This window comes from Pinus tabuliformis, chromosome 5_1 (genome assembly GCF_031772625.1).
Source record: "Pinus tabuliformis cultivar Carrire ecotype Pingquan chromosome 5_1, CPIR1, whole genome shotgun sequence".
NCBI classification, from domain to species: Eukaryota; Viridiplantae; Streptophyta; class Pinopsida; order Pinales; family Pinaceae; genus Pinus; species Pinus tabuliformis.
Window position 1 is genome coordinate 424,734,001 of NC_142305.1, and position 72,089 is coordinate 424,806,089.

The following is a 72,089-nucleotide window of genomic DNA, read 5'->3' on the forward strand; positions in this document are numbered from 1 at the left end:
ATGTGTCTAGATTATAGAGAGCTCAACAAGCTCACTATTAAAGATAAATTTCCCATTCCTCTCATTGATGAATTATTGGATGAATTGCATGGAGAAATTTACTTCAGCAAGTTGGACCTTCATGCAGGATATCATCAAATCAGAATGAAGACTGAAGACATTTCGAAAACAACATTTAGAACTCGTGAGGGTCATTATGAATTTTTCATCATGCCTTTTGGCCTTACCAATGCACCTTCTACATTCCAAGGTTTGATGAATTCCATTTTCAAACCCTTCCTTAGAAAATTTGTGTTAGTATTTTTTGATGATATACTAATATACAACAAGTTTTGGAAGGATCATGTTCAACATGTTGATAGAGTGCTTAGACTATTGGATGAGAAACAATTATATGCAAAACCTCCAAATGTTTCTTTGGAGTACAAGAGGTGGAATACTTGGGTCATATTTTATCTCATGAAGGTGTTAAAGAAGACCCTCAACAACAAAAATTTCTCTAACTCTTAAAGGATAACCTCACTTTGGCACATAATCGAATGAAACAACAAGCATATCAATAATCACAGTGAAAGAAGTTTTGATATAGGCGACTGGGTACTTTTACGAATACAACCATACAAACAAATGTCCCTCAATCAAGCTAATAAGTATAATAAACTATCACCATAGTAATATGGTCCTTACAAGGCACTACAAAATATTGGTACTATGGCATACAATTGGAGCTTCCTGCATCACCTCGAGTGCCCCAGTTTTCCATGATTCATGCTTAAATAAGTTTATAAGTGATAAGCTCCAAGTTCAGAACTTAACGAGGAAGGAAAAATCATATTGGAACCTGAAGCAATCATAGAAACAAGAACTCGACAGCTATGAAATCAATTAATTTCAAAGTATCTCATCAAGTGGAAGAACTTACCCACTAAAGATTCCACATGGGAGGACAAGAATTTTATACAAAAGCATCAAGAACTACTCAAGTTTTGAGGACAACACTTTTTGAAGGAGGGGCATGTTAGGACCCTATACTACTAGTGTAACCCCTTATTGTTATTAGTGCAACCCTCTTATTATATTGTTGTGCCCATGTAGTCCCCATATTGTTATTATTGTTCCCCACAGAAGCCCACTATTGTTATTATTGTGCCCTTACATTATTATTGTTATGTCAGCTCTAATTATACTATGACCCCTTAGACTCCTATATATATAAAGGAGATCTTGTCATTTGTATGATCCAATAATTTTTCATTTGTGTAATGTAAAGGAGGTTGGCCCCTCGAAGAGGCTGAATTCTAAGGTGTTGATCTTTCTTTTCTATCTTTTTGTGAGTTGCTTCATAACATATAAATCGTCCTTGATGTAGGCATACTCGTGTGTGGTACAACAAATATCTAAACATGGCTACCAACAGATTACACTATGGATCCATGCCATCAATAAAGAGATCATAGCCACAAGAAAATACAATGTGTACCTATGTCACAACATATGATAGTAATTCATTAGAGACAAAGGAGAGTGATTCTAAGTGGTCTTTAAAGTACATGAGATAGTGAAATACTCCATGCAACTTAAGAAGGTAGCATGTATGAGTGAGATTCCCCCAATCCCAAGGTATTTGTCCAAACCCTGATGGTATGAATGTACATTGTGTGGATATATGAAATAATGTCAAGTATGATAGATATCATATGACTACTAATCATTATGGTATACAATTAAACTATGTGAGGAGACCCACCAATGATGAAGATGGACCCTTAGGTACCTAGTACTTTCCATTGAGCATGAGTATATGAGTTGATGTCAAACACCCATGGACTTGCTCGATTAGAGATCAATGAAGCATGCATTATTGATTACAAGGAAGATTTCCACTAATGAATGCAAGCTCCAAGGTACTACTAGTTTCTATATCCCTCTCCCAAATAATAAGTTGAACGTGATAGGAAGAGATTCATCCATGGAGGGTCTTTATGTAGGTATGGATAATACAAAAGGTAAACAAGATTGTAAATGGCTGACTAAGGCTTAAACTTCCCTTGGAAAGAAATTTCACAACACAATGCAAGAGGAATTGAATCATGATCCATAAGTAATAGAAGGTAACTAACCATAGGAGACTATGAATCATACGTATGGTACTAATATGAAATATATATCCCAACTATAAAAAAATCATGCAAACAAGTTCCATGTTCAAGGGGAAATTAATTGATGCTACCACTTTTTAATATGGACTCAAATACATTTCTCCTTTTTTTAGTATTTCCTTAATAGATTAGAAAGCATGAAAAATAAGACAAGTAAGCTTAATAGTGTCTTTTTCATTTAGTTTTAACAAGCCTAAGAAGGAGTTGAAAGTGTACTCAATAGAGTGTATTTATCATGAGGTTTTAACAAGCTTGAAAAAGAGGTAATTTTTTTCTCAATATCCTTCTGATTTTTTTAATGAGTGAGAGAAATGGAGAAGATTAATCTTGCCATATCTCATTTTTTAATGAGCATGAGAAGATTGTAAAGAACCTCGTCCTGGTGAAATGAGTGGTGTAAATGGGTAGCATATATTTCCAAGATAGTAAAATCACCCTAAGCAAGATGAATCATAGATTCTAGAAAGGTAAATCCACTCATCATAGTAGTCTCTATAGGAAGGCTAAGGTCGCCAAATGGAAGCAAATCATGATGCAAATGGCAAGAGGTCAACTGTGATTATAGTGGTGGGAAGAGGAAGGAAAATAAAAATCATGTAGTAGGGACTAAGACATTATCAACAATAGGAATTAGCAACAATAGCTAAACCATAAAAATGATCAAGTTCCTCCTTAGGAAATGGCCAAAATCTAGAAGAAGAGAGAAAAATGAGGCTCAATTGCATGTCATGTCGGTCTATAGGAGGATTCCTAGGCCTACAAAATGTGAAAACATGGACATCAAAATGGAAATCGGGTGTTATTATATGGAATCCATGAAGGGTGAGATTTATCACTCAAGTTACAACATGAAAATAAAGAAATATAATGCCAAAACCTAATGGGATTAGACCTAAGCCACAATAATGATAACATAGATGATTAATAATACAAAAGGAAATGGAGGGAAATACCAATCCCTGTATTTCTAGATTAATAAATATGCACCTAAGATTCAACGAATGATGCCATAAATATCTCATCCTGTAAAAACCATATAGAAATACTAGACTCACGGTTAAATCAGATAAAGAAATAAATAAAGTATGGATTGGGTAAGAATAGAACCATATTTTTTTTCATTTTTTTTAATTTTATAAATAACATATATATATATATATATATATATATATATATATATATATATATATATATATATATATATATATATATATATATAGATAGATAGATAGATATATGTATATATAAATATATGTATATGTATATATATATATATGTATATATATATATATATATATATATATATATATATATATATATATATATATATATGATGTACTAACTATATATGGTTTAGATATTATTTACAAATTCCAATAATGTGATTGAAAATCCATGTGTTGATATACATGCATGCTTGTATTAATGCTCAATTATTGTGACAAATGTCAACATAGCTAGAGAACTAATATATGTAACCTCTTGGTCTCACCATGAATTTTTGTACGACATGCTGAGGGTATCTTATTGACATATACCAATCAAGCACCAAACATGATAAGCATTGAACCAAAATAACCCGCGTGAAAAAATAAAAAATACTTGTATTACATGATGGGCCTCCCAATTAGGTACAACTTAAGGTCCATCTAGCCTTTCCTAGGCACATTTAAACTCTCCTTTTTCACTTAATAATTATGTATTTCTCAATTTTAATAAGTTCTTAGGAAGATTGGATATGATTTTCATATCGTGTGTGCCTATTGTATTTATTGTGCAGGATATTGAGAATATTTGGTGGAGATCATGAAGGAATCTAGCCAAGAGAAAAACATGGGACATGTCCCCTGCTAAAGGATGACCAAAACTTGATTGTCTTAAGGAAATTATCATTTCCCTATAGCTATGAAGTTATTAGAAAACCAAATACTATTTTCTGGGTCTTTTAGAGGGAAGAGGTGCTCTCTTCAAGGAGAACACCCCCCAACTATTTTTTTATAAATAAGGGGCTCGAGTAGCCCATTAAGGAGAAAAGAGAAAATTTTGGGAGTTCAAGTTAGCAATAGTAGTGAAGTCTCTTTCCTAACATTTTAGTCTTGTAATATTTTATGTATGAGCATAATTTTCGATCAATAAGAAGCACTTTTGGTTCGTAGACTAATCTTACCTCAGGGACCTATTATCGGTGCTAGAAATCTATCAACCAAGGGGATCTCCCTGAAATTAAGTACCAAGTAGACCTCACACCATTTGGAATAAGAGCCTCAACCAAAAGTTGGTTGCCATAACTGTGATATTAAAGATGTTCCTTGGCTACAATTAACACATAAGAAGACATACACATATCTTTGGTATCAGCGAGTAAGTAAACTTTGTATAATATTGATTGTAATGCATAAGAGTTTATTTCACACAACGGAAAAGGAGAGTGAACCTATAGAATAAAAGTAATAGTATTTTCATAAAAGATACGCTCACACGTATGAAATAATTTTTAGTTAGCTTGCAAAATAGTTCACAAGATAATAACAATCATGAAAGAAAATACAACACACATCCAATAAGGAACATACTAAATTTAATGAAATAGTTCATTGACATTATCATGAATGAAATAACATATACCATAAACATTTAAAGAATAATCTTACAACATCCATGATACATGCATGAAAATGTTTTGGCTCTGAGAGCTTCTGATCATTAATTTAAAGTTACAAGTATATAATGCAATTATATGACACTATCCCCAATAGTGGAACATGAAGTTACTACTTGCTCCTCCAAAGAATGATATTCACTCCTATGCTAGACTAGAGAATCCAAGGCTACCAATCTCAAGTTCCAAGCCCTTTGCTTGAGTTATGAGGGTTTATTTATAACATATGAGATGACCTTTCATCTCCCCTTGTGACCTTTGAGCTTCCCTCATGACTCTTGGAATTATTTTGTCTTTATTCTATCTAATGACTCTTCATATTCCATATTTGACTCTTGGACTTCCACTTACATTTACATTTTTCATTATTTTCTAAATAAAAAATCACATAGTACAAAAATGTGACTAGATCCTAATAAGACAAAACTCTATACATTATGCTTGAGCTTGAGGAAACTCTAGCTCGACAACTTCCACTTGTAGCTATGTTGTAACATAATGATACCAAGCCTTGTACTATGTTTTTATGTCCTCAATATTTGGTGGGAGATCTAGCTTATATCTGACTCTTGCCTCCATTGCATCCAAGTAAATAATTTTGGAGCTAGTTTGAACATTATTCCACAATAAGAACAACTTCATGTTTAACTTAGCAGGTATGGAAAAAAAATGTTGAATGTTCTTCCTTGTGATCTCCAAATCTTCTTTAGTAGCTAACTACCTTATATTTCTTAATAATTCCTCAATTTCCTACCTGACATGATTTTTTCCCTTTGTTTCTGCAAATGCTCCAACAGAAGGAATCTTGTGCACTTTGACCAAGGAGTCCATACTATGGTACAGTTGTGAATAGGTGGTTATGATGTTGGCCACATAAGTGTAGATTTATTTTCTTCATTGTAAAATCATTCTTATAACCTCAACCCTTTCCAATTTTTTTTCATGCCTTGTTTTCCTAGCCAACTTTGATGGTGTATTTATGTACTTAGTGCACCATTCTTGGATTGTATCAATGGTTGCATGAATTAAATTCAACCCGTGATAACTATTGCATTAAATGCAAGGTAACTACCACATTATGGAGGGTGATCATTTCTTCATACAACTACCTCATAGTGTCACCCAATGATTGAATTTCCTCACCTATAAATGCATGCATCTCCCTCATGTGAGAAACAACGGAAGAAAACCTTTGGTTCCCAGTGAGGAGATGATCAATTTGTTGTCTTGTTGTAGCTAGGTCCTTTTCCAAATTCTTATTTTCATCCATCAAGAAATATGTGTTTACTTTTATGGCTCTCGCAAAGGATAAAAAAAAATTGTGATTATCCCCATATTCTTCTTAGTATTGGACACAATCACCCTTTCTAAATAAATGGAAACAGGATGAACTAGGTCATTACGAAAAACAATTCCACCTTTCTTGCATTATTTTATTCTTTAGATGATTAAAGGTAAGGTTGGAGATATCCATGAACACATCATCATCTGGAGGATATATTCCCATCTCAGTGAATGGGATGTGGCCACCAATAACAGGAGGGGAAGGTTGATTGTTGACTTGTTCTATAAGGGGAACAATGTCGTCTTCTTGGTTATTCTCCTTTCATTTAGCCTCCATGTCTTAGGCTTGTGTCTGCTCCTCAATTTCCCCTACAAATTCCTTGTCCTGCTTTTACCTTATTTCTTAATCCATTAATTATTGATTTTGTTCTTCCTCAAACTATTTTTTTCTTGCTTCTTCTTCTTCCTTCTTCCTCAATTCTTCATGTCCCTACATGTCTTCCTTTTCTTTCCTTCCCTATTCCTCTTTCTATATTTTTCCCTCCTCCTGTCACTTTTCTTCTTCCTGCTTCTTCTTTAATCTTCATATTTCTTTCTCTTATTTTCTGTTGCAATGGTCGCTCTTAGAATAACAAGATCTACTTTGAACTTTCAAATCCGCTCCTCTATAGGATTATGCACAATTTTCCTCTTGTACTAAGAAATGGTGACTGAAGTGGGGACTTCTTCTTGATTCCCTTCGTGGACATAATTCTTCTCATGAACTCTACTAGAAGGACCTGCCTCACTATCTAGTGCATGTAATTAGGAAGCATTATAGCAATTATTTTGCATCTTCCTCTTTTAAGTAATAAGACTCATAATCCTAAGAAAAATGTAACTTCGCACAATGTCTTTTCCATACTCCCCTAGGATCATACATGTGAAATCTCATCTCACCAAAATTTAAGTGGATAAGCTCTTAAACTTCTACTTATGCAACCTTTAAGTTCTAGAGCTCATAGGATCCCACTTGCAGAGGAAAGGAAGGAAAAGATGCCTTCTTCTTTTTCTATAGCAACTAAGAAACAATTGTGTTAATATGAAAAAAACTCTCTTGCATGACCACCTTATTGGTCACATACCTAGGAAAAAGATGTGGAGGTTTATGAGAACTGAATGCTCTGAAGTATGTTCCCTTAGGTGAGGCAAACAAATTTCCTATCTCTGCCACTTCCTTCATAGCCTCATGGTACATGCAAGGACTTTCTTCCTCGAAGATCATATGATACAAAACTATGAAGAAGTTCTCAACAAGATTCTCATACACTCCTCTGTAATTGTATTCTAGAAACAATTTGCAATACACATGAATAGGGAGATCTCTTAGGGTCCACCTTCACTCTAGACTTGGGAATTCATGGTGAGCACATATTCCATCCAGTAAGTAGGCAAACATGTAAAACTATGGCTTCTTTCCTTTAGGTCGGTTTTTTGCCTTATTCAAATTGATCTGCAACTATTGGGATAATAGATGTGACCAATTGAATATCTTCCCTTCTATGATGAACCGATACAGCATGTAGATCCACCCTTCAGGGAGGACTTTGTTATTCCCATGTCCATAGATTCAGCAGAACATAGCCACCAAGTACTAGTAAATTGTTTTGAGAGACTTGGTCTTGTAAGTACTATCAGTCTTCTAGTGAAATTTAGTTTGTCCTTGCCACCATGACTTGATTATTTCTTTGGTATTTAGATAACTCCAAGCTACATAGAATCAAGAATCTAAGTGTTTCTTAGGCTTGGGCAAGTTGTAATATAACTGAATGTCATGTGGCTTATAAGAGGAAATTCGTTTCCCACCGACATTGTTCAACACCATGTTCTTGGTGCCTAGAACCAATAATACCCACTTAATGACATTAGCACATGGTAGCACAGGATACCTATATGCATCTTTGTGAAACCTTGATCGTTTTATGTTCTCATAGACTTCCCCGCCCTCCAAATATTCTGTGAACTCATTTGAGTTGAATACATTTTTCATAGTGAGTCATGTGGCAGTAGAATCCTTTTCAATAAGCATTGGGTGTCTCACAAGATGGGGACTCTTTTCAAGGTATTGTAAATGGCCACTTCAGTACTGCTTTATGTGACCTCCTTGGAGGATCCCTTCTTTGGAGGATGGTGTTGTTGGAAGATGAAATATTGATGTATCCTAGATCTACAGTACCTAGTGAACAAGATTTTCTCCTAGTGACTATAAGTTATTTCTACAATAGATCAACTAATTAAATAATTCACAAGAAGAAGACAACTACTAAGAAGATGCATTGCTCAATATTGGAGCACAAGTGAGGTAGAATCACCTCACTAGTCACTGGAAATGTGCATTGTGTAGCTTCTGAAGAAAGATTATGCAGTTCTTGTTTGCAAGGGAGGCTGACTCTGAACTGAATCTATTGAATGTGTAGTTATTTCTAGAGAGGAGTCTTGGAATTCATAGTGCACAATTGCAGAGGGAAAGAGGCATCACCATTTCTTATGATTTCACGGTGCACAATTGGGGAGCCTAGTGATTATGCAGTATGTTGTATCATATGGCAAGGGGAGGCCTCTGCTAGAAGAGATTGTGTAATATACAATTCTAGAGGGAAGAAAGGTATGAAGATTCCACAATTTTCCTTGGCAGGGGGCTTATATCGAGATCTGTTGACTAGAGAGAGGAAGGATTTGGATTGTCCCTAGATTCATCCAAACAAGTCACTTACATTGAGAAAACAATATAGTGAAAAGAAAATGACATGCATCCATAAATACACCCAACATCAATAATTAATAGTAGGCGAAAAGCCAAGGAATGCAATGTGACACTTGAAAAGAAGCTCACAAGACTAAAACAACATTTGTAGAAGTTAATAATAGTAGAAACACCACTTGTTATAAGAAAAGTAGGGGAAAATGGCACTTGAAAAATCAAAAGTGGCAAAAGCAAAAGCAAAAGCAATAAAAAGCAATAGTTGAGAAACTTACCTAGAAAAGCAGCGCAAACAGAATCCAAAGCTCCTTGTTCTCATGAGAATGACTAGAGATCCAATGATAATTGTGAGAAATACATTTTTAATGCCTTTCTTATATATATTATCACTCAAAAGATTAGGGTTAGGGTTTCGAGTGTGCTTGCCTAAAATCAAGGAGCCACCTCTAGTTAACTAACACTTGTCTGAAGATCAAATTAGAGACATGTGCCATACTATTGCATGGAAGTTCACACTTCCTATTTTATGGGAGTGTGTATTTGGCTAACTACAAGAACTACACAGTTCACTAGCTCAATAGATTGTGCAATTCAGTGAGACAAGGGGTTGCACAGTTCAATCTCTCAGTGGATTGCCCAGTTTACTTCCACATAGGGTTATGAAGTCTTCGTCACAGTTGATTGTGAAATTGCATGCCTCAATGGATTGCATAACTGCATGCCTCAATGGATTAAGCAGTTCACTCAAAAAAGGTGTTGTGCAATTCATTGCGATAGAGGATTGCGTAGTTTCTCAAGGCAAGGCATGCAATCAATGTTGATCAAGGCAAGTCTCATCTTTTGTTTGCAATAAGTGATTTATTTGTCTTCAAAATTTGAGCATCTACTGTCGAAAAGTCCAAACTATCATCATGGAAAGAATAGTTAAAACATCACAAGATTAATATGAAAGAATGAGTCATTTTGGCACCCAGTAAAAAAAGAAGAAAAGTTGAAACATGTTGAAACGATAGTTCTTATGCCTAGAGGGAGACTCCAAAATCAATGAATGGGAAAAATTTTGGAGGGGGATTGTATCAGCTACAATAGGACCTGAGACTCCTTGGGTTAGGGACCAAACTAAGTGGTCAACCCCCCTCTTTATACCTTTACTTTCTATGCATCAACTCAACTAGTTACTTTTGTGGTTGCATTTCTAAAAATTGTCTTTGCAGGGTTAGTGAATCAACTTGTTTTCAAATTTGTTTATGCATCTTTCTTTAGTAAATCTAGCAATAAGTTCGGCTATGTAGTGAACATATTCTCCATGCATTAGTTTAACCAATCAATTCTATAATACCACTTATAAATATGGTCTCTTGTATGTCAATAAGATAGTTTATTTATCATGATATTTATTCATTTTCCTTTAGATTTAAAAGAAATTCCTCGATGTAGTTAGAAATTCTTTATATACACTTAGATTTATTAGATTATTGCTTCTTTGTTTTTTTCATATATTTCTACAACTTGTTAGTGCATGACTTCATGTTTTCAAAGCTATAGGAAACCCCCAGAATCACTATTTTGTTGAATAAACAAATTCTTCAAAGGCATAAGGACTTGGAAAATATTTTTTGACCTTCCATTAACCCTCATCCATCTTATCCATTCCATAATCCACTTTTAAAACACATTTTGTTTTCTTATTGTATTGTCTCTTGTAGCAAAACAAGGACTCCTATAGCGACTTGCATTTCGAATAAAAATCTCTTCAATATTTGCATCCAAAGCCTAATTATCCTTCCCTAACATGTTACAGCATACACTAGACTCTGAGAATGGAATTTGGAAGCTCAGAGACCCCATAGAATCTTTGAGCTACTTGTTGTAGTAAGGAGGGCAAAAATTTAGATTTGTCTAATGTAGATCTAGTAGGTTATCACATTTTACTATTAGATATAAATTATATCTACCTAGATCTAATTATCATCATAAGACCCATAGGTATAAGGGTTGGAACTTATGCTTTAAATCCAAACATAAATACTTGGAATCATCACATACAAATATTACATCAATAAAAATATCAACACATAATATTCATCTAGCTAACACATAATCCACGAGATCATGAGATGGAAGACTTACCTGTAAGCCATGATATTTCCACGGGGAATTCACTAGGGAGAAATACCATACCACGTGCATTCATATTGGGGGATATATATTAAGGAAAAAATAACATAATATATTGATAATATAATAGGGGATAAATGGTTTTTATATTGACAGGTATAAAAAATGGAGCTCAAGGTTAATGAAAAAATATAAAGGGTATAAAAAAATGTTAATAAAAAAATGGATACCTATAATATCTAGTGAAAGTAGGGGTTTTATAACTTGGAAAGTTGTATTCGTTTCATATTGGTAGGGGGTTAAATAATGTGATTTTTAGAGGTATTTTCTAATATGTAGTCAAATTAGGGGTATCATTTAGTATGCTCCGATCACAGGTGATATGTTAGAGGTTCATTGAGTGAAGCCCATGTGGATATTTATTACTGGATAATTCATAATGGTTATTCTATCTCATTCCCGCTATGTGCAACATTGTTTTGGGGATGAATCACCACCCAACTATAGGCTCAACTGCACATAATCTTTATACAGTTGGCCACCCCTGAGCCCTCAATCAACTACTACTACTAGTGACTCCTTTGTAACTTATTCTTAATATTTATAGTTTGTTTTTATATATATTTGAATTTTAGTTTATTATTTGTTATTTTATTTATTTACTATCATTTTTTTCATTATTTTATTTATTTATATTTTAATATTATTTCGTTTATTATTATTATTATTATTATGGGGCATTACATATGATTGATGGTTTTCCTTCTTTATTCATGACCTAATCATGAACTCATGCATGATATATCAATGTTTATAATAGTAAAGATTTTTTGATCCATTTCATAGAAGGATCTGGTGTGGTTGTAGTTAGAATTACAAAGTGTAGTTAGCCATGGATTGGCTTATTTAAAAGCATGATTGTAGGCATATTTATACCTATGTGATTGTAATTTATCTATGTTTAGAACTTGGTCTAATTATTCTTGGCATGAAGATGCATTGCGTTGTGCATATGTCTGAAATAGTCTTGCAGTGAACAAAGGCTCATTCCTATTGAAATTGAGAAATTGAGTGGTGCACTATACTAAGGGTGGACTTGCAAGGTCAATGAAGCCTTGAGACTTCAAGACTGAGTGTTGCAGGGTATCAAGTTTGAAATTGGTTCAAATGAACCTTGTTTAATTCATAAAAGAAAATTCAAAATTTACAAAATGTGGAGGCATTAACTTAATTACCATGATTTACCACTATTTTTATGATTAATTGCATAATCGGGGTGATTAGTGTCAATTTGCACCGTTGTAGGGTCACCATAAGGAATTCATGGAGATTAGTTTGTTTGATAAAGGGTGCAAGATATGAATATGCATGTCACCATTCGCCAAGTCTTCTTGTCATGCCTCAGAGTTGTGATAATGATTTCATATCTACTGTAAGTGCATTGGCATGGATTTAATGGGGAGCATGATATGGGAATGCTCTTGTGATTCATTGTGAAATTTCATGTCACGTTGTGCCAATATGGCTAGAGTTCTTATCATTTCTTTGAATTGTGGCATTTTGGTTGATGGGAATATATTTGTCCCGTAGGATGGAGAAAATAATATGACTTATAAGGATAAAAACCTCACCATGGCTCAAAACTTTTATGATGTAGAAATGTTGATTTTCATGAAGGAACAGGACCTGGTGGGACCCATGACAAAATTTAGGTGGAAGATGCCATATATTCTGGGTATGGCTATGTGGAGGTCATGTGGAATGCTATACTCATGTGGATTGGTGATGTGGAATTACTGCCAACATGGCATGTTATTAGTATGACACATGGCAGGAAAAAATGGCCTTTCTGGATGGCCAAGGAGCCAATTTGAGGATGACACATGGTATATTTAGGGGACACCACGTGGCTGGGTGACATCACCATGACATCAATATGAGATCATCAAGTCATTATAGTTGTGTTAGGTGTGGATGATAGAGTGCACGACGTCAAAATTTTCATCGACGGATGAATAAGTATATGTCATGCTTTCTTTCCGAATGCCAAGTTCATAGTGGTGCATATGGAATATGTGCATGGACTAATGGAATGTGCATAATCGAGAATATCCATCAATAATTATACAATAATTAATGAATGTAGACTCTCCCCACTCATTAATGGTTGGGAGTATGGGGGGTGCCACATTTATGTGAGCGACCAATGTACATAGGTAGCCACGTGGTGGAGACCAGGTAGAAGGAGAAATGTGCAATATTTAGTCACATAAGCCAAAAATAGTGAACCACCACTTCCCTCATTAAATTTCAGAAGGTAGGGGGCCACACTTAATTTGGGCCACTGATGTTCCTAGCTATGTTCAAGATATGTCGTGTTAGTGGGAAAGTAATGCCCCGAATTTTTTATAAACTGCATATAACATAAAATAATGAAATAACATGCTAAGGATTGAACTCATGGGTTCCAAGGTCTAGGAGATGTGGTAAGTAATGTGTGGACTTGGCCATGCTCACATTGGCACTCAGAGTAATGTGGAACCACTTGGGTGAGGTGGGTTTTCCATGTGGATGCCAAGTGGGTGCCACATGGCAGGTCCTTTCCTAAATGACTAAAACTTTAAATGGGCATAACTTTTGATATGGGAATTAGATCAAGATAAAATTTATATCACCAGAATAATCTTAATGAGTTAAACGCAATCATATTATCCAAAGTTGATTCCACTAAATTTGGTGAAGGAGAAATTTTGTAACCCCATTTCCATAATGAGACCATGGAGGTTGGGTTAATTTTTAAAGTAACACATCCCATTCATCCTAAAAATCCCAAGGGGGTGGGATGGAATGTTATAGGCATGACAAACCACTCATAAAAATATTTCCTTGTTTTGAAGGTGGTTTTTTAGGTATCTTCTTCTTTGACTCAAACATGGTGATATCCAAACTTTAGGTTTATCTTGGTGAAGTAGTTTGCTTGCTACAACTGATCCAATAGATCATCTATATTAGGCAAGGGGTACATGTTCTTGAGTGTAATTTTATTCAATTCCATTTCCTCGATACACATCACCAAGTCACATCCTTCTTTGGTAAAGTGATGATGGGTGACCCACATGATGATGTACTCATTCAAATGACACCATGTTCTAGTAGTTGTTGCAACTATTTCATCACCTCACTTGCTTTTATAACAGACTACATGTAAAACCAATGTTTGGAAATGGAGATTATGGAAATATTTAGATCTCATTCTCCACTTCCATCTTGGGTGGTAACCATTAGGCTTTTGGAACACATTCATATATGCTTGTAGCAACTCTTCAAGTTGTTTATTTTGTTTCTTAATGTAACATCCCCCTATTCTACCCCTACTTATTGTAAGGATGATTTTGATTATAATGCTAGCATGGAAGAACCACAATGGGATAGACCTCTAGTTAAGCATTTAATAACTGTTATTTAAAATTAATTAATATAACTATAGGTTGGAAATCCTTATAGATACTTGGCATAAGGGAAATCTTCTTGCTCACCCATTTTACCTAAAGATATTTTAATTCCTAAAGCCTGCTTACCCACTTGTCTTTCTTGAAAAGCGATGACCCATATCAGATGAATAAATACCAAGGTTGCTTGTATACTCAGTGACCCAATTTTTTGAAAAGTTTTATGTGATGTGAGGGTGAACTAAATAACCAAGTCAAACTCTTGTAGTTGCAGGAAAAGAGAATAGGGTGTGTTGAACACTCTGATATTGGAAGTGATTAGCCTCATTTGGTTCGTATTCCCCTATTTTTTATGATTTTCCATTGAAACTGATGGCTTACTCTCTATGATCTTGGTGATTATGTAGATGAATAAGTTCTTATGACCATTGAGTTCTTTTCTAAGCCTGTGTGGCTTGTGTGAACTTCAGTGACTAAATGGACACTAAGTGCTGGTTGTTGAGCTAGTGAAGCACTAGAATAGTGAAATCCGTCTCTTGAAATCATGTTCAACCCATTGGTGTGAACCCTTTCACTATCCAAGCTTTTCCTCAGGCCATGGGTGCATCTCAAGGGTGGTCAACTATAGGAAAGGTTCTAGTGTAGTTGGTCTATGGTTGGGAGGTGAGTGGAAGTCCCTCCTTTAGTTGTCATCCATTTCAATCTATTCAAATAATGATTATTGGTTATGCATGTTAGATTACAGGCTATGATATGCCTTATTAAACTTATTACTAATGAATAATCATATGTCATTTACATAAGAATGCTTAATTCATTATTTAATCATGGTTGACCATCTAAATTGCATATTGATTGTGATTATGAGCTGTTGAGTTATACAGTTGCATCCTTCTTAGTCATTTTTAGGTCATTTGATATGTTACTGATTGGTGATATCAAATCCCTCAAGATAAACTCTAATTTCATAATTTCAATAATCTTTACATTGTTATAAGTTTGGGCAGCTCACTATTGTAATCACGTTTGTGGGTGATCTCATTTGTAGTTTAATTTATGTGTTGGGTGTATTTACTAATTCTACCTCTCTAAGGTTTATAAGATCTATGTTTGATCATAGTGAGAGTTATACTTTATATTCCTTCATGGTCCTTATAAGGCATGTTGCAATCTTACAAAAACCCCGAATGGTGGGCCAATACCAAATACCTTTTATAGTTGTGGAGATTCGAAGGTCCAAGAATCCAAGAAGTATGCCAAAGTGAAAATTCAAGTGCACATGGATTTTCCCCAAAACTGGACATAACATAATCTCATTAAATTGCACGGATGGGTCGGGCCATATAGGACCCACTAAACTAAGCTGAGATGACTAGTTCCATGGAGAATTGCTAAGGTTTTGTTGATGCCACATAAGGATCCCATGAGGATGCGGATCATATGATGTGGAATATTGATCCGTAAATTACCACGAATATTCCGCTGGACAGTTTGTCACAACAGATTTGGCAATATTATATTAATAATATGAGATTCTACACTATTACAGTTTTATTTAATTTCTAGACCTGTATACTTTACTGTAATTAGTGCATGCATGCAAATGGAAATTATGAAAAAAAGTAGAGAATGAAAAAATAATCTCACTAACACATAAGACACAAGATACTATCTCTGGGAAACCCTTTCGGGAGAAAATCTAGGTGGAAGGTCAGGTTGCTTCGCTCTCTTTCTTTGTCTGGAAATATGGCTGAAGGTACAAAGAAGTAATTCATGTGGCCCATGGGCTGCTAGAGTGCATAGATCTTCTCTATGTGCTCTACCTCCTATCTCTCCTGGCTATCTTTCCTCAATTATGGAACAAAATGTTCTCGAAATAATGGAATGCATCTTCCTCCTAGTGGCCCTATTATAACACATCCCGATAGCCTACTAGTGGTTAAGTTTGAATACATCAACTCTTAACTAGAGTTACAAAATAGACTCTTCTAGAGTTCTTTACATCGAAAAAATGTGGCTATCCAATTCTCCATGAATAATGGGGGCTAATGCAACATCCTCCTGAACTATAGGTGGGAAAACAGGAAGGTCAACTTCTAAGTGGCATAACTTTTGCATACGAACTCTGATTGATGCACTTATTGCATCATTTTAAAGGTATTTGTGTGTAGAATAGCATGAAAAGGTGTGGCACTGAAGCAAAAAAAATTTACCCAAAAAAAATGTTGTTTGATTCCTCAAAATTCTTTCAAAAGGTTTCAAACCCTGTTTTTCGAAACTGGGTCCTGCCAGTAAAAAGGGTCCCATGAGTTGATTCCTCCACTTTTTCCACTCCAAATGCATCGATATGGATGAAAAACAATATTTATTCAATTCATATCACACCTCCCCATTTTGGGATGCTTTTGGGCCCCAAAATATTTTATTGAATGAGGTGAGGAAATTTTTCCTCCACCTTCTCTCTAGTGTACCATTTAGCTTTGCCTAGAAGTTATCTCTTCAACCCAATATTCCAAAGGTCATGCTGCCCCTGTCTTGTAGTTCTGGACCTCTTCTGCAAAACTGTATCTTTTTTCAACTCTACCTGAGCGTCTAGTGCCAAATCCTCCACAAAAGGTAGGACATGTTCCTCTTCATGATCTGGCATCGAAGGCTCATAGAGTTTCAAATTCTCTACATTCACAACTTAGTAAATGTGCATATATGGTGGTAAACTAATTTGATAGGAATTATCACCCACCTTTTCTAATATCTCAAAGGGACCATACCTTAGAGCCTTGATTTTCTTACTCTATCTCCCACCTTGAATGACTTCTATGTTCTATGTTTATCATGCCTAGCCTTATACTTCTCCTCGACTTTTGTAGTGTTTCTTGTACCTATATATGGATCTGCCTGATCTTCTCTATAAAATTTTCAGCCCTCAAAGAATCTCCTGTAAAATCTTCCCTCACTCTTCCTTGCTTCCCATATGCAATATCCAAAGGTGAAGGTGGAAAATATCCAAAACAAGTCTCAAATGGGGAGTTTCCTGTAGAAGTATGGATTTCTCTATTATAATAATGTTGTATATATAGCAGATTTTCATCCCAAGTATTCGGGTCCTTCTGGTTATATCCCCTCAGAAGTTGCACCAAAGTCATTTTAACTACTTTTGTCTGCCCATTTGTCTATGGATGGAATGTTGTAGATCTCTTCAACTTTGTGTCCATCTTCTCCCACAATGTAGTCCAGAATGCACTAAGAAATCTTATGTCCCTATCTAAAATGATGCTCCTTGGTATCCTAAAGTGCACCCAGACCTGTCCAAAGAAAAATTTTGTTGCTTCTTGTCCACTGATGGTATTTTTACAAGGCATCAAAACACACATCTTGTTGAACCTGTCAACTACCATGAACCGGTAGTCATGTCCCTTCCTGTTTGTCGATAAACCTCCCACAGAGTCCATGGAAATGCTTTCCCAAGGACGAGCAGGTATAGGTAAGGGATGATACAAACCTTGTTTCTTGTTGCTAGGCTTGTGGGTACAACATCTCAGTCATCTAAGCTTCCCAAAGTTGAATTTTTTGGCAGTTTCATAATTTTAACACTCCCTCTCAACTAGGGAGAATTCCACCTACCAATATCTGTCCACTGATAAATATGCCATTCTAGTATATTCTTGTATCATCATGTATCATCACTGATCATCTCTATCATGAATTTGTTATTCCATGACCATATCAAGTGTCTCATCATCACAAATCATTAATGTACATCTCGATCTATCCCTTGATTATTCCTTCTTATCTCTTGATTGGTTTTTCTCATATGATGAACACTTTCAAATCCAGAAGAAGAAGAATTTGTTATTAGAGGGTAACTTAAGCTACCACCCTCTATCCATCGGGATACTACCCGAAATATCATGGGGGAGTTATATATCTACAACCCCATATCAATCAATAGGATATCCAAACACAGAAAGGAGCATGTCTCGACCCTAGGATCACATCGAGGAGCTCAATATCAACCTGGAATTGTATAGATTTATCTCAACCCATACTATTTCCTATTGATCTTCCCACTGATGACCCTGAGTATTCATGTGGTAGAAAACCTGCATAATAATCAACTTGGTTTGTACACCCCAAGTACACTCTCAACTCTTTGACCAAACAAAGAGCGGTATTCCTGACAAGCCCTACTTGTGGGTATGATTCCAACTGGGGTATACTCTGCAAAGACCAAACAGGGGAGTAGCATTCTCTAACCCTATCTAGATAGGGGAGTAGCATCCCTAACTCTATGGGTAAAATATAGGGGTCATACCCTATTTTCCAGAGTTCTCTCAACCCCAGAAGCCCTCTATCTCAATTCATCACCCTGGGAGCTCAGACACAGAGGAAGATTTGGCTCATTGTCTTCAATCAGCGTTGATGTCATCATACTCAAATCCGGTATCTTCTTATCTCAAGAGCATATGTTTCCTATTCATACAGGACATCAAATCAAATATCATGTTAGACCATAAATAATCATATAAATCATAAAAGGATACCATAATCATCCTCCCTCTCAAGGAGGTGTCAATCAAAAGCCTAATATTGTCTCAAATATATGTACTAACTCAACATATGGAAGTATCTCAGTCCCAAATATATATATGGGATTCTCTATCATCACTATGTATCCATGTCATATTCAGATCCTTATCAGAAGAACCTTTAAGGAGCTTCTACATCCTGCCTCATAGCTAGCCATGCTAGAAACATCATACTCAATCTCGATCAAGTGTAAAGTTATGGACCTTTCATCAATAATATCATGGAATATCTCATATTAAGGAAACACTCATATGTGTTCATCAACAATAATCTCTAATAAAAACAATACCTCCGTGCAGTCACATATCATGGGAGAAATATCTCAGCCTCAAAAATATAGAATTTCATGCAAATATTTCAAAGGATGTTCAGTGGAAACTCTATGATAATGAAGTATCTCAATAATGAATTTATTTATTTTCTATGCAAATCATATATATATGGATGGATGTTCAAAGATAGAACATCAATGATTCAATTAACTGACGGTTTCCAAATCAAGTTTAACATCTTGTAATTCAATCGAAGTATCCAAGGATTTGCATTTCCATTATTCAAAAACATTTTTCAATAGCTTTGCAATATAGAATTTCTTTCCCAAATTCCAGAAATTGGTTCAACATGTCATGATACATCATTTCGAGCTTTTGAATCCATCTCCCTCTTACTTAGAGCATCAGAGGCTCATCACCTGTCAAGAGTAGACCATCAATATGTAAAACCAAAACCATAATCAAAATCAAAGCCATACCTTGGAACTCATCATACTGACTTCATGAGATAACTGTCATTTATGGACATATCTGGATTGGGAGCTTGCTTCATGCAATTCTCTCTGTAATAATAATTCCTTACTAAGACAACATAATCAGCCTTATGTAAATTAATGTTGTATCAACAAATTTAGCTCATCAGCATTTAGAAGTTAGATCAAGACTATTATCAAAGTCATCAATATCACAGTATCTATTCTTTCAACCAAGTGACAGGTAGAGTTCATATGAAGACTTGAATTCATTTATTATCATGCCAACAAGTGTGTTATCAATCATGCAATATCAATCCAAAACTTCATCAAGGCATTCTCATAATCATAATACATGTCATTTCTATCACTAGATGCAAATTCATACACCAAGGATAAGTCACGCAAGTTACATATTCATATTGAATCACAACTATCAATATTTCAACCATTGTGCTAGGAACAAGGATGCCAATACAAAACCGTTTTTTCTGAATATTCACATAAATCATTGAAGGTCATTATGCCCACATAGAATTGATATCAGGGTAAACCAACAATCGTCAGATCAAATCATTAGTCATCAGGTCAAGTCCAAATTTGTTATCATAAAGAGATCTATAGTCCAAAACATATCGCAATCATCAATTCGAAGTTCTATGTCATTGTCAAGTATCATGTCAGAACTCTAAACATTCTCATCTAAATCAATCAGCCAAATCATGCCAAACCCTTGTAGCACAAAGCTCAAACATAATGACATATCTATATGTATGTCTCAGTCACCTGCAAACACAAGTTTAGTCTTGATGTTCATATTATGGAAAAAGTTCAATCTTTTCCTGCTTTTAGATCTTACTATTATCTGCAGCACATCTGTAGTACTAACATCTTCTAGGTGAACATCTAATTTTATGCACAATAGTTCATTTTTTTCTATGATCAGCAATTTAACCCAACAACTTTTAGAAATCAGTTTACAGTGGCAGAATATGTTAGAGACACCTAGATTCAGAGTTCAAACAACTTTAGAAAACTTCAGATAATGGTAAACTATAGTCAAACCCATGGTCACTCCCTTCAGGTTAACATGGGAGCCTCTTTAGCTTCATGGACATTGCCTTAGCCTTGGCATATGTGCGTCCAAGGACAAAATCTCCCAGTTTTGTGCCTACGTCTAGAACAAAAACCCTAATTATTGTACGAGATTTAGACCTGAGACTTGGCTGCAGATCAATAATGTCAGATGCACATAAATCATACTTCAAAAGTACAAGATGAAAATAGTAATGAAAGTAATAATATTGAGAAGAGATTCTCCCTCTGACTAGGAATCTACTTTATTCATATTCATTCATGTCACCAACCTGTCCCTACTAGTGTCATGCAACAACAGATCTATTAGATCATAAGCATATATCTATCATGGTTATCGTCATCATGAAATCAATCTTTCATCAATGGATAGAATTGAAATATTACAGCAGCACACATATGTGACATCATATCTCAAAGATCATGAACACAATAACACTTCTATCAAGTCACTTCATCAAGTCAGGGCATTTAGTTTAACCATATGCCATCAAGCCATGACCACAAATAGTAAGAAATCTAGAATATTAATCTCATAGTTATACCTATAACATTAAGGTTACCATGATTATCATGATCAATAGGATCAAGTTAGGTCATACAATAAAAATTTTACCAAAACAACAAGAGTGTCAATCTCTCTTTCAATTATCATGCTTATCACAAGCATTATCAATAGTATCATGTATAAGGATTAATGAGTTAACCTTCTATGTGAAATCCATCATCAAGTATCAAGAGTATCATCTACTAGAGTCAAGGTGTTAGCCTTCATTATAGGATCAAGATATCCAACAGATAGTTTTTAGCCAAACATCAAGTATATCAATGTAGCAACATTAGCTAGCCTCATCGAATTCAAGGATATCAAAATGTTCAACACCAGGTTCATCATTTCATCATGGGAAACATAGATCCAAGTCACTTTCATATGCATGTATAAGCCATTAAGGAAAGAGACACTCTCATCATACCTTAGGGCTTGCCTAGCCATCAATTTTACAGTTGAAATACAACATACCATGCATACCTTATGGTATTCAAATACATGTGCACCTTTTCATTAGACATGGGTAGCTTGAAGAACTTTGTCATCCTTTCATATAGTGCCTCTTAACCTTTTCCAACTCTAGCCATATTTCCTACATTTCAAATGATCCTTAAGAAGGATCCACTCATCACATCTCATCAAGGAGGTTAGAAACATCTATATATGCACGAAATGTAAACAATAAACATAATAATCGGATCCATAAGTCTAAAAAAACATAATAGGCATCATAAGTCAATAAATATTTATCCTCAATGAGAGGTGATCCTCTCCCTCTTGAACCACCCATCACCATCCATATTCCACATGTTAGCTACCTATACCAATAGGTTTCATTTTTCATGATTGGCATGGGAAGTGCCAATATGATCTACTTTGGGGATGCAAAGATCTCATATTCTGATGGAAGACACACATTTACATTTGGTTGATGCTGCCCTATCTCCCAATGGGTGATCCAACAGCTTAAGCTGGGTCAGGCCATGTTTCAATTTTTGTTATAGATTAGAGAAAGAAGTTTGTCCAAACAGTTCAATCTTGGTAGACAAAGTAGTTAGGTAGAGAAAGAAGGTTCCCAATTGTTTAATCTGGGGCCTTGGAAGCAATAAGGATAGCCTTAGATAGAATATCAAAAGAAAAGCCAAAGGAAAAGAAAAGGCACCTAAGGGTTTGCAAGTCCAAGTGCACCCTCCTTGAAGTAACAAAAAATGCTAGGAAATAGGCAGGGTAGGCAGTGGAATGTTGCAGAAAGCTAAATCCAAGTGCATCACTTGGAGTAAATCAAAGTGGCGATCAGCAGAAAAGGCAAGAACAGTGGCCTAAGTGGAAAAGTGCTAAAGTCATCACTAACTTCCCCCATTCCCTTCAAAGTTTCTTACTAACCTCCCATGAGGACTGCAGGATTTGCCTGACCAGTCCTCCTTGTGCTCTTCATTTATACAAATTTGATGTCATAAATGACTTCTTTCTTTGAAAAGAAGCCACATTTCTTGTGTAAAAATTCTTTTCATTTTGATCTACTCCCTGACTAAGTTTGATTCCCAAAAAAGCTTAGTAAACACCATTTTCCATTCGCATTCCCCACAGTACTAACTACTGACTGTATCTACACTAAATCCCTTATGTTACCCCTTCCCCCTACTATTATAACACCATGGTGTATAAACCCCCAAACATGTATAATATCCCCCATTGTTAGCACAATAGCTAAATAAATTTGTTAAGGGAGACATTAGTCCACCAGGGACTATGGTCAACCCTATCATGGGATTACTCTAACCTCTGGTTAAGGTAATAACCTCCCCCTAATCCATCCTCTCCCCTCTTTTCGAAAAAATTTCGCAAAAGGCCCCTTTCCCTCTGCTTAAACCCACTTTAAACCCACTTTCCCCCCCACAGATTAACCCATACCCCGAAAAAACCCACGAAAAACCCAAAACCTATAGTCCCGCGCCACAAAAATTAAATCGAATATTTTAATAATTGGGCGGGACCCAACCCGAAACTGCACCTTTGATCAAGAATACCCACCAACCGTTGATCTTCCGCCGCCCCAGATCTAACGGTGGGTGGTCAATATCAGATCCCGACCTGCCTCCCTTTAACGTCCGGGGAGAGGGCGGTAATGGGCGCCGTACCCAGGACGCGTGGCATGCGCTGGGGTTGTTCGGAGTCCCCCTCCCCGATACCGCATATCACCAAAGGTGGTGCGGGGAGACCGCTTACCACCTCCCTAATACCAGCCCTGCGGCACCACGTCACTCACACGTCATCATGACGTCGTGCCTCCTCCGCCCACCCCCGTGCCGCATGGCCCTCCACATAGCCCTGCCAGTGTTCTCCGCCCGCCACCGTGTCCGTCCACGCTGGCCTCCAGCTCAGCGTCCACGTCACCTTCCGTACACCGGGCCCGCCATGACGTCATACTGATATCATTGGCGGAAAAAGCGCCAATGACCCTTTTTGCCCAAATTTGTCATTAAAAACAGCCAAACTAGCCGTTTGTTGTCATTTTCAAGCGAAAAGGACGCAACCACTGTTAACCGATTCACCGCGAAATTCCCTCCGAGCCATCAAATTCAAAGTTGCGGCTGCCATCACTTATCAATCCAGCTGCAGTGAGCTCCCCCTGCTCGGCCCGAGGACGTTCAGTGCTATTTTTCCAGGTATTCACCGCAAGTTCCTTGTTCCGCCCCTATGCATGCCATTTCTATACGAATTCTCCACTAAGCATCGCTCAAATCCTAAATTACACACTGTCTACTACTGAATTTGCAATTAAATCAACCTGCATTGCCCCAGCTCCAAGAATTTGACATTCAAACGATAATTCACGGCTTGAAATTTACATATTTAGCCCCGAGTTGCCCGGCATTGTTCCCTTTTGCCGGGTGGAGGCCCAAGTCTGCATGTCACCAAATTGAAGCCTGCACACCCTCTGCAATCATCCTCACCAATTCACAACCCCTGTGAATTTACCAAAAAACAGCAGAGACAAGTCTGCCAAGCCTGCTTATTCCACTTTGAAGAAAATTTCAAGCATTATCTACAGTAAGCCTGTCACTTAATCTTTGAGGAACCTTGCAAACCATTGCACTCACCTTGTTCAAAATCAGATTACACAATGGCTGCTCCTGCACCCTCAGCCCTCAATGTTGCTCCTATAAATGCACCAAATAAAGACCTGGAGTCCTTGCCTCTTGCTGACAGGGACTACCTCATTGAACACTTTGTTGGTAACAGGGACTTTTTGCAGACCTTCAGGCAATTAAGAGATGACTACCTGAATGGCCAGGATACATATGGGATATGGGAGTCAAATCTGCCATACTATTGTCTCCCCTCTGTCAATGTTTTTCCAGAGGTTATCCGCCTATGTGCTGAAAATTATGATGTGCAGCACAGAGCTATTAAGTCTCCATCTGGGAGCATCCTCTTTCACATTAATCCTGAATCCATCAATAAGATGCTCCACTTTGATCAAACTGAGTTGTTGTTCCCTTTTTCCATGAATTATCTGTTGGACACTGGTGCCAAGATGACCAGTGAGGATATTCAGAAGATCACCAAGACATTTATGAGACCTGAATGCCAGCCCACAGGGCCACCTCCCTACTTGGATGTCTATTTTACTGAGGTAGGCAGACTATTGCTGGACATGATTGCTTATCTATTGGGATACAGAACCAGTGAGCATGTGGATGAAACAATGCTGGTATTGTTAGCTACTTACAGCCCAGGCCAACCCCCTGCCCGCAAATATAACTTTGCCAAGTTCATAGCTAACAAGATTCATGATCAGTTGTGCAAAGTAGACAGACAGGGCGTCTTCAGGTACTCATCCTATATCTACCACCTTTTCATGTACTATCAGTCCGAGGCTTTTCCATGCTATATCAAAAAGCTGGATTATAAAGGGGAAAGAAGATATGTTATCTTCTGGACATCTGTCTTTCACAAAGTCCAAAATTCACCCTATTCCTATTGTGAATTTGTTGACCAATTTGTATACCCTGTCTCTTGCTTATTGATGAGGTCCCCTCCTCCCAGAATATCAATTGAAATACAGAAGGTCCTGCAGCTCTCCAAGAATTACAAAATAGGTGATTGGTACCTATATGAGGATCATACAGTCATCAGAGTCTATGGCTGTGAGCTCTGTCCATACAGGCTCCCTAAATATGTGCCTATGAGGATATTTTCCTTGGAGTATTATAGGCAGTTAATTCACTCTGACCTCACTCACTTTCACAGCTCCAAAAAGAAATCCCATCTCAAGTTCAAGCACCACTTGGGCCCTTTCATCATGAATAAAAAAGAAGGATGGGAAGATGCTGACCTAATCCTCAAAGACAAATACAAGCTATCACACAGTTTCCGGTGGGTCCCTTACGACCCTGAAGGCTTTATCACTGCTAGAAGAGTCGAGTACATGCTACTAGGTTATAAGCATTGCAAATATCCACACATTGAAAAATATGCCAACCAGCAAGAATGGCAGCAGGATTCTTTAATTGAAAAATTAACTGAAGAAGAGACAATGCTAAAGAATGTCAAGGAATTGGAAAAGACTCTTGACCTAGATTCTGTGCAGCAGGTACCCTTCAAACGACCGCACTCAGCAGGAGAAGGGACCTCGGCCTCAAGAACTACACCAGCCACACAGGCACCTTCTACAGCAGCACCAGGTACAGACAAAGGGAAAGGAATAATGGGTGCTAAAGAAGAAACCGTGAAAGAAAAGCCTGCCCCTTCAAGTGAGCAGCAACAAGGGCAGCAACAAGAGCAGCAACAAGGGCAGCAACTAGAGCAGCAACAAGAGCAGACTCCCCCTCCACAAACTAAGTCACCAACAGCTCCAATTTTGCAGACCCCAGCACAGGATGAGAGGGGTACAAAAAGAGACAGAGAAGAGTCCACTCCTGCTAGTGGATCCTCCCAACAACCCCAGACCAAAAGGCAAAGGGCTGACTCCCTAGAGGTAGAAGACATCACTGAAGAAGTCCTTGACAGTTCAAGGAAAGACAGGGAGGGCAGCCAGCATACAGGTACAAGCTCCTTTCAGCAGGAGCAAGGATTACAACTTGGTTTGGAGGTGTCCTCCTCCTCTCAGCAGAGCAAGAAGCCCAAAAGCACTAAGGCTTCTTTCAAGCAAATAAAGGCACAGAATGACTTGTTGAGGGTAGAAGTCTATAAACAATTCCTAAATGCAACACCAGCCCAAAAAGAAAGGCTAATGTCGGTATATGACATTCAAGAGGAGAAAATGATCCTCAGCCATTTCAAACCTACAGTGCCCCATCCAAAATCAGCGGCAGATTATGTGAAGACAAGGGTGGAGGTCATGGCCAAAGACATCCATCCCATGGACCAAATAGAACTCCACAAGCAGACTGGAGAGATGGTCTATGCAACCTTGGTGGACAGGGCAACCATGGCCCATGAACTAAAAGAGTCACTGAAAAATACCAACATTCAGTTGGATTTTGAAAGAATGTCCTCCCTAGCCAAAGACAACAGAATAAAATCACTTGAGGACATCATTATCGACCTATGACATGATCCTAAGGATCCAAAGGGTGTAAGGGCCCTTATGAAGAAAAAGGAGGATGACCTCAATGCACTAAAGAAAAGGTTGAAGCTGCTGCCCACAGAACACCCTCAAACAGCAGATTTACAGCAGGCAAAACAGGCCGATGAGCAGCTGGACCTCATAATGCAGCTAAACCAGAAGGTCCTCGATTTGGAGAAAGAGCGTGAAGGGGCATTACAAGATAAACAGGGAGAATCCACATCCCAAGCACCTCCAACTACTTCAACCACTGCAACAACTATAGAGGCAGCAGTGGCTCCCACAACAGAAGCAGCAGCAACAACTACAGCTCCAGATTCCAGCACAAGCGTGGAAGAATTGACTAAGGCCATTAAAGAAATGGAGCTCCAGGTAAATGAAATAAAACAGGCCAAGGAAAAATTGGCAGAATTAGATGCCAAATATGATAAATCAAAAATGACTGTGGCAGAACAAGGCAGAGAAATAAAGGCACTAAAAGACAAGATAAAGGCCTTGGAGAAGGAGCTGAATCTGGAAAGCGCCATGGCTGAAATAAAAAGGATTCTATGGGCCAAAATTGACCAATCCATCACTAAACAATGGAAGTCAATTAAAACTATACATGAGCAAATGGATTTAATTGGCCAGGCACAGACAGAGATTCAGAGGGCCAAAACAGCGCTGGGAAACAGGCCTGACCAGGCCAATAGAATGATAGACTTTTTGAACAGACAAGAAAAGGAGGAACTGGCAGCCATTGGCATAGTCAACAGAACAGAGGCTGTCCTCACAGCTAAGAAGGTACTCACTCTCAGGAATTATGTACAAACTGTGGAGAGGAAGTGCTATGAAATACAGGCTGAGGTGGATGAGTACCAACTCAAAATGGCAGCATTGCAAGCAAAAGGACTGCCCAGCCTACTAAGCGGTGCAGGAAGACTGATCTCCAGAGAGCAGTATACCAACAGAATGGCAACTTATATTGAAAATCAAATCACTGCATCTGGCAGTACTTCTGAGGAAACGGGGCCTCCAACAGGACAGAGCCTATATAATAAACTTGAAGGCCTGTTTTTTATTGAAAATGAGGTAAAGCACCTTTTTGAAATTCCTCCAAATTTTTACAGATATACAGAGGCTGATGAAACTTTAGTAAAAATTCGAAGACATCAGCTGCCCAAGGAGGATTGATGGCAGGCAATGCTTCAAATTCTGCCACGATAGCTCCAGTTGTTCGGTCATTGCCAGCTCCAACTCACTAGAAGACAAACAACAAAATAAAGTTAGCATTTAAGCCAGCTGAAAGGTGACTCAGCACATGGACAACGACAGCTAGCCCAAAGGATAAGAAAATACGCAAATTTTGGACAGCGTACCCTCAGCCGACTCCAACAGCCACCAAGTCAACAGTTTCTGACTATTTTGGACAGCTAAAGCACTGAAGAGTTACTACAACATTAACTTTCTCAGCTACAAGGCTCCAGGAGTTGGCATAACATTAATGAGCCAGTAACTCATTTTCTTGATATTTTCTCATGTAAATTTTATATATATACCCCCCTTAGCAACGCATTAGGGGTTGGGAATTTTCACTCTGAGGCAAATGTATTGTACACTTTCAGATTATCTAATACAAAGGGCTAGACCAGCTCAGTGATTTCCTGAAAATTTGATGTCCTGTTGATGACATGCGTGCTGTTGCAGAATTCTTATGCTGTCTGATGGAATAATAAGTTTTTCTTAATCTCTGTTCTGTCTTCTTATGTTATTAAATCATACTCATGTTTCACTGATCTAGCAATAGAGAAAAGGGATAGTGCAGGATATGTTTGGTTACACCCTGTGCTCAATCTTTTATTGTTGTAAATGTTTTCTTCAGAATTAACTATGGACATGAATTCTTAAATGCTCATGTTTTTCATTAATTCTATAAATATGAATGTTATCTAGAAATTCTTCAGTGCTTCTAAATAAGATTCTCATTTCTTTTACATATCAGTTTATTGGAAGATTCTTAACTGCCTTTCATGAACTGAATACATCACACTTAATCACAATTTCAAAGCGTTGTTTCTCAGACACTTATCCAGCTCTGCAGCATCACCACTGTATCAACATAGCACACCAAACTATTAAAGGACCACTGACTCCATGCCCAATGGCCTAGAAAATTCTAGTGAGCACATATATATCTTGACTGAAAGCATCATCCAACCAAGTCCAAAAACAAACCTTGAGCATCATAGCTAGCCTATAAAATTCTACACAAACAAAGCTAAAACATAAAGAGAGAGCCCTCTCTGGTCATAGGTAGGCTAGAACCTGTGACCCAAAGATTGGTTAGTGGTTACCCCGGCCGTATTCCCTTGGGAGTCAAAGGGAACAACCTGGGTGTTAACATAATTGGCGACTCCACTGGGAAGTTCCTCAGGATTTTCTAATTTTTGTATATTTCTTAAAGCTGATTCAGCCAATTTTCATGCTAGCTTTAAGATATACACAGTCACTCCAAAATCTTGTCTGGCCCTTGTAGACACAAAAATATTCCAAAAAACATACTCAAAAACAAGTTCAGAAGTTGGCTCCCAAGAAGAACCCGCGATATACAAGGTCAAATCCTGACCCCAATCCACCAACTGTTTTTGAAAATCCTAATACAATCCCTAAAATCATTAGGAAGCAGCAAGGACAGGAAACTCTTGCTAATTTGAGTCCTGAGACAGCTTACCCAAACCCTGTCCCAACTCCAATCAAGGTTCTATTTCGGTCCACCCCTGATTCCCCCAGTTCACCATCCACATCTCAAAGCCCTCCTTTCACACCTCCATCCACTACACATATTCCCTTGACCAACACTCTAGTTTCTACCGTTCCCACTGCCCCTATTGTACCAGTCGTTCATGTTATCCCTGTCAATCCAATAAATCTGCAAATATGGCTAATAGATATGCACCCCTGCAGTTGCCTGCTAATGTTGCAGCTCTACCTCAGGACTACCAATCCAAGATCTCATATTTTGACTCCACTGGCCCTTTCACAGCAATTCAGCATGCCAGAAGGATGCAAGACCATTTTGAGAACTATGAAATAGATGATGACAGTGTGAGAATGAGAATCTTTGTTCAGAGCCTGACAGGGGATGTAAGAACTTGGTTTAGATCACTGGCTGTAAATACCATCACAACCCCTGATGAGCTCTATCAAGCCTTTACTAACAGATGGGAGAAAAAGAAAGATCCCCTGCACATACTTGGTGAATATGATACAATCAAACGAGGTCCTCAAGAGACTGTTTTGGAGTATTATGCAAGATTCAACAATGTATATAACGCAATACCACAGAATTTAAGACCTCCTCCCGATTTAGCCTTATACAAATTTCCTGATGGTTTTGACCCTAATATGGCATATCAGTTGAAGGAAAGAGCTCCTGAAACCCTTGAAGATGCCCAAAAGGTTGTTGTCACAGTAGAGGCTAACCTGATTGCCAAAAGAAACAGGGCAAGATTGGAAAAGAGAACCACCTCCAAAGAAGAACCATCAGCCTTTGATCAAAAACTGGATGCAATACTCAATGGTATGAAGAGATTGGGTGATAGAGTAGAATCAGTTGAGAGAAAGTCATCATGGGAAGCACCACAAAATAACCCTATCAGAAATCCCAATTTTAGGAGAAATCAAAACCCAAACGTTGGCAAGGCAGGTTCTGATCCAGACATAAGACCTCCTTTCCAGGAAAACTATACTGAGGCATCCACTTCGACTGAGCAAACAGATGACACCCACATTAACCTGATGGGCCTGAATGATGAGCAGCAAGTTTTTCTGAGTCAAGAGGATCATAAGGATGATGACATTCAGCAATTCCAAACCAGGTCAGGTGAGTCATTTGACTTTAAACAAGGCTATGACACAGCTGTTTATGAAGTTCATAAGCAATATAAGCTAAGAAGCAGAACTATAAATGTAACACAGCCTGAAAAAACAAAGGATAGCCAGCAGCCCAAAAGAGCCATAGTCACAGAACCAAATGACACAACTGATTCAGTTACAAATGAAATAACCATTCAAGAAGTCACTGAACCATTACCTTCAAAACGACAACCTATGGCTACATCACCCTTGTAGCCCAATCCAAGTAACACTTCTCAAGAGATGAGTAAGAAGGACAAGCCTCAATATCAAGATAAGAATCAAGAAGAAAACCTAGTGAACAAGGAAAAGGCTGTCACCTACAACACCAAGATCCAATCTGAAAGACCCTTTGACTTAGAAGCTGAAATTGGAAAATTGAAGGTAGCTATTACTCTCTCAGAACTAGCCAAGAATGACATTTATAAACAACAAATCAAGAAGTCCCTACAACTTACTCATAATAAAGATAATGTCAATGTGTTGGATGACACCCCAGAATTGCTTTTCGGTCCAGAGGTTGATGGAAAGACAGCAGTTATGGGGATCTTACCTTTCTATGTCAGCCTGCATGTTCATGATAAGATACTACACAATGCAATGTTTGACTCAGGTGCCTCTCACAACCTGATGCCTAAATCAGTCATGGAGAGATTGAATCTAGATATTACAAGACCATATAAGGACCTATTCTCATTTGACTCCAGCCAAGTTAAGTGTTTAGGCTTAATAAAAGACTTATGTGTGTCCCTTGTTCAGTACCCAAATAAAACAATTCTAATGGATGTTGTAGTTGCTGATATCCCACCCAAATATGGGATGCTCTTATCAAGATCATGGGGGGCTAAACTCCAAGGTTCCCTACAATTAGACATGTCATATGCCACCATCTCAGTCTTTGGTCAACCCAAGAGGCTATATAGAGAGTCACTCATGAAATACATGGTCAACAGTGAAGAAAAACATCAAAACTTTCCCATATATGCTGTCCATTCTGACATAGACTCATATATTCTCTTCAATGATAATACAGGTCCCACAAATGATGAAGACAAACAGACACTCAAACAAGATCAGCATATAAATGAAGGAACTGTTGTTTAAGAAATAATGATTGAGAAATCAATAAACAAAACTGTTCAAGAAGGAAAACCAAATGTAACCCAAGATCCCAAGTTGTTGATGCTAACTCCCACAACAGTTGACAATTCTTCCCTTAAACAAGAAGTCCTCTGGTTTCTTGAATTCGATGGGTCAGTCAACAAATTAGGGGCAGGAGCAGGGGTTTGGATACATAATAAACAAAATAGTAATGCAGAAGTCCGAGCCTATAGGTTAAACTTCAGGTGCACCAACAATATGGCAGAATATGAAGCTCTCTTACTAGGCCTCAAGCTAGTAAAATCCTTACAAGCCATAAAAGTTTCAATCCTAGGAGACTCAGACCTAGTTATCCAACAAGTAAAGGGTAATTTTGTCACCAATGACAAAAGACTGAGATCTTATAGATCTGCTGCTACTGAACTACTACAGTCCTTCACTGAATGTCAAATTTCCAAAATTCCTAGAACCCATAACCTGCATGCTCATAGTTTGGCTACATTTGCAAGCACTTGTAAACTTCCTTTTGAACCCCAGCATTGCTTTACAGCCGAGGTAAAACACAGACCTTCTGTCCCAAACAATGTCAAGGACTGGCAAGTGTTTGAGGATGATACCCATATAAATCAATTTTTGACTTTACAGCAAGAATTTTCAGGGCTAAACATTGATATGGAGGTTGCAAGTGATTCACAAACACTAGGTGAACAGCACCAAACAAGTATTTCGCCCAAAAAAGAAAACCAAATGTTACATCCTACCATTTTTAACAAAGAAAACCTACAAGAACTCAAACAAATCAGTTGTGAGGAGATAGCTGATAATGAAGCAGAAATCATAAACTGAAGGACAATTTCCTCCCAACAGGCCTCACTCCCTTGGAAGACATTTTCGACTCAAATGATATTCTCAGGAAGCCAAAATTGCAGCCCCTCAATACTACCATAGAAGAGTGTAACATTGGAACTGCAGAACAACCCAAGATAATTAAATTGTCTGCATCTTTACCACCTGATCAGAAGCATAAATACATTGACCTCTTTAAAGAATTCCAAGATGTCTTTGCATGGAGTTATGAGGATTTAAAATCCTATGACACCTCGGTTATTCAACACACTATCCCTCTCAAGCCAAATCAAAAACCCTTTAAGAAAAAATTGAGGAGAATCAATCCTATGCTTCTCCCAGCAATGGAGCAAGAGGTACAAAAAATGTTTAAGGCTGGCATCATAGCACCAATCAGATTTTCTGATTGGGTTTCACATTTGGTTCCTAACAGAAAGAAAACTGGTGAGATAAGGCTTTGTGTTGATCTAAGGAACCTGAATCAAGTGTCCTTGAAAGATAATTACCCCTTACCCAAGATGGATCACATCTTGCAAAGAGTAGTGGGAGCCTCAAGAATTTCTTTACTTGATGGATTCTCAGGCTTTAATCAAATCGTAGTACACCCTGATGATCAGGACAAAACTGCATTCACAACCCCATGGGGAACTTTCAAATATGTAAAAATGCCTTTTGGATTGAAAAATGCAGGGGCAACATTTCAAAGAGCAATGGATATTGCTTTTGCCAAAGAGATTCATGACTTTCTTGTCATTTATTTGGATGACCTCACACCTTTCTCAAAATCTGACCAAGAACACTTGAAGCATTTAAAGCAAATCTTCTTAACATGTAGGAAATATGGAATTTCCTTGAATCCCAAGAAGTCTCTATTTGGTTTGGAAGAAGGTAAGCTCTTAGGGCATATCATTTCAAAGGATGGCATAAGAATTGACCCAGACAGGATACAAGCTATCTTACAAATGCCGCACCCAAGAAACATCAAAGAATTACAAGCATTCTTGGGGAAGATCAACTTCTTAAGAAGGTTTATCCCAAACCTAGCAGAATTGATCAGATTACTAAATAACATGCTAAAAAAGGATTCAAAAGTGAAATGGACAGTAGAAGCAAATCAAGCTTTTGAAGGCATAAAGCTGGCCCTTACCCAAACACCAGTCTTAACAAATCCTCAATTTGACAGAGAATTTATCATTTTCTCCTTTGCCTCCCAGCATACCATTGCTGCTGTCTTATTACAGAAAGATGACCAAGGAAATGAAAAACCCATTGCTTTCTTTAGTAGAGCTCTTAGAGATGCACCTCTGAAATATCAGATCATGGAAAAACAAGCTTATGCTTTGGTCAAGGCCATTAAAGACTTCAGGATTTACATCCTTTATTCCCATGTTATAGCCTATGTGCCAAGTCCCATTGTGAAAGACATACTCACTCAAGAAAACTTAGAGGGCAGAAGAGGAAAATGGATCGCCAACATTTTGGAATTTGACATTGAAATAAAACCTACAAAACTAATAAAAGGGCAAGGTTTGGCCAAACTAATGACAGAAGAAAACTTCCAAGCCTTAGACATAAACCAGCTCGACAATGAACCGGAGTTGGCGACTCCAAAGATCAATGTAGCCTTTGAACAATCCCCTTGGTATTCTGATATATGTTATGTGTTACAAAAACTGTGTGCTCCCCCAGGATTGTCCAGAACTAAATGTAGGTTCCTAAAAATGAAAGCTTCAAAATTTTGTGTCATGGGTGGCAATTTACTTTGGAAAAACCATGAGGGTATATTGTTGAACTACTTAATTGAAAGTGAGACTAACAAAATCGTGGAAGAATTTCATGCAGGTGATTGTGGTGGACACTTGTATTGGAAGTCCACTGTGGATAAAATACCGAGGGCTGGTTACTATTGGCCCACCTTGTTCTCTGATGTTAAAAAGTTTTCTACCTCATGCCACAAGTGTCAAATATTTGAGGGAAAGAAAAAGTTACTGCCACTCCCTTTAAGGCCTATTGCAACAGAGAGACCGTTTCAGCAATGGGGCTTGGATTTCATTGGGGAAATTCATCCCTCATCTTCAGGCCAACATAGATGGATCCTCACAGCCACAGACTACTTCACCAAATGGATTGAAGCCATCCCATGTAGACAGGCAAATGATTCAACAATCATTCAGTTTTTGGAGAATAACATATTGTCTAGATTTGGCTGTCCCAACAAGATAATAACAGACAATGCTGTTGCTTTTAGATCCAAGAAGATGGTGAACTTCTGCCACAAATTTCATATTACCTTGGGCCATTCCACTGCATACTACCCTCAAGGGAATGGCCTAGCTGAATCATCAAATAAAAGCCTTGTGAACATCATAAAGAAGGTGTTGGAAGAAAATAAGAAGAATTGGCATAAGAAGCTTGTGAATGCTTTATGGGCAGATAGACTAACAACCAAGAGGTCCATTGGGGTCAGCCCATATGAGTTAGTTTATGGATTAGAAGCCAAATTTCCTTCATCACTAGGAGTACCTGTCATGAAGTTACTCCAAGAAAGTCAAGCTGAACCAAATGACATGCAGAGAAGGATAAATCAGATAATATGTCTGCAGCAAACCAGAGATCAAGTGTATAGCAGAGTTCAAATCCTACAAGAAAAGCTGAAGAAAGCCTTTGACAGAAGAACTAAGGCTGAAGATTTCTTCATAGGGGACAAAGTGCTTAAGTGGGATTCAAGAAGAGAAGACAAGGGTAAGCATGGCAAATTTGACTCCCTTTGGAGAGGACCTTTTGTCATACAAGCACTACAGGGAAATAACACTTATTTTTTGGAAAATTTGGATGGCGCTGACTTAGGTGAAGGTCCTGTAAACGGCAGGATGTTGAAGCACTATTTCAACTACTTTCCATGAATATAACAGAGTTGCCCCTTCTGTACATAATCAGCTGTATATATTTTCTTTCAGCACATAAATAGTTCAGTTTAAGAAGCTACTACAAATAAGCAGAAAGGGGCTTTATATGCCAGAAATTCCACAGAGGTAATAGCCTCCAGTTTTGAAGTACAAAGAGAGAATTTTCAAATTTTGGTAAGAACAAATCAAGAGTCGAGGCATTCTGACCTGTTGTTCTTGGTCTTTCAAGAAGAAAAACCATCCCCAAGTGGAGCCACTGTTAGCTACCTATACCAATAGGTTTCATTTTTCATGATTGGCATGGGAAGTGCCAATATGATCTACTTTGGGGATGCAAAGATCTCATATTCTGATGGAAGACACACATTTACATTTGGTTGATGCTGCCCTATCTCCCAATGGGTGATCCAACAGCTTAAGCTGGGTCAGGCCATGTTTCAATTTTTGTTATAGATTAGAGAAAGAAGTCTGTCCAAACAGTTCAATCTTGGCAGACAAAGTAGTTAGGTAGAGAAAGAAGGTTCCCAACTGTTTAATCTGGGGCCTTGGAAGCAATAAGGATAGCCTTAGATAGAAAATCAAAAGAAAAGCCAAAGGAAAAGAAAAGGCACCTAAGGGTTTGCAAGTCCAAGTGCACCCTCCTTGAAGTAACAAAAAATGCTAGGAAATAGGCAGGGTAGGCAGTGGAATGTTGCAGAAAGCTAAATCCAAGTGCATCACTTGGAGTAAATCAAAGTGGCGATCAACAGAAAAGGCAAGAACAGTGGCCTAAGTGGCAAAGTGCTAAAGTCATCACTAACTTCCCCCATTCCCTTCAAAGTTTCTTACTAACCTCCCATGAGGACTGCAGGATTTGCCTGACCAGTCCTTCTTGTGCTCTTCATTTATACAAATTTGATGTCATAAATGACTTCTTTCTTTGAAAAGAAGCCACATTTCTTGTGTAAAAATTCTTTTCATTTTGATCTACTCCCTGACTAAGTTTGATTCCCAAAAAAGCTTAGTAAACACCATTTTCCATTCGCATTCCCCACAGTACTAACTACTGACTGTATCTACACTAAATCCCTTATGTTACCCCTTCCCACTACTATTATAACACCATGGTGTATAAACCCCCAAACATGTATAATATCCCCCCTTGTTAGCACTATAGCTAAATAAATTTGTTAAGGGAGACATTAGTCCACCAGGGACTATGGTCAACCCTGTCATGGGATTACTCTAACCTCTGGTTAAGGTAATAACCTCCCCCTAATCCATCCTCTCCCCTCTTTTCGAAAAATTTCACAAAAGGCCCCTTTCCCTCTGCTTAAACCCACTTTAAACCCTCTTTCCCCCCACAGATTAACCCATACCCCGAAAAAACCCACGAAAAACCCAAAACCTATAGTCCCGCGCCACAAAAATTAAATCGAATATTTTAATAATTGGGCGGGACCCAACCCGAAACTGCACCTTTGATCAAGAATACCCGCCAACCGTTGATCTTCCGCCGCCCCAGATCTAACGGTGGGCGGTCAATATCAAATCCCGACCTGCCTCCCTTTAACGTCCGGGGAGAGGGCGGTAATGGGAGCCGTACCCAGGACGCATGGCATGCGCTGGGGTTGTTCGAAGCCCCCCTCCCTGATACCGCCTATCACCGAAGGTGGTGTGGGGAGACCGCTTACCACCTCCCTAATACCACCCCTGCGGCACCACGTCACTCACACGTCATCATGACGTTGTGCCTCCTCCGCCCACCCCCATGCCGCGTGGCCCTCCACGTAGCCCTGCCAGTGTTCTTCGCCCGCCACCGTGTCCGTCCACGCTGGCCTCCAGCTCAGCGTCCACGTCACCCTCCGTACCCCGGGCCCGCCATGACGTCATGCTGACGTCATTGGCAGAAAAAGCGCCAATGACCATTTTTGCCCAAATTTGTCGTTAAAAACAGCCAAACTAGCCGTTTGTTGTCATTTTCAAGCGAAAAGGACACAGCCACTGTTAACCAGTTCACCGCGAAATTGCCTCCGAGCCATCAAATTCAAAGTTGCGGCTGCCATCACTTGTCAATCCAGCTGCAGTGAGCTCCCCCTGCTCAGCCCGAGGACGTTCAGTGCTATTTTTCCATGTATTCAACGCAAGTTCCTTGTTCCGCCCCTATGCATGCCATTTCTATACGAATTCTCCATTAAGCATCGCTCAAATCCTAAAATTAGACACTGTCTACTACTGAATTTGCAATTAAATCAACCTGCATTGCCCCAGCTCCAAGAATTTGACATTCAAACAATAATTCATGGCTGGAAATTTACATATTTAGCCCCGAGTTGCCCGGCATTGTTCCCTTTTGCCGGGTGGAGGCCCAAGTCTGCATGTCACCAAATTGAAGCCCGCACACCCTCTGCAATCATCCTCACCAATTCACAACCCCTGTGAATTTACCAAAAAACAGCAGAGACAAGTCTGCCAAGCCTGCTTATTCCACTTTGAAGAAAATTTCAAGCATTATCTACAGTAAGCCTGTCACTTAAACTTTGAGGAACCTTGCAAACCATTGCACTCACCTTGTTCAAAATCAGATTACACAATGGCTGCTCCTGCACCCTCAGCCCTCAGTGTTGCTCCTATAAATGCACCAAATAAAGACCTGGAGTCCTTGCCTCTTGCTGACAGGGACTACCTCATCGAAGACTTTGTTGGTAACAGGGACTTTTTGCAGACCTTCAGGCAATTAAGAGATGACTACCTGAATGGCCAGGATACATATGGGATATGGGAGTCAAATCTGCCATACTATTGTCTCCCCTCTGTCAATGTTTTTCCAGAGGTTATCTGCCTATGTGCTGAAAATTATGATGTGCAACGCAAAGCTATTAAGTCTCCATCTGGGAGCATCCTCTTTCACATTAATCCTGAATCCATCAATAAGATGCTCCACTTTGATCAAAATGAGCTGTTGTTCCCTTTTTCCATGAATTATCTGCTGGACACTGGTGCCAAGATGACCAGTGAGGATATTCAGAAGATCCCCAAGACATTTATGAGACCTGAATGCCAGCCCACAGGGCCACCTCCCTACTTGGATGTCTATTTTACTGAGGTAGGCAGACTATTGCTGGACATGATTGCTTATCTGTTGGGATACAGAACCAGTGAGCATGTGGATGAAACATTGCTGGTATTGTTAGCTGCTTACAGCCCAGGCCAACCCCCTGCCCGCAAATATAACTTTGCCAAGTTCATAGCTAACAAGATTCATGATCAGTTGTGCAAAGTAGACAGACAGGGCGTCTTCAGGTACTCATCCTATATCTACCACCTTTTCATGTACTATCAGTCCGAGGCTTTTCCATGCTATATCAAAAAGCTGGATTATAAAGGGGAAAGAAGATCTGTTATCTTCTGGACATCTGTCTTTCACAAAGTCCAAAATTCACCCTATTCCTATTGTGAATTTGTTGACCAATTTGTATACCCTGTCTCTTGCTTATTGATGAGGTCCCCTCCTCCAAGAATATCAATTGAAATACAGAAGGTCCTGCAGCTCTCCAAGAATTACAAAATAGGTGATTGGTACCTATATGAGGATCATACAGTCATCAGAGTCTATGGCTGTGAGCTCTGTCCATACAGGCTCCCTAAATATGTGCCTATGAGGATATTTGCCTTGGAGTATTATAGGCAATTAATTCACTCTGACCTCACTCACTTTCACAGCTCCAAAAAGAAAGCCCATCTCAAGTTCAAGCACCACTTGGGCCCTTTCATCATGAATAAAAAAGAAGGATGGGAAGATGCTGACCTAATCCTCAAAGACAAATACAAGCTATCACACAGTTTCCGGTGGGTCCCTTACGACCCTGAAGGCTTTATCACTGCTAGAAGAGTCAAGTACAGGCGACTAGGTTATAAGCATTGCAAATATCCACACATTGAAAAATATGCCAACCAGCAAGAATGGCAGCAGGATTCTTTAATTGAAAAATTAACTGAAGAAGAGACAATGCTAAAGAATGTCAAGGAATTGGAAAAGACTCTTGACCTAGATTCTGTGCAGCAGGTACCCTTCAAACAACCGCACTCAGCAGGAGAAGGGACCTCGGCCTCAAGAACTGCACCAGCCACACAGGCACCTTCTACAGCAGCACCAGGTACAGACAAAGGGAAAGGAATAATGGGTGCTGAAGAAGAAACCGTGAAAGAAAAGCCTGCCCCTTCAAGTGAGCAGCAACAAGGGCAGCAACAAGAGCAGCAACAAGGGCAGCAACAAGAGCAGCAACAAGGGCAGCAACCAGAGCAGCAACAAGAGCAGACTCCCCCTCCACAAACTAAGCCACCAACAGCTCCAATTTTGCAGACCCCAGCACAGGAGGAGAGGGGTACAAAAAGAGACAGAGAAGAGTCCACTCCTGCTAGTGGATCCTCCCAACAACCCCAGACAAAAAGGCAAAGGACTGACTCCCCAGAGGTAGAAGACATCACTGAAGAAGTCCTTGACAGTTCAAGGAAAGACAGGGAGGGCAGCCAGCATACAAGTACAAGCTCCTTTCAGCAGGAGCAAGGATTACAACTTGGTTTGGAGGTGTCCTCCTCCTCTCAGCAGAGCAAGAAGCCCAAAAGCACTAAGGCTTCTTTCAAGCAAATAAAGGCACAAAATGACTTGTTGAGGGTGGAAGCCTATAAACAATTCCTAAATGCAACACCAACCCAAAAAGAAAGGCTAATGTCGGTATATGACATTCAAGAGGAGAAAATTATCCTCAGCCATTTCAAACCTATAGTGCCCCATCCAAAATCAGCAGCAGATTATGTGAAGACAAGGGTGGAGGTCATGGCCAAAGACATCCATCCCATGGACCAAATAGAACTCCACAAGCAGACTGGAGAGATGGTCTATGCAACCTTGGTGGACAGGGCAACCATGGCCCATGAACTAAAAGAGTCACTGAAAAATACCAACATTCAGTTGGATTTTGAAAGAATGTCCTCCCTAGCCAAAGACAACAGAATAAAATCACTTGAGGACATCATTATCGACCTAGGATATGATCCTAAGGATCCAAAGGGTGTAAGGGCCCTTATGAAGAAAAAGGAGGATGACCTCAATGCACTAAAGAAAAGGTTGAAGCTGCTGCCCACAGAACACCCTCAAACAGCAGATTTACAGTAGGAAAAACAGGCCAATGAGCAGCTGGACCTCATAATGTAGCTAAACCAGAAGGTCCTCGATTTGGAGAAAGAGCTTGAAGGGGCATTACAAGATAAACAGGGAGAATCCACATCCCAAGCTCCTCCAACTACTTCAACCACTGCAACAACTACAGAGGCAGCAGTGGCTCCCACAACAGAAGCAGCAGCAACAACTACAGCTCCAGATTCCAGCACAAGCGTGGAAGAATTGACTAAGGCCATTAAAGAAATGGAGCTCCAGGCAAATGAAATAAAACAGGCCAAGGAAAAATTGGCAGAATTAGATGCCAAATATGATAAATCAAAAATGACTGTGGCAGAACAAGGCAGAGAAATAAAGGCCCTAAAAGACAAGATAAAGGCCTTGGAGAAGGAGCTGAATCTGGAAAGCGCCATGGCTGAAATAAAAAGGATTCTATGGGCCAAAATTGACCAATCCATCACTAAACAATGGAAGTCAATTAAAACTATACATGAGCAAATGGATTTAATTGGCCAGGCACAGGCAGAGATTCAGAGGGCCAAAACAAAGCTGGGAAACAGGCCTGACCAGGCCAATAGAATGATAGACTTTTTGAACAGACAAGAAAAGGAGGAACTGGCAGCCATTGGCATAGTCAACAGAACAAAGGCTGTCCTCACAGCTAAGAAGGTACTCACTCTCAGGAATTATGTACAAACTGTGGAGAGGAAGTGCTATGAAATACAGGCTGAGGTGGATGAGTACCAACTCAAAATGGCAACACTGCAAGCAAAAGGATTGCCCAGCCTACTAAGCGGTGCAGGAAGACTGATCTCCAGAGAGCAATATACCAACAGAATGGCAACTTATATTGAAAATCAAATCACTGCATCTGGCAGTACTTCTGAGGAAACAGGGCCTCCAACAGGACAGAGCCTATATAATAAACTTGAAGGCCTGCTTTTTATTGAAAATGAGGTAAAGCACCTTTTTGAAATTCCTCCAAATTTTTACAGATATACAGAGGCTGATGAAACTTTAGTAAAAATTCGAAGACATCAGCTGCCGAAGGAGGATTGGTGGCAGGCAATGCTTCAAATTCTGCCACGATAGCTCCAGTTGTTCGGTCATTGCCAGCTCCAACTCACTAGAAGACAAACAGCAAAATAAAGTTAGCATTTAAGGCAGTTGAAAGGTGACTCAGCACATGGACAACGACAGCTAGCCCAAAGGATAAGAAAATACGCAAATTTTGGACAGCGTACCCTCAGCCGACTCCAATAGCCACCAAGTCAACAGTTTCTGACTATTTTGGACATCTAAAGCACTGAAGAGTTACTACAGCATTAACTTTCTCAGCTACAAGGCTCCAGGAGTTGGCATAACATTAATGAGCCAGTAACTCATTTTCTTGATATTTTCTCATGTAAATTTTGTATATATACCCCCCTTAGCAACGCATTAGGGGTTGGGAATTTTCACTCTGAGGCAAATGTATTGTACACTTTCAGATTATCTAATACAAAGGGCTGGACCAGCTCAGTGATTTCCTGAAAATTTGATGTCCTGTTGATGACATGCGTGCTGTTGCAGAATTCTTGTGCTGTCTGATGGAATAATAAGTTTTTCTTAATCTCTGTTCTGTCTTCTTATGTTATTAAATCATACTCATGTTTCGCTGATCTAGCAATAGAGAAAAGGGATAGTGCAGGATATGTTTGGTTACACCCTGTGCTCAATCTTTTATTGCTGTAAATGTTTTCTTCAGAATTAACTATGGACATGAATTCTTAAATGCTCATGTTTTTCGTTAATTCTATAAATATGAATGTTATCTAGAAATTTTTCAGTGCTTCTAAATAAGATTCTCATTTCTTTTACATATCAGTTTATTGTAAGATTCTTAACTGCCTTTCATGAACTGAATACATCACACTTAATCACAATTTCAAAGCGTTGTTTCTCAGACACTTATCCAGCTCTGCAGCATCACCACTGTATCAACACAGCACACCAAACTATTAAAGGACCACTGACTCCATGCCCAATGGCCTAGAACATTCTAGTGAGCACATATATATCTTGACTGAAAGCATCATCCAACCAAGTCCAAAAACAAACCTTAAGCATCATAGCTAGCCTATAAAATTCTACACAAACAAAGCTAAAACATAAAGAGAGAGCCCTCTCTGGTCATAGGTAGGCTAGAACCTGTGACCCAAAGATTGGTTAGTGGTTACCCCGACCGTATTCCCTTGGGAGTCAAAGGGAACAACCTGGGTGTTAACACCACATAACACTATTACCTTTAATCAACCAACCAGGCCTACTAGGGATTATCCCATCGAGGGCTTCATCAAATATTTCACAAGTGCTTGAGCCTCCTCATATTGACCATGATTTTTCCATAAACCAGGGTTTTATTTCCAACTCTAACCTCATAGAATCCTTCAAACCCTAATAATAAAGTTTCCTAAGGTTTTCTTCAAAGCCTAGTATTCTTTTAGGTCTCCACCATCCTCTTCTTACTTCCAACTGAGGTGATCCCTATGGATTTTCTTCAACCTGGCTCTGATACCATTTTATTTTTCATAGGGCTACAATGTTCTTTACTTTAATAATTGCATTTCTTTATTAACACATTAATTTTACCCCATATAATCATCACATTATTCATATCTACAACATTATTCATCAGCATATGCAATTATGTAGAAATTAAAACATCATCATCATCAATGCAGCGAAACATAAAGGAAAAATAGAAGAGAAGCATGCACACATAGAGACACCAAGATTGGTCGGAGACCAAGGAAAAACCCACTATGGGGAAAACCCTTGGAAATTCTTCTTCTTCTTAGATCATCATCAAATGATTCAGCAAAATAGAGTACAATGATCCATATCTTTATCTATGAAACAAAATAACTATAACATCCATAATATGATCTTAAACATGCTTATACTCAAAGACCTTGATTTTAAGAACTATAATGCACTGTCACTGACTGTAGTCAATTGTTGAATATGGTTGTCACTGAGCGGAATCTTCAGAATACTGATACTTCATCTTTTGATCTTGGACGCATGCAGATATATTGTGTGAGAGTGTCTAAGATAGACCTAGATGAGTGCATCTGAGACAAATATGGATCCTACCAGGAGAACTGTATGCGGGTGTCTAGGGCCCAACTACACTACAGAAACCCTAGCCTCTCAGACGCTCCCTTCAACACCTTGTGTAATCATCCGATATTTATCTAGATGCTCTCTGGAGAACTATATGCAAACATCTAAGATATATTTGGACTATGGAAGCCCTAGCCTCATAGAATCTCCCGTAGACACTCTGTGTGAGTGTCTGATACTTATCTGGATGCTCTTTGGAGAACTGGATGCAACCATCTAAGATAGATCTGGACTGCGAAATCCCTAACCTCTCGGATACTCCCTTAGACACCGTGTGTGAGCATCTAAGACTTCCCGAGCGCTCTCACGACCATACTATGGCAGCGTCCAGGGACGAAAAACCTTAGTCATTTGTGAGCATCCGTGACTTAGAAACCCTAGACACGTGCGAGCTTCAACTCTTTGTGTGAGCTTTCCTCTGTCAGACCTATGCGAACCAAACAATAGAAGAGAGAAGAGAGTGCTTGATGATTGTTTCCAAATGAGCTTGAGGTCTCTTCTATATATAGGCTTTCATGAAGGCCCACTTGATGTTAAGGCTGACCTATCCAATTGTACATGTGCTTAGGGCTAACCTAAACCAATTTACATGAGTAAATAAATAAATTCAAAAACCAACTTTTGCTTGTCCTAATAGGGTGATCTTTAGGTCGATTTTGGTCCTCTCAAAAAGAGGAATTTAATGCAATCATCATCTCGGTCATTTAAGCTTTCCAAAGTGGAATTTCACTGTAGTTGCGTAATTTTAACACAACCAAGGTTTTTTATGAGTTTTTCTCTACATTCCTCGCGCTGCTCAACTAATTTTGGTGTTATTGAGATATTCTTGTTTGGAATAGTTCAGCATATGCTCAAGAAAGACAGTGGATCCTCTAGAAGCTAATTAAGGTTGAAGATGTCAAAAGGATAGTAGGGAATGTGGATTGATTTGTTCAAGAATCCTATCTCAATCAAATTTGAAGTGTGTTAAAAGAATTTTTGAGTGATCCATAACATATAGAATTTACTAAGTGACTCAACACAGAAAATTGATAAATAGAAGAAAACTTTGAGTCTTTTGGTTGGTTTCTTAGAGAGTGTGTGATCCAAGATCTTTTACTTATAGATGCATCAGAATTACATGAACAAAGCTTATAAACCAAGGAACTTAAAAGCACATAAAACAATGCGGAAATAACAAGATAAGCATGAAACCATGGCACAGAGATTTGATTACGGAGTTCATCCAATTTGGACTACGTCTTCGGGCCTTTCTCAATAGTGAGGAGGCCTTCTTTCATTAAGTGGCATGAAAAGAGATAAAATTCAAGCAACATTCAATTGCAATCCTTATACCTCCAAGTTGGAAGATGGACGAAGAATGGAGAGCCCGACTTCAGAAACAAACAGAACCACTGAAATCCTAGAGAAAAATTGTGCAAAACTGCCTATCCAAACACCCAATTCATACAATCGGGTCTTATGCACATTCTCAGAACCTCCCTGTTTCTCAAGGTGAGGTTCCAACTTGCTTCTAGGTCAGGGTCTGCTACACTCAATAGCTTATGAACTAATTTGTCAGTCCTCTCTACCTTTTCTCTGACACATACAATCCTTTATATATGTTGGCAGTAAAATCCCTCAATACCTGGGCAGTTCCAAACAAACGACAAAGTTAGCAGGCAGGTTTGATTTAATAATACAGAGAATCTCAGCCCTGAATAATACATGGCAACAACTCTTTCAAATATGGAAAAACTCTTTAACTACGCGTTTAACCCGACAACCCTTTACTATCAACATTTCCCCCTATCGGCATTTCCAATCGGTGGGTAGACCCAAAGCCCATACAACAATTGCCCTGCGATAACCATGGACCCAATGAACTTATTAACCGTAATATATAATATATCGGGTCTGGGGGTCCATATCGCAAATCACAATTGGCAGAAACCCAAGTTTGATACAACATGCGACTGCTTCCCCTTGCAAAATGTGATTGTGATATCGCAAATCGCAACATGATTTTGCAATTTCACAACATGATTTTGTGATTGTGATTGCATCGCAACTTGGCTTGATCTAGGGGTTGATTCCTTAACCCTTATGAAATGCGATTGCAATTTGATCGCATCACAACAATGGTTGATTTTCCTTAAGTCACAGCCTCTTTCTTCTGCGATTTGCGATATGTGTTGGCTTAAGGGGGCTTGAATTAGGTTCAGATTTGTTCACACCAACCAAAAAAACCCTAATTGTTGGCCCTTTTGGCAACAACCTGCATAGCGCAGGCTACAGTCTCACCCGAAGCAGTATTAGGGGATGCTATAACTAGGTTTCTGCATCCAGGGATATGTGATAAACAATTCTTATGCTCTAATAGTTTAGATCTGTCTTCACGCAGATCTGTAGTCTTCTAGGGCTCTTCACTATAACTAAGTTAAAATAGCTTCCAGACCTTCATGAAGGTCCACAATCAGTCTTTGTGGACTTTAAACGGATGATTTACCTATTTTCATGCATCAATAAACAACCCTAGATCGGATTTCGAGCATATCTACTTAATTCATCAGAAAACATAATAGAAATAGCTTTTAACTTCATGGAAGTATACAACCATTCATATCATGCATCATTAAGATAGATTCAGTGAATTTGTGCAACATTCATTCGTTGTTTCATAAAAACATATCATTAAGCGAAAGAATATAACATAATCATATTCAACAAAAATGCATAGTAATTCTTCAAAACAGTCTTTATTGATCTTCAATTCTCATAATATAGACTCTTCTGCCCTGTGCACTTAACTATAATGGTCCATGCACTCAACTGCAAACTCTACCCAGGCCTCCTGCGCAATCAAGTGCTAGAGCCTTTCCCTTCTCGCATAAGTGTAGGAAGCAAAGCCTTCCTACCTTAGCTCTTTCCTAAAACAGTTCTATCTTGGCTTCGCTACCCTTTTCTATCCCCAAGTTATCTCTAAGACTCACTATGACTCAACTATTTATAACTTTTATTCATACCATACCATGGTCTACGGAACATGGGAAAATCTTAAAACCAACCAAAAACAAGGGCTAAGACCCTTTTGACTCATATCTATCTACGCGCTCCGCATCCACATATTGTGGAGACTTCACATTCTTTTTACAAATTGTTTTACAAAATTGGGTCAAATTAACCCCAAAACTAACCCTAGGGACCCTATCCTAATAGGCCCCAAACACAAATATTGTGAATCTCTCTTGAGTCACTCAGTTGGCACCATGATCTTGCTATGAAGACCACCCATCTCAACCTTCATCACTGCAACTTCTGTAGCGCTCTGTGTCGTTGCCTGATGTACCTCTTCGACCAATTTCTCTACTTCCATTACTAGGCGCATGGTCCTCTGTGTTTGTTGTAGTCCCTTGAGCTTCTCCTGAAGTGACAGAGTAAGCTGACAAGATTTCTCTAGCCACAACTGCAATCTGGCCTTCAGCAAGGCCTCTTTCCTCTGCAAGTCCTCCACCTATGTGAGCAGTTTTTTTCCCTCTTGTAAATTCGCTAGGCGTTGCGTTGGCACCAAAGTGCACACAGTCGCTCAGACCTCATCATACTGTCACTGCATCTCTCGGACATCTGTGTTCAACTTCTGCAGGTTTGGGTCCTCCTGTAGATTCATCCATAATTCCATCACTGCATAAAAAATTAAGGAGCATTCATTGACTACGGCATCCAATGTATTCATCACCTCCTTGATTGTTGGTTTGCACTGCTCCTGAACCTCTGGCAGAGTCGTTGGATACAATTTCAACTGTAGTTCTATTATTTTCATCCGAAAATTGAAAGTCACCCTACCAACTTCCTCCTTTGATGCACATATTGCAACAGCCAATTTCTGCACTTTGGTTGCGGCCTCTACATCCTCTGGTATGTTCAGTTTAGGTACTGACTTGCAAGCCTTCTCGATCATTGTTTCTAGGCTCTATCATCATGTCTGCAGTTCTTCCTTTTCCTTCAGTGCCAGATTTTTCTCTATGAATAGTTGTTCATTGTTGACCTTAAACTCACTAACCACAGTGAGGGCACGTTGTTCCCTGATCCTCAATTCTTATGACACCCCCTAATGCAGCACATGGAGGGTCTAGAGTGTCAGCGTAGCCCAATTCAGCCTGATGTTCTTCACTTTATTAATCACGGCATGATCCTCTTTTGATTATGCATGAACGGACCCCTCTAAAAATCGAATGACTTTGAGGTCCAGAGCTTGTTCTAGCTCCGCCATTATGTTACTTCCCTGCGTCAGGCTCACTTGCACTTCGCTCGCTTGCCCGATGCCTGCATGAATTTTGTTCGCCTGGATCTACAGCTCGCACAAATCCTTTGAACGCTCACCAACATTTTCATATAATGATGCTCAAATTGTTGCAGCACCTTTGTTTTTGTGTCCTGCACTTTGTCTCCGATCTCATCAAAATCGCCTTCTGTTAGCACCATGGGATCAATATGTGTCTTCTTATTAGACTTATTTTTTTTCATTGTCCACCTGTCTACTCTTGCCCATGTCTCTTTAGGATGAAAGGAGTGCTCTGCTCCTCACCGTCGCTCCTCCATGCTCTTACAACTCTTGCTCGTCAGTATGATGTGAAGCAGACTTTCCACCCTCCTCTATATCATGTCATTCCTTCTCTACTTGTTCTTTAGCAGCGCACTCTTCCTCCATCTGTTCCTTCTCCACAGTTTCCTTACTAGCTTCCTTCTTCTTTTGTTCAACCAAGGTGCGTGGCCTTCTAAGCAGCATCCTTCTGCTTCTACGTAGCAAAGCTCTCTACACCTTTTCTTGTCCCCACATCTAGTGTCGTAGGTTTGTGCCACTCTTCTAGCCAATACCCTACAAATTATTGTGCATCCATCTCCGAGACCAAATAAGGCAATTGGTGCCATATTTTATCTAGGTCCTTCCGCACTCTTATCGACACATTGTGGAAGTTTGCCTTGAACGGCATAAACCGACAACTATGTGAACAAGGTTGGGGGAAACCTTGGCCTCTAACTGATCACCATATGAAGGTCCATTTCCATCAGGATCCAAAAAATCTTCATCTCCTTGACTCGTGCATGATCCTTTGTAGACCACAACAAGACAAACCGCGTTGCCTTAGGTAAATCTTCCTCATGCAGAGGAAACTGATTGTCCTTCGAAAACCTCTAAGCAACTAACACAATGGACAATAAAAGCCAAGCATAACAAAGTGGCTTGCTTTCCTCTTGGGCTTCTTAGCAGTTTGCGAGGAACTCCTAGCATATATATCTGGCCCAATTATACTGCACCCCCTTCGCACATTGTGCTGCAAGTGACACTACCAGTGTTGAAACTTCATTCGCGCAACACTTTCTCATGATCTTGCCCATGAGAATTTGGGCAGAGAACTGTTCTACCTGTTGGCATTATGAGACAAGTATTGTCCTTGATGGCAAATCACATTGATAACAAATCATAGTGCAGAAGGATAGCAGTAAGGAATTGATGATCAGTCTACAAGGATGAAGAAAAATATATACACGCTGGTTCACTATATACCAAGTCACGTATACAAGTAGGTTCACTATATACCAAGTCGCGTATACGCAGGTTCGCTATATACCAAGTCGCGTGTACACGCTGGTTGGCTTCAGTAAAAGCGTGTTTATGTGGAAAACTTATCTTTGGTCCATGGCGGTTATTCCTTGGAAGTTGTGCCTATGGTTTTGGACCTTGGTGTCTCGACGGACGTGTTGATCCCTAGTTTTGAGGATGATGGTATTGGATTTCTATGGTTTTGGCTCTTGGTATTGAACAAGGCCTAAGGCTATATAAGGAGAAGGAAATCATTAGGCAAGTGTATCTGAAAAGTCTTGAATATCTGATGAAGTATTAGATCCAGTATGCAGGTTATTGGTTGATGATGTATTGCTTGATCTGAGCTAAGGAGAGATCTCATCGGTTGATGGAGAACAAGATCTAAGGAGAGATCGGGATCAAATGGTTTGAAATGAACTATCTTTATATGGTTGATTATGTGTATTTCTAGATCTACATACTGACGCAATGTTATGTTCTGGGTATAACTGATGTCTGGTACAACTGCAAGTTATGAAAAATTATTTTTAAGATCTATACGCAGGTTGTCTTCGGTAAAACCGCGTGTATACGCGGGTTTCCTTCATTGAAGTAGCGTATATCTTTTGGAGCTTGATTTTTGGGTTGCAGCTGGGTCTGACTGTTATTGCAGAGTTCTGTAGTCTGCTCTGTGTTCTGGTGACTGGGTTTGACAGGGTTTCAGTGGTTCAGTGATTGTTGGTTGTTTTGTAATCTGCTATGAAAGTTGAATGAACGGTGGTCTTCAGATTGTAATGTTGTGCTTCAGGAATATCCAGTCTGAAAATGTATGAAAGGTGGTACCTGAAGGAAAGAAGATTGTAGGCCAACACCTACGTACTAGTATCTTAGCTAGTACAAGAGCAAAGGGGGTTGGAGCTCCCTTCCAAGAAAGTTTGGAGAACGAGAGAAGGTTGAAGCCTTCATCAGGTTGTAGCCTGCGTACTGGTATAAGGCTGCACCAGTACAAAAGATTGTAAACTGAAGTTTCATATTAACGAAAGACAGAGACGACTTGCAGCAGGTGGTTTTCACCCACATTGGGTTTCCACCTTATATCATGGTGTTCATGTGTGTGTTTTCTGTGTGATGATCTATTCTGTTATACTGCACCTATTTTACTATCATGGTTAATAATGTCCTGATGCATTTACTGAAGATAAGCTACTGAATCATAAGTTTTATTGTTATACGCTGGTTGCTTTAGACAAAGTTGCGTGTACACGCTGTTTCACTTAATTGAAGTTGCGTATATGTTTCTGAGCATAAAATGAAAAAGTTTTTCTGATAATACTGATTCACCCCCCCCTCTCAGTATTATTTCCAACAATTGGTATCAGAGCAGGTCCTTCAGAGAAGCTTGATCGCTTGAAGGTAGATCATTCATCATGAGTAACTATGAGAGAGAAGCATCAATCAGGCCATCGGTTTTTGATGGGACAAACTTCAATTATTGGAAGGTAAGAGTTACTGCCTATCTTCAATCTCTTGGTACAGAAGTTTGGGACATTGTAGAGACAGGCTACGCTTTTCCTTCAGCTACTCCTACAGATGCAGCCGAGAAAAAGAAGTATGAAACAAATGCAAAAGCAGTCAGTACCCTTCTAGGGTGTATATCCCAATCGGAATTCATGAAGGTAATGCACTATAAATCCGCAAAATAAATATGGGACAAAATTGTCACGAGCTATGAAGGAGACGAACAGGTAAAGCGTGCTAAACTTCAAACTCTCAGGATTAAGTATGAGACTCTCAGAATGTATAATGATGAAAGTGTGGCTAACTATTTCCTTAGGGTAGATGAGATTGTTAATTGCATGAAAAACTTGGGTGAAGAAATAAAAGAGGCTATTGTGGTTGAAAAGGTTCTAAGATCATTGTCCCCCAAATTTGAATCTAAAGTGTCTGCAATAGAAGAAAAGGAAAATCTACGAATTCTTACTATGTCTCAGCTTCACGGAATTCTAACTGCTTATGAAATGAGAAAAGGAGGTCCATCAGACAGAAGAGAAGCTGCTTTCAAGGCTTCGGGCAAAGAAGATTATTATGAAGCAAGTCACGTGCCAGAAGATGAAGAAGAAGAATCAAATTTTGTCAGAAATCTTCAAAGGGGTTCTGGAAGGTTCAGAGGTAAGTTACCTTTTAAATGCTTTGCTTGTGGAAGAGTAGGTCATTATGCTGCCAAATGTCCTCACAAAGATAAGAATGACAAGGGAAAGGAACCTGTTAAATGGAACAAGAAACAGAATGAAAAGAAGAAAAGCTATTACACTCATGAAGATAGTGATGGTCTTTCAAATAGTGACGAAGATGAACAAGGTTATAGATATAAACTTCTAATGGCTTTTGAAGATGATGATTACATGGATGCTATAGATGTAGAAGGTTTTTATGAAGAAATGAATGATCTCAAAGTTTGCTTAGAAGAGAAGAGTGCTATTATTGATTCTCTACAATGTCAACTAGCTGAAAAGGAAAAACATCTTGAAAAATTGGAATGTGAGATTGTTTGTCTTAGAAAGGAGATTGAGAAAACAAAAGCGATTAATCTTAAATTTGTTAAAGGATCTGAAACCTTGGATGAGATTATCAATGTGCAGCGATCTCCTCTGATCAAGACAGGTCTTGGATATAATGGAGAAACATCTCAAGCATCTACCTCTAAAAGCTATCTTGATGCAGCAAGGAGAAGCGAGTAAAGGCCAAATAAAAGTCATCAGGTGAATCAGGGACAGTTTACCTCAAGAACAAATAAAGACCATCAAGAAATTCGGGGACAAACTACCTTAAGGACAAACAAAAGCTACAATTAGCCTCAGGTAAAATCTTTCCAATTTGCTCCAAGAATGAATGTGAATAGAAGCTACAATCGGTTGGATGATAGATCTGATTATCGCAGAAGTTTCTTTAATGGCCAATGCTTTTCTTGCCATAACTTCGGTCACAAAGCAGCTCAATGTGTTGCCTACAAGACAATCATGACTAGAGAAGCTCAAAAGCAAGGGAGAATGACTGGAACCATGAAAAGGACTTATAACAACTTTTCGGTTCTTGAAAATGAAGTTGAATGCTCTATTTGTAATAAATTTGGTCATGAAGACTCTGAATGCAGGAGCAGGTTCCGGAAGACAACTCAGAAGGAACAAACCTCAAATGTCAGAACATGGAGAATAAAGGAACCGCAACCAGAAAGATGTGGGATAGCCTTTTATGCAGAAGGTCAAGAAAGTCTATGGTAAATTGACAGCGGATGTTCGAAGCATATGACAGGGGACAAAGAAAATCTTGAGTCATATACTGCATTAGAAAAGGGGAAGAAAGTTTCTTTTGGAAACGATATCTCTGCAGCCATAAAAGGAAAAGGTGTTGCTCCATTGAAAGAGAAGGTCAAAGCTGGAAATGTTTTGTATGTTGATGGATTGAAGCATAATCTTCTGAGTGTCAGTCAGATGTGCGATCAAGGAACAGAGGTAATATTTAGATCAAATGGATGTTGTGTTCGTGACCTTGATACAGGTAAAACAGTGATCAAAGGAAGAAGGACTCCAAATAATCTATACATATTTGAAGAAGGACCACAACAATGCTATTTGAGCAAGGATGATGAACACTGGCTATGGCATCGGAGGTTGGGGCATCTAAGCTTTTCACAAATAAGGAAAGCATGCAAATATCAGGCAGTTCGTGGTCTTCCAGATATCAAAATTCCAGACAACACTATATGCAAATCTTGTCAGTTTGGAAAGCAAACCAGAACTAACTTTCCAGAGAAGGAAGGATTAGCCAGCATACCTCTTGAGCTAGTCCATACAGATGTATGTGGTCCATTTAGGAAAAGGACACCTCGAGGAGAAGAATATTTGATATTATTCATTGACGATTTCTCCAGGTTTGTCTGGTTAGGGCTTATGAAGCACAAAGATGAAGCATTCGAAAAATTCAAATCCTTCAAAGCTTTGGTTGAAAATGAATCAGGACACAAAATTAAGTGCCTCAGATCTGACAGAGGTGGGGAGTTTACCTCAAACGAATTTTTCGATTTCTGTGAAGAACATGGGATAAGAAGAGAATTCTCTACAGCTAGAACTCCTCAGCAAAATGGGGTTGTGGAAAGAATGAACGGAACAATCCAACAAATGGCTCGTGCTATGCTCGATGAATCAGGTACTCCCGCAACTTTCTGGGGTGAGGCTGCACATGCTGCGGTTATTATTCTTAACAAAACAAATGTCCGAGTAAACAACACTCAAACACCTCATGAGCTCTGGAGTGGTGAGACACCTTCGGTGAAGCATTTCAAAATCTTTGGGAGAAAATGTTATATTAAGAATACTGATGAGAAACTTGGAAAACTTGAACCAAGAGCAGATGAAGGCATTCTTCTTGCTTATTCTCCACATAGCAAAGCATACAAGTGCTACAACAAAAGACTTGGCAGAATTGTAGACAGCATTGATGTAGTGGTTGATGAGAAGGGATATATTCCTAGGCAAGTTCATCATGAAGACATTGAAGAAGATGAAGGCTACCCTCAAAGGCAGAATAATGAAGAAGAAGAACCTCAAGAAGAAGAAGGACCTCAAGAAGAACCAGAGGAGCAGACAAGAATAGAAGAGAAGACTCCATCCAGATATGTTCAAAAGAATCATCCAGAATCTCAGATTGTGGGGCAGAAAGAAGCGGGAATACAAACAAGAAGAAGAATTGCAGAAGCTTCAAGCTATTTGGCATTACTCTCTTCCACTGAACCACAAAATGTGAAAGAGGCATGCAAATATGAATGTTGGGTCAAGGCAATGGATGAAGAACTTGAGCAGATCGAAAAGAACAATACTTGGGAATTGGTTCCTAGACCAAAAGATAAAAATGTCATAGGGACTAAATGGGTCTTCAAAAATAAATTGAATGAAAATGGAGATGTAATTAGAAACAAGGCCAAACTTGTTTGTAAAGGGTATGCGCAACAAGAAGGAATAGATTTTGAAGAGACCTTTGCTCCTGTTGCAAGACCATCCGAATGTTCCTTGCTCTCTCATGCTTTCAAAACTTCAAGGTATTCCAAATGGACGTGAAATCAACCTTTCTAAATGGAGACTTAGAAGAAGAAGTATATATTGAGCAGCCAGATGGTTTCATTCTTGGGAATGATCCAAACCTTGTATGCAGATTGAAAAAGGCTCTCTATGGTCTCAAACAAGCTCCAAGGGCTTGGTACTATCGTCTAGACAAATATCTTCACAAACAAGATTTTTCAAAAGGATCAGCAGATAGCAATCTCTATATGAAAGTTGAAAATAACAAATTGCTAATACTTGTTGTGTATGTAGATGATATTATCTTTGGTAGCAATGAAGAGGCTATGAGTAGAACTTTGCCTTGGTTATGCAGAGAGAATTTGAAATGTCATTACTTGGAGAATTGACATACTTTCTTGGATTGCAAATCCAACAAAATGAAGGAGGTATTTTCTTGTCTCAAACCAAGTACCTCAAGCAGATCTTGAAGAAGTATGGCATGGAAGATTCAAAGCCAGTTTGTACCCCCATGGTTATAGGATGCAGCCTCAGTGCAAATGACGAATCAGCAGCAGTTCACCAACCCACTTATAGATCCATGATTGGGAGTTTGCTTTATTTGACAGGTACCCGACCTGATATTATGCATGCAGTAGGAATTGTTGGAAGATTTCAAGCCAACCCAAAGGAAACTCATCTTCAGGCAGTCAAAAGAATCTTCAAGTATCTTCAAGGGACCCAAAACTATGGCTTATGGTATCCTAGAGATACAGATCTCACTCTTCATGCTTATACAGATGCAGATTGGGCCGGAAGTGTGGATGATAGGAAAAGCACAAGTGGTGGTGCTTTCTTCATGGGTTCCAGATTAGTATCTTGGTTCAGCAAGAAACAGAGTTCGATTGCCTTATCTACAGCTGAAGCAGAATATGTGGCTGCGGCATCTTGTTGCACACAACTTCTTTGGATGATGCAGACCTTGCAGGATTTTCAAATCACTTGCACTCCACCAGTCTCTATCTTATGTGATAATACAAGTGTAATCAGCATTTCAAAGAATCCATTCATGCACTCAAAGACCAAGCACATACCAATCAAATACCACTTTCTTCGGGAACAAGTGCTTGAGCAGAAGGTCAAGCTGGAGTATGTTCCTTCTAAGGAACAAGTTGCTGATATTCTCACAAAACCACTGCCCAGGGAAACTTTTGAATATCTCAGACAAAAGCTGGGAGTAGTTGATGCTTCATCCTGCTGTTGAAGCTTGTCTGTTCTACAGAAAAGTTGGTATACGCAAGTTACGTAAGGGATATCCGCGTATATACGCCGATTTATGCTGGGAAAGTCGCGTGTATGTTGTACGCGTGTTGCAGAAAGCATATCCGCGTGCATACGCTGTTTTATGCAGGAGAAGTCGCGTATATGGAGTTCTGAACAGCAAGGGCAGACTCCGGTTGGAGAAGGTCTGAGATAGGTATGCCAGAATTCTTCAGGCACAGTTTCAGGGGGTGCAGCAGGCACAGGTTCAGGGGGAGCAGCTTAAAGTCTCATAAAGCATTGTTGGCATTTAGATGCTTTTGGTTCTAGTACACAACTGTTGTTGGTTTCAGGAGAAGGAGCTCAGAAGGAAATCTTGGTTGCTGATCTAAAAAGATGTTTATCAGATGCTGCTTATGACCTTCATAAGTCTTGGTCTAGATCTGCTGTCTCTATGTCATGTATTTTTTTTGTGATATCTCTTTTATGGTGTCAAGGTCATGTAACGGCCTATGTTGGTTTCCCCACTATGCCTGGGATGAATGATGTAATATAATTGGTTGTTTCTGATGTATCCCCTCTTGGTTGGGAGTATGGATTGAGTCTTTTGGTGATAGGAAGGTCCCTTATGGTGTATAAGTCTTGGTTCTTTTGAAGAACATCTTTTGCAGATCTTACCTACAGTCAGGGGGAGCATGTTTCAGCACAGCCAAGCAAAGATATCAGCATGTACTCAGGGGGAGCACAGCCCTTTGCCCTTGATGACAAAGGGGGAGAGTGATTTGATTTGGTGTTGTTGCCATCAAGTCCAAAGGGGGAGATTGTTGGCATTATGAGACAAGTATTGTCCTTGATGGCAAATCACACTGATAACAAATCATAGTGCAGAAGGATAGCAGCAAGGAATTGATGATCAGTCTACAAGGATGAAGAAAAATATATACACGCTGGTTCACTATATACCAAGTCACGTATACAAGCAGGTTCACTATATACCAAGTCACGTATACGCAGGTTCGCTATATACCAAGTTGCGTGTACACGCTGGTTGGCTTCAGTAAAAGCACGTGTATGTGGAAAACTTATCTTTGGTCCATGGTGGTTATTCCTTGGAAGTTGTGCCTATGGTTTTGGACCTTGGTGTCTCGACGGACGTGTTGATCCCTAGTTTTGAGGATGATGGTATTGGATTTCTATGGTTTTGGCTCTTGGTATTGAACAAGGCCTAAGGCTATATAAGGAGAAGGAAATCATTAGGCAAGTGTATCTGAAAAGTCTTGAATATCTAATGAAGTATTAGATCCAGTATGCAGGTTATTGGTTGATGATGTATTGCTTGATCTGAGCTAAGGAGAGATCTCATCGGTTGATGGAGAACAAGATCTAAGGAGAGATCGGGATCAAATGGTTTGAAATGAACTATCTTTATATGGTTGATTATGCGTATTTCTAGATCTACATACTGACGCAATGTTATGTTTTGGGTATAACTGATGTCTGGTACAGCTGCAAGTTATGAAAAATTATTTTTAAGATCTATACGCAGGTTGTCTTCGGTAAAACCGCGTGTATACGCGGGTTGCCTTCATTGAACTAGCGTATATCTTTTGGAGCTTGATTTTTGGGTTGCAGCTGGGTCTGACTGTTATTGCAGAGTTCTGTAGTCTGCTCTATGTTCTGGTGACTGGGTTTGACAGGGTTTCAGTGGTTCAGTGATTGTTGGTTGTTTTGTAATCTGCTATGAAAGTTGAATGAACGGTGGTCTTCAGATTGTAATGTTGTGCTTCAGGAATATCCAGTCTGAAAATGTATGAAAGGTGGTACCTGAAGGAAAGAAGATTGTAGGCCAGAACCTACGTACTAGTATCTTAGCTAGTACAAGAGCAAAGGGGGTTGGAGCTCCCTTCCAAGAAAGTTTGGAGAATGAGAGAAGGTTGAAGCCTTCAGCAGGTTGTAGCCTGCGTACTGGTATAAGGCTGCACCAGTACAAAAGATTGTAAACTGAAGTTTCATATTAACGAAAGACAGAGACGACTTGCAGCAGGTGGTTTTCACCCACATTGGGTTTCCACCTTATATCATGGTGTTCATGTGTGTGTTTTCTGTGTGATGATCTGTTCTGTTATACTGCACCTATTTTACTATCATGGTTAATAATGTCCTGATGCATTTACTGAAGATAAGCTACTGAATCATAAGTTTTATTGTTATACGCTGGTTGCTTTAGACAAAGTTGCGTGTACACGCTGTTTCACTTAACTGAAGTTGCGTATATGTTTCTGAGCATAAAATGAAAAAGTTTTTCTGATAATACTAATTCACCCCCCCCCCCCTCTCAGTATTATTTCCAACACTGCCTAGTCTTGAATTGAAAGGATAGAGTATATGCACAACTTTTTAACAAGACTACATTCCTAAATTCTATCAGCTAATTCTTTCTCCCTGGTTTTCCCTCCAAAATCCTTGGCAGGGTTTGCTCCTTTGTGAGGCAACTTCGTTATGCTATGGATCAACATGTTAGTGATTGGGATGGGCTTCCCAAGCCATAGACACCCATCATGCACCAACACGAGGAGCTGGCGCACACACACCATGTTGATAATTGAGCAATGATAATGTAGCACTAAGAGCATGTTCAGCAGCCCCGCCTACTCAACACCGCAGACCCACTTCATGGGCTCCAACACCGTAACCCCTCTTTCTTAATAATATATCTTTGTCATATATTTGTGGGTTTCTAGATTCAGAAACTTCTTGTGATCCACGAGGTCCCAGTCCTCCATTTTTAATACCAGAATGCGCGCAAACCTAGGACCTTCAAATTCGACCTGCTTAGGTAGCAAGGGTGTCAATATTGTGAATTTCCCAGAATTTGGATCCTGGGTACTTTGGTTCTTTCCTTCTATGGAGGGACATACTCAAGAAGCCTTGAGATAGGCTCGATCTCTTTGGCATCGACTTCCTCGACACCTTTGTATTGTTATTCTTCTAAATCCACTACTTTCTCCAGTTGTTTGTATTTTTTCTCCTTCTACCACACCTCCTAATTCTTCCTTGGTGACATTCTCATAGGCACCACTTCTTCTACCTTTCCTTTGCGGTGGAGTTCTTCTCCCTTATGGCTAGTGGTTTTTCTTTTGCAATAGTTTTCTTTGGCCTAGGTGACCTCAGTGCCATAGGTATAGGGGGCATAGCTTCCATACTAGTTACTTCAGGGCCTGGCGCATCAGAAACAACAGCTTCTGAACTTATGGCTTTGGAGGAGTTTGTAGTAGTCATCTTCTTAATGAATCACTCTCGGGTTTCTGTTATGTAGTTTGTAAACAAGGGGCGCATCATGAACTCTTCCTAGAACGCACGATTCATACGCTTCACACAGCAAAACATGAAATCAAATATTAGAATGAATAGTGTTCTTCGTTGGACCAACACAAGTAATTTATAGGGGGTTTTGAATTCAAATCCGACCATTCCCCCCAAATTCTGATAATAAATGCCCCTTTAGTGGTAGATCTCCAAATATTTTCACAATAAATAGTGCCTACCCGCTCCCCTTAACTGTTTTTTAGCCATCAAATCATGAATAGTAACCTCAACGGTTACCTCTAGACCCACCTGCATGGCACCATCCTCTATGGTGTAGCTCATGCAGCGCAGCTTCACCTATCACACCCCTACCATCCGTCGCACAACCTCCCTACCAAGCTTTTCCCTGAGTTGGGCAGCGTAGTTTATAGTCCCACAATCCCTTGCAGTTGCCTGCATTACTAAGACTGTCCTACTGCCATATAGTCATCGCGCAAGGGAAAGATCCCCTGTGTACAACTTCAATCTACTTCTGTTCACTTTTCCAGGGAAAGCGTCCCCATTCAGCTTCGCAAGTTGAACTGCGCCACCATTTGTGATCTCCTTAATAGCATATGTCCCCAACCAGTCCATTTGAAATTTTCCTAGAAACTTTGTAAACTTTCTATCGTATAACAACACCAAATCATCTACATTGAACATGCACAACTTAATATGTTAATCATGTCATGCTTTCTCACGTTCCTTTTGCACTTACTGATGAAATCCTACAAGGAATCGATCGTCTTCCAACTCCATGAGCTCCATGAGCCATTGCTCCAAGGTCTCGCGGTCTGCCATCTCAGTTAAGGCTGATATCCTTAAGTTGGGCACAATATACTCAATCGGCATGAGGGCTTCAATTCCATAGACCAACCTGAATGGTGTTTGTCCTAGAAATTTCTTGCAAGTCATTCTATAAGCCCATAATACAACATGTATGCACATGTCCCAGTCATTCCTTTGCACGTTGCATACCTTTGTCAATGCATGATCCAAGATCTTATTAAAAGCTTCTACCGTTCCATTTGCCTGTGGGTGATAGGGCATACTCCTCTGATGATATACCTGAAATTCTTCCAACATCACACTGATCATTTTATTCAAAAAATGTGTGCCTCTATCACTCATTAATATCTTTAGGCATCCAAAACTTGTTAAGACATACTCGAATTGAAACTTCATAGCAGTGGAAATTGTACAGTCCCTCACTAGCTGCACTTCCACCCATCTGGTTAAATACTCTGTCGCAGTAATAATATATCACACACCCATGTTATTTCCTAGCGTTTGTATGGGACTTATAAAATGAATGGCCCCATTTCTCAAATACCTGCACCAAAACTTGGGGATTAAAATAAATTCATCCCTTTGCGAAGGTTGTCCTGTCCGTTGGCAAGCATCGCATGCCTTTCAATATGCCTTAGAATCCTTGTGTAACATTGGCCACCATAACCCAGCACGTGAAATATTTTGCATGATCGCTTTCCCTACGTAGTGGCCTCCTGCCACACTGCCATGGGCTTCAACTAGGATAATCACATGTTCAAACTCCATAATGTACCTTCGAAATATCTCATCCAACCCCATTTTATACAAATTCCCCACAATTACTAAAAAATCGGTGGCGCGAACTACTAACTCCTTCTTTTTTTGAGTGGTATAGCCTTTCGAAGTTGTTCTTATCATTAAAAACTAGATAATGTCAGCAAAATGGTCATCCGCGATGTGCACCGCAAAGAGTTGTGCATCCGACAGTCCTTCCTCCAGACTACTTGGTTCTTCACCTGTTTCAATCCTTGATAGATGGTTCGGGCCTGCATTCAGCCATCCAAGTTTCACAATTACCTCAAAGTCATATTCCTAGAACAATAGCAACCATCGGTATATCTTCGCCCCCAACACAAGCTTATTGACTAGGTACTTCAGCGTAGAGTGGTCTGTATACATCTCGAAGTGTCTGCCCAACAAATAATGCGTGAATTTTTGCAGCGCGTAGACCATCACCAACCCTTCGTGCTCTGTGGTGGAGTAATTCTTCTCAGCTTTAGATAGATTTCTGCTCGCAAAATCTATTAGATGATCAATCTCGCCCTCTCCTGCCTAGGTTAATACTACTCTTAACACAATATAGGAGGCATCAACATGCACATGAAACTCCTTTTTCCAGTCAGGGAACACCAAAATAGGCATTGTCACCATATTATCCTTCAAGAAATCTAAGTTGCACTGACAATCTTCGTCCCAGCAGAACATCGCATCCTTTTTTAGCAACTTTTCTATCAACGCGGTTATCTAGGCATATTCCTTGATAAACTTTCTGTAGTACCCAGTGTGTCCAAATGTCACACACAATTGTTTCACTTTCTTATGGGGTTCCAAATTCACAATAATGGTGATCTTCATAGGATCCACCAACAATCCTTACTTACAAACAACGTCATTGAGCGAAATCCCAAAAGGCACACAAAATATACACTTCTTCAAGTTTAGCGTGATCTGAAATCTTCGACATGTATCCAACATGAGGTGCAAACTCACAACATGGCGGTTCACAAACCCAAACATGGTCCAGTCATTGAAATATAATTCCTAGAACATATGAATAAATTCTTTGAACACTGCAATCACTACTATGGAAAATATTGAAGACGCATTCTTCAATCCGAATGGCATAACTGTATGTTGGAAGCAACCCCACTCCATTGTGAAGGTTTTTTTTTCTTCGATCCTTCGACTCGATCTTTATTTGACGATAACTCGAAAATCCATCAATTAATGAATACACTTCCTATCCACCAACAATCTCTAATAATTCATCAGTAAACGGTGTCGAAAATGGGTCATGCACACATGCATCATTCATCTTCCGCAAATATACACATATGTGGATTTTTCCTTTCTGTTTCTTTTTTTGGGCCACTATTAGACTTACCCAATTGGATTCTTCTACAGGCTCAATAATGCCATCTTCCAGCATCTTATCCAGTTCTAGGTGCACCTTTTCCTTATACTTTGGGTTCAATCGATAAGGTTATTGTTTAATAGGCTTCGCATTTGGTTTCAATGTAATCTTCATAATTCCTAAATCTCCGACAATCCCTTTCAAATATGAAAACTTCATGGGAAATAAGTCCTTGTACTCGTGCAATAGCTAAACTACCTTATCAACCGTATCTTCATCCCATTAATCTCCTATCTTCGCGAACTTGGGTTCTTCTTCCAACCCATTGTTTACTTGTCAAGTTTTCAGAGGCTTGGATATATCTGGGTTCACTACCTTTGGTCCTTCGACATCCCATTGTCCTTCGGTCTCACGGATGGTAATATTCTTTGAGTCGTCCTCTTCTTCAGCACTCACATTATAGATTTCTAGTGCATGGCATAGTTATGTACTCCAATCTGGCTGAGTCCATTCTACCAGCTCCTTTGGCATCCTGAATATAGCTTCTTTTATTTCTTGCAGTGCTTCATCAATACTCTTGAAGCCATCTTCAAAGTTGAAAGTTAATAGAAAACTATCCTTCAGAGCATCCCATTTTGCAGTCCCATGGCAAAGCTCAGTCTCCAAATACCAGTTCATGGGGATCGTATCTAACGTATGATAGAATATATGCACCCATTATGTTTAAGGTTTTCTTCCCCAAGATTTAGTCCATCATGCCAAATGATTGCACAGATCATCCTTCCCACTATATCTTTTTGTCATCCTAGTATTATCATAGCTAAACCTTAGCTTCATAATTCTTCTATATTCTCTCCATCCTGCAAAGCTTTCTTTGTGCATGCCCCACCAATAGGTAGGCGTAGCACGCAATGCCAACTATAGGGCCTGAAAGCTATGCTCTTCTAATACTTCCTTTTCAATTTCATCTAAAAACAATTCCACATCAGTCAATCCATCATAATGCAGAAGATTTCGTACATTAGTTGAAACACACCTGAGCAATTTGGTCATCATATTGCAGTGGAGCGTAGATACTTCATGCAACCTATTCTGTTAATTCTCAAGTTCTTCATTTGAATCTAAGGCACAAGAGTTATCCATGTCCCATGTGATTCGTCTGTCTGATATAGGATTGATCCAATCCTAATCTCACATTGTTATCTTGTATATTTAATCGAGATCATCATCACTTTCTACATAGTCGCACACAGGTTCAATGTAATGAATTCCTTCTGAAGGGTCTAATGGAATTATGACCCTAAGTGATTTATTCTCAAATGAAATCTTCTACTTCTTCAAGTTAATTACTCCATTCATATCAATAACCCAATCAATTCCTAGCAGCGTTGGGTATGGGTTACTATCATCCACTATCTCAATGACCTCAAAGTTAGCTAATGCACTTGCACCCTCGATGTCCACTATGACACCATATAAGCACCCCATTGGAATAATATTCTACTAATTTTCCATGAACAACTGAATAGGAGACCACTGTAGCGCATGTCTCCCGATCATCTCCCATGTTTTCTTAGGAAAGACATTTGCATCAGACCCCAAATCCAAGATGACCTAGTCCATTTCATATTCACCTATTTGTGCAGTTAGCCTCATCTTGCGCCTTGGTTGTGCCTTATTCATGCCAATATTCCTTATTGTGCATTGCTCCATAGGATTCATTTCCTTATTGGTGCACTTGTCTATTAAGTCTTGCAATCCTTCAACCGCTTTCTGATCGCGCAAAAGCTTCATACAAGTCTTCAGAAAGGTAGCTATGATTGAAGGGTTTACTTCTTGAGTCGCATTAGTCTCAAGAATTTTCTCCTGACCTCCTGAGGTGGAGGTCTTAGCGAAGTTCTTCTTTGCTTCCAAGAACATTTCTTTAGCGCGATTCAGATCAAAGTCAACTTCCTTTTTAGCAGCCTTACGTACCCATCCCTTTTCCTTAGGTTGTTTACCTTTATCCGTGATAGTTTCTATACCACTTCTCAATACAATATTTATGTTCTAATTGTCTTCGCGGGGCTCAGCCCTCATCATTTGAATGTTCTATATAGGCTGCTAGGGCTACACCTTCTTTTCTTGCATCTTTTCCATAAGGACTAGACATTCCTCTATGACATGATCAAATTGTCAATAATACTGACATGAGGGATGCGTAGGATTTGGAAAATCGCGTGCGAAGTGCCTTGCTTCGCCACAGTTATAGAAAATTATATGCCCATGCCCTCGCCCTAGTCCAGTGCCTCTTCCTTGTCCTCAGCCTTAGAATCCTCCACGCATTGTTCCTCTGCCTTGATCCTAAGGCCAAATTTTTGCCTGCATTCTATAGGTAGGCGTTCTATCCATTATCAACTCATAACTTCTACAATGGTGCTCATCATGCCCTACAGACTTAAAAAATTGCAAAATAATTGTTGAGGGGTCTGTACAAACTTCTGTAGTAGGTGGCAGTTATGTGTAGCATGTTGTCTTAAAACCTGACAAATAACGCACCACAACGCAGCTCCCGTGCTCATCCAAATATTAATCTCTAGTTTCAGGGGTATAGGACCTCCCCCTATAATAGAATTTTTAAAGACTGGGCAAGGGTCCTTATCATTTTCGTGGCTTTTACATTTTAGACACCATATCTCAGCGTGCACCTCCAACTGAGCTTCCATTCCTTTCTTCAGACTCTGCAACTCCAAGTGAAAGCTCTCTAACTGCGAATCAAATTATTGCACCCCAAGGTTTGCATTAGGAATAGGTGATGCATGAAGCCTCATCGCAATCTCCAAGGCTTTTGCTTGCATTGTTATATTCTGTTGTGTTAGAGTTATTCTTAAATGTGACAAAAGCGATGCTATAAAATAGTCACAATGTTGGATATTAGCCTGCCTAATCTGGCACTTCAACCTCTAATCAAAGTCCTAAGGCATCTCATTGACTCTCATTCGGATCTCCTTAAATTCAATCACTGACTACACCTCTGACTTAGGCCTACTAAACTCCTTATTCAAAGCTAGCTGGGTATCTTCCAAGGACGTGTTGGGGTTATCGATGCAATACTTTATATACCAAGTTAATACGCAATCCTGCAAGGCAGTGACCAACTGTGCTTTATTAATATTGTCATCAGTAACCTACTGCACTATCCACACAACTCTTGCAACAAACCAAAATTGTTCTGGATCTTCATCACCTATTCCTTTAAAAATCGACATCTTCATTGCATTCTCCATGTTGAATGGTGCAGTGGAGGTGGAGGAGTTGAAGGTGTAGGCATATCAGGTGGAGGTGGAGGTGGAGGTGGAGTGAATGGATGAGATATCCTCAAAATACCCTGAGTTATTAACTGAACGACACTTCGTGGCATAGTCAGCACCGCCCCTTCATCATCACTTGAAGGGGGTTCAATGAGCGGACTATATTTTGGGCTAGATCCTTCATTTCTTCTAAAAACTCTCCCACTCCACGTAGACCCAAACATTAAGGTAACTTCATAACCCTCTTTTCACATAACAACATTCTAATCCAAGTCTTCAGTGAGTTAAAATATTTACCTCGCGGTCCTTTAAAGATCCTTTGCTTATCACTGATAGTCCTGTCAATCGTGAAATAAGTCACAAATATTCCCAATGTGCGGTCAATCGAATGATCCACCACCCATGAGATATTGCTTCCTGATGCTTCCATACATCGCACCAGTTCAGGAGTCCACACTATAGGGACTTTGAGCCTCCACATCCCTTAACTATCAGCTAATTTAGGTAACCACTCATATATTTATTCAGGGAAGAAACAGAAGAACGTGTCAGTCTCATCCGTGTACAAAAATCTCTATAACCACTACTCCTTGGAAAATTTAGGGCTCCTATTCTCCTAAGCCACAAATACATGTGATTTTTCATCAATCCACTTATTAAGCTCTTTCTTCGTCGGAAACAATTTACCACACATCTCTTAGACAGATCTTAGCCTCGGCAACGGAACCATTTGTTGGCTTAAGGGGGCCTGACCCAGGTTTAGAGTTGTTCGTTCCAACCAACAAAACCCTAACTGCTGGCCCTTTCGGCAACAACCTACATAGCGCAAAATGCAGTCTCACCCGAAGCAGTATTGGGGGATGCTAGAACCAAGTTTTTAAATTCAGGGATATGTGATAAATGGTTCTTAGGCTCTGATATTTCAGATCTACCTTCACACAAATTGGTAGTCTTCTAGGGCTCTTCATTGTAACTAAGTTAAAACAGCTTCCAGACCTTCGTGAATATCCACAATCAATCTTTGCGGACTTTAAACAGATTATTTACCTACTTTTGTGCATCAATAAACAACCCTAGCTCGAAGTTCACACAGATCTACTTAATTCATTACAAAACATAATAGATAACCATTCATATCATGCATCATTAAGATAGATTCAATGAATTTGCATAGCATTCATTTGTTATTTCATAAAAACATATCATTAAGCGACAGAATATAACATAAACAGATTCAACAAAAATGCACAGTAATTCTTCAAAATAGTATTTATTGATCTTCAATTCTCATATTACAGATTCTTCTACCCTGCGCATTCAACTGCAGGGGTATGCGCACTTAGTTACAAACTCTACCTAGGCCTCCTGCGCACTCAACTGCAAGAGCCTTTCCCTTCTCACCTAAGTGCAGGAACCAAAGCCTTCTTGCCTTAGCTCTTTCCCAAAATAGTTCTATCTTGGCCTCTCTACCCTTTTCTATCCCCAAGCTATCTTTAAGACTTGCTATGACTCAACTATTTATATCTTTCCTTCATACCATACCATGGTTTGCAGACCATGGAAGAATCTTAAAACCGACAAAAAACAAGGGCTAAGACCCTTTTGACTCCTATCTATATGTGTGCTCTACATCCACATGTTACGGATACTTTACATTATGTTTACAAAAAAATTTACAAAATTGGGTCAAATTAACCCCAAAACTAACCCTAGGGACCTTATCCCAACAATATGCGGGACTAATGGTAGCCTGCTGATGAGCCCCAAATTTGGTAACATTTTGCGCTCATTTGGCCTAACTACCCTTGCTCAATCCTTCATTTTTCATAACTTATGCATCATTTTTTAGTATGTTTATGTCATTTGTACGAATAAGGGTAGTCATTATTCCTAGGTGGCTAACACGTGCTCATTTCAAGTTTTTTGACACATGATGGAGCAAAACCGAGCAGAAAAGGGCTAGGAGACAGCCAAGATGGGGTTGAGGATTCGTAGGGGGGTTGTCCACGGCATTAAATAGCTTCCTCGGGATCTTCACCCCCAACTCCGAGCTCCAAAAGCCACCAAAACCGGATCTAGAAGGCAGCCAAACAGATTTTGTGGAAGCAGTTGTTCACTCCCAGTTTGGTCAGCCAAGTCCCATAGATTTAGGAGGCCAGCTTGGGGCCTCGTGATGTATAAATGATAAGGTTTCAGCCTTCGAAAAGGGCTTTTGGAAAAACTGTTGCACATTTTGCACTACGAGCTGCCAGCTCTGTTTTTGCTCTTTTGTAGCCATCATTGGCATACCTTTCGACTTATGATTATTATTTTTTTATGAGAAGCAGTCATATTTAACCTCAGCTCTGAGTTTCTAGAGGAGCCATAGCTCTTGAGGTTGGGCCCAACCTGAGAGCCTAGGACCTCCTTCTCTGTATTGATATCTTTCCTTTCAGCATTATGATTTTCTTTACATGCATTTGAAACGCAGTTTGTTGAGTTAGATTTCGTTGCGTGGTTAAGTAGGTCATTGTTGAAAGATAGAGTTGCTTCAGATGTCTAGAATAGAGTAGTGAGATAAGAATTGATAAGAGTTCCAGAAAAGGGTTGCCTGCACTCTCATTTTCACCTCTTTTTAGGGGCTGGAATTGCAGACAGTGCTACCCAACAAAAACACTAGTTTGCTTACTCATGCAATCGTTGGTGCAATGTTTTCATTTGTAAGAGTTATTCATGCGTTCAGACCTCTTGGAATGTTTCTTTGCTTCAGTACTGTACATGGTTCTCTTTAGAAATAACATTGTTGTTCATTGGTTTCATTAACAGTTAGGATAGATTAGTTAATATTTTTATTATGTGCAGGACGTGGATGATTTGGTTAATTTTACACTGCGCGGTGCATCTTCATCACTCTCTCGCCCATCTAAGCTTCGTCCAGGCCAACTGCTCATCTCCAAATTAGATCCCTCGTCTCACAACTACTCTTTTGCCCACGTCACCCTACCTTCTTGGCCCTCCATTTCCTCTGCCCTCTTTAAGACGAGCTAGCTCTCCACACCCTCTCATCACGTCATCTCTCTGTCACTAAGTCATTACAAACCCCTATCCTACCTCCCCATCCATCCATGCATCCTCTTCCACTCACCCATCATCCAAAATCCAATCGTAAGAACATCCTGTAGGAATTGCTGAACATCCTGTAGAAATTTTGAAACATCCTGTAGAACCCCTGCAGACTTCCTGTAGAAGCTCACAAATGAGGTTTCTTGATACCCAAACTTTGTGAAACTCTCTGGAAGGGTGTCAGGGACTCTTTAGACCCCCTCCGAACCTTCCCAACCATTTCCAAGCCTTTTTCCTCCTTGATCCACCTCTGCACAGTCAAAAATAGTTAAAAGCACATGCATGATAATCCCAACAACTTAATCAAAAATACAAAAAGACATTTTCTTCAGATAGAGGTAGTCTAGACACATGTATTTTACCTTCATAGCAATAATGGCATCTCTTTCAGTAGTTTGCATGCTCTCCTTTGCGTCAGTAGGACTAGCTGGTAGAATTAGGGTTTGCTAGGGTTTACGTTTCCTTTTGACTTTCAGCTTCCTTTTTGCAATTAGATTAGCTTCCTTCGGGTTAGCTTTCATCCATCAATTAAAAAGCTTCTTCTAGAGCTCATAGAAGTTGGCTTAAGCTCCTAGCGGACTTGTGCCAGCTGACCAAGTGACAGCTGCAGCAAGAACTAGTACTTGTGCATACAGCACCGTCGCTTCCAAGTTTGTTACGAACTACCGGGTTGATAAGATTAAAGAAGGGAGTCCCAGGAGTTGTAGCATTATTGCTACAATACTGGAGCCCACCATCTTTTTGGTGCCGTTGCCGGGGAAGTGTCAGAGTATTGGTGATTGTTGCTTTTCTTCTATTTTCCTACTCTCGCCTTCTGCTAAGTAGTTTATTTTATTTCCATTATGTAATTTCCTTTCCGCAAAAGTAGCATAGACATTTCCTGCTTTCATAGATTATCATTTCAATTCCGCAATTTCATTTCTGCAAGCGTAGATTAGCATTTCATTCCTGTAATTTCATTTGAGCAAAATAGATTAGTTATTTCATTTCAATTCCGCATTTCCATTTCAGCAGAATAGTTAGTTGCAGTTCAATCTATTTTAGTTTTGCAGGTACCAGAAAAAAGAACAAAAGCAATAAAAAGTCTTTCCATTTCATGCCTCGTAGAAATCGAGATAAAACAGGCAAATTCTTACCCAACACCCCCACCACGTCATTGAGTCACCCTTCTCTCTTCTTTGGTGACAGTGATCCAGAAGAACCTATAGGCGAGCCTCCTGAGATATACGAAGATCCTATAACAGAAGAAGAGTTAGAAAACACTCCATCTGAAGCCATGGCTGACAATAGGAGAGAAGATGAGAGAATAGAAGGTGCCTTCCCCATCCGAGAGACCAATGGAGACATGAAAATGAAAAACATAAGCCCCTCCGCTTTACCTCACTTCCATGGACTGACTACTGAAGACCCTGATACCTTCCTGTTTGAGTTTGCCGTCCTTTGTCGAACCTATGACTATACCGAAGATGAGCAAAAGCTGAAACTCTTCCCTTCTACCCTTAAGGATGCAGCATTACGCTGGTTCATGGGCTTACCTGGGAACAGTATCACCACTTGGGCTCAGATGCAGCAAGCTTTCAATACCAAATACCGGGACTACTGTAGGTCCAAGGAAGCCAAGGGAGAAATCTTTCGGATGACCATGGGGAATGATGAGTCTTTAGAAGATTATGAGGAAAGGTTTCAACTTAGCTATAAATGGGCCAGGTGCACACTCGACCCTGAATCTCTCAAGTTGGTCCTGCTCCGAGGAGTCCCTGAAGACCTTTTAGATACCCTTCACATGCTAGCTGGAGGAGATATTTACCAACTACCTTATAAGGATATAAAGACCGTGTTTAGAAACCACTCTAGGGCAGCCCGGAAAAGAGGTAGAGGAAACCTCCTCTCAGCTAGTATTCCCTTCTCCAAACATGAGTTTGCAAATCAATTAGAGGACCTCAAGAGTGAGGTGAGACAGACCATTGCCATGCAACTTGATACATTCCGAATCCAGCAGAAGAAAGAGGAAGCTGAAAGGGCTTTGGCTATCTTCTACCCTAGGTGTACAAGGAAGCACCCTAAGAACGAGTGCCCATTACATTCGGTAGAGGTATGTTTCATTTGTGAGGAGGACCACCCCACAAACCAATGCCCAACCTTACCTGGGCTTAAAGCCATGTACCAAGGAATGGAGGCACCCACTGAACCACTCTACTTCCTCAACCAAAGGAGGCCACATGGACCTAGACCTTACCAACAGGGGATGCAGGGGACATCCCAAGCCTATTATAGCCCCAACCAATCTGCTCCTATGCCTTCCTGGGGTCCCCCTGCTCATCCTTCCTGGTCTGTGCCTCCCCCATGGTCTTACCCACCTCAGTACCATACTCAGCCCACTACTCATTCGTTTCACTCACATGCCCAGCCACAGCCTCAGTGGAATGCACCTCAACCGGGGTGGAGGCCCCAGTACAATACTCCTCCCGCCATTTTTCCTCCACCACTAGCTCAACCACAACCATTACCTCCTGCTCCTCCAAGACAACCCCAAATGCCTACTCAACCGAACCCGAACCCCAACAACCGACAGGCCCAGCAGGTCTATACTGGGGAAACAACATGTCCTACCTATGCTATGGAGATCCAGGAGATCAACCTGCGATCTGGAAAGACTCTTCCGGATCGTCAACCTCCTCCCCGAGAGGACGAGGAAGATAAACAGGAAAGTGGACCAAAAGCCATTCCACCCTTTCCTGAGAGACTAACAGCAACCACACAACCCAACCCAGAGGAGGATGAGCTTCTGGGAGAACTCAAACAGTTGTGTGTGAGAATACCACTTCTCCAAGCCATCAAAGATGTACCGATATACAACAAACTGGTTAAGGAAAAATGTTTCAGACACCCAGGTAGGCAAAAAAGAGACGCCTCAACCATCAATGTCATAGGACAACTGTCTGATCTTATGTTGGGGCAAGTCATTTGCCCAAAGTATTTGAATCCTGGGAGTCCTGTAGTTGATGTCCACATCAATGGCACCATCATACCACACACATTGATTGACCTGGGGGTTGCCATTAATGTGATGACCAGAGATACCATGCTCAAACTCAACCTTCAAGGTTCCTTGAAAAAGACCTCGACAATCCTGCAACTAGCAGATCGCTCCACCAGACTCTCGAAGGGATTGTAGAGGATGTCTTGGTCTCTGTTGACTCTTGGGAATACCCTGCAGACTTCTTGGTTCTTCAACCAAAGGCAAAGATTACTAGATACCCCCTTATTTTGGGAAGGCCTTGGTTAGTCACTGCGGATGCTTACATAAGCTGCCGTGCAGGAAACATGACCATCAAAAATGGTCCTATGTCCAAGCAGCTAGTCCTATACCCTCCTGCCCAACCCTTATTAGAGCATGACTTACCACTTTGGTTGGAGGAAGGAGAAGAGGATGAGGTGTACTCTGCACCCTTGTGCACCCTAGACACCACTAGGGGAGGCCCCCCAACCGAGGATGATTTGATTGAGACCTTGATTCAGAATCCACCTCCCAGTGCATTGTC